This window comes from Scyliorhinus torazame, chromosome 18, assembly GCF_047496885.1.
Source record: "Scyliorhinus torazame isolate Kashiwa2021f chromosome 18, sScyTor2.1, whole genome shotgun sequence".
In the NCBI taxonomy this organism is placed as follows: Eukaryota; Metazoa; Chordata; class Chondrichthyes; order Carcharhiniformes; family Scyliorhinidae; genus Scyliorhinus; species Scyliorhinus torazame.
This window is the reverse complement of record NC_092724.1, coordinates 140,454,579-140,526,667: the sequence shown is the minus strand read 5'-3', so window position 1 is coordinate 140,526,667 and position 72,089 is coordinate 140,454,579. Positions and strand designations below refer to the sequence as shown.

General features: G+C 44.3%; 1 protein-coding gene across 1 annotated transcript; it reads right to left on the bottom strand.

The window, feature by feature from the left end:
* Positions 1 to 32,487: 32,487 nt before the first annotated feature.
* On the bottom strand, positions 32,488 to 68,907 carry cbx2 (chromobox homolog 2 (Drosophila Pc class)). The gene is made up of 5 exons (XM_072483482.1): positions 68,759 to 68,907; positions 68,591 to 68,634; positions 60,637 to 60,702; positions 59,487 to 59,556; positions 32,488 to 36,634 (listed from the first exon to the last, which is right to left on the bottom strand). The coding sequence occupies exons 1-5, from the start codon at positions 68,828 to 68,830 to the stop codon at positions 35,174 to 35,176; spliced, it is 1,713 nt and encodes a 570-aa protein (XP_072339583.1). The 5' UTR covers positions 68,831 to 68,907; the 3' UTR covers positions 32,488 to 35,173.
* Between the last annotated feature and the right edge of the window lie 3,182 nt (positions 68,908 to 72,089).

The following is a 72,089-nucleotide window of genomic DNA, read 5'->3' as shown; positions in this document are numbered from 1 at the left end:
AGACTGTTATGTGTAAAGGGAATATTACTTGGAGGGCTGAGAGGGTCGTGTGAGAATAGGCAAAAACAACAATAGCAATAAGTGTAAATGGCTAGTACAGTTGAAGAAGGAGGGAGGCAAGATATCAAGAGCCGTCCGTCAGAGAATAAATGGTGAATTGAGAAAGAATGAGCAGCAAAACTGCCAGAATGGTACAAGTTGAGTTCGGCTCATTGAACTGAAAAATGGTGGAACTGAATAAGCAAAACTGACATCCTCTATTGGGAGGCATGCACTGCAAAGAAAGTGATTCTATCTTTGAAAAAAGTACCCAGATATTAGCATTGGCATATTAGCGCAGGCATTATATTCAAACATTACTCAGTATCGTAAGGAGCAACAAGAAATATAACACATAGGAAGTAGGAAGTGTGGAGGGTCACATAAAAAGTGATCATAGCACAACTGAATTCCATATTAAGTTTGTAAGCAACATTTTCAAGTCTCAAAAAAGAACCTGATGGGCTACATCCTGGCTTTCTAAAAGAGGTGGCTACAGAGACAGTGGATGATCTGGCTATGATTTTCCCAAATTCCTTAGATTCCAGGTCACTCCAAGTGGATTGGAAGTCTGGCAAATGCTAGGTGGAATCTGGCCAGAATTTGACAAGTGTCTCGCTCAGACTGAAAACTGGTGTGTAGCTCTCTAGTTGCACAGACCAATATTTTCTCCGGATCTTCAGTCTCTTTAAAGAAAAAATGGGTGGACGGAATTTATGCTGTCACTCTGGTGGGGCGAGGTCTAATAGAGCCGGCACCTGGCACGACCCAGATCGGGGTGCCATATTTAAAAGGCGTCTCAATTAGCAATGAAACATAATGGCCCCCACTACGGAGGTATCAGGGGTTTCCTTCACCCCCCCCCAGACAACCATCGGGGCTTTTCCCCTCACCAGCCTGAAGAATCACTGGGGGCAACCCCCACGCAACATTGTGGAAACATTGCCGATGTTCCCCCCCCCCCGCCCCCCCTCAGTGCACGCTCCCCCCACCCCGGGCCTGTAAAATCCTCCCTCACAGCTCATTCTCCCCCCACCACACATTAATGGAAACCACTCCCGCCCCCATTGGTGCTCCCAGGCGGGCCCGCCCCGGCATTGTCCCGGCATAGGTTGGCGCAATCTGTGCCTGGGGAAACCAGGGCAGTGCCAGGGCACTGCTCAGGCATGTCCCTTTCCCCCCGGATGCTATACTTACCTCTGCACCACCGGAGGGATCCCCTCGACTGTTTCTGATTTTTCAAACTTGTTGTAATCAGGTATGAATATTTAGTGAATGGGCATCATCTGGCGGGGAGGCCAATTAAAAATACTAAATGTTTTAAATCAATTTAAGTGAGGTTCCTGCCCTTTGTGGACGTGTACCTCACGATGACACCGACAAGTGGCGGGGAAAATCGGGAAACGCAATATTTCCAGAGAGATTCACGATTCCTGAGTCTCTCTGGATTTTCTGCCCACCGCACAGATCTTTCTGATGCCGATCATGAGCTGAAAATCCCCGCTATTAAACCACTTTTCAAGAAAGGAGGGAGAGAGAAAATTGAGAACTGCAGAACAATTAGCCAGACATCAGTCATTGGGAAACTGCTAGAATCTATTAGTTAGCCTGAACACTGTCATGATATGCATTCATGCACATAATGAGATACAGACAGGCAGTGACGGACACCCAGTACAGCCAATCAACACACAGAACAGAACACAACCTATCACCAGGCAGAACACTAGAGGGGGGTTTCTCACTATAAAACACACGAGGCATCAGCACTCTGCCTCTTTCCACTGGTGACAACTGTAGTGACAGTCAGGGTAAATATATCAGTTAGCACCTTCTACACGTGGCTCAGAGCTAGTCTGGTCTAGTTAGTTATAGTTAGCACACTTAGATTAGTAGAGTCAACCCACAGCAAGCTGTGTGCACTGCTCCAGAAGTTCAATAAAACGTATTGAACTGACGTCTAAGTTTGGTGTCTACTTTACAGTAAAACTGCATCCAGTTGCAGTCCGTGTTACCCCAGGGTGAATAACACGACATGGTACCAGTAGTCTACTTTATCTAAGTGGTTTACCTCGAGTGATTCAGTGACGACCAGCAAGTGCCTTCCAGCGGCATGGAGAAGATCCAGGCCTCTCCACAGCTACGGATCTCCGGCAATCTCGGCGCCAACTGGCGGGTCTTCAAGCAGAGGTTCCTTCTCTATATTGAGGCCTCGGGCCTCGGGGATGCGTCCGATGCCAGAAAAATTGCGCTGCTCCTATCAACTACGGGGGACCAAGCCATCCAAATTTTCAACTCGCTCACTTTTGCCGACAGCGAGGACAAGGCTAAATTCAAGACCATTTCAGCTAAATTCGACAGTCACTGTGAAGTTGAAACGAACGAGAGCTTTCAGCACTATGTCTTCCAGCAACGCCTTCAGGGTAAGGATGAATCTTTCCAATCCTTTATAACTCATCTCCGTATATTAGCGCAGTCCTGCAACTATGGTGACACCGCTGATTCCATCATCAGGGATCAGATCGTGTTTGGCGTCCACTCCGACTGTTTGCAGGAGCAGCTCCTCAAAATTAAAAACATGACCCTGCCAGTCGCAATCGAGACGTGTAAAGTGCATGAACAGGCGAGAAATTGGTACTCCCATTTCAAATCGGCAGAAGAGGAACAACGTGCCTCCCACGAGGCAGAGTGTACAGGCCATCGCCCGGGTGTGGCGCCTCAGTCTCGATGAAGGCGGCCATTTCGCGCACTTTTCCCGGGGTCCCACGCATGCACACCACGAACGGGAGAATTAAGCGGCCAAAGACCAAATTGCGCAAGTGCGAACGTCGGCTGACCGCACTGCGCATGTGTGACGACGCACGGAGCGTAACGATGTCAACATCATGACGTGCCCAAACTGCGGCACCGCCCATTTTAGCCTTGTGCAGGTCTGCACAACAGGTCAAGTGCCAGCGATCCCATTTCCAACGCAAACGCGTTCGATGTGTACAGCAAGGTCTACTGGATTCTGATCCTGGTAGCACTACGGATCCAGAGGACGACTGCCTGGAGTCCCCATATCGTGTGGGCATCATCACTACATGTGAATATGCCTCCTCAAATTCAGCAAGACGCCTATCTATCCTCAACGTGGATTCTGTGGACGATGGCGTGCTGTCATACATGTTAACCAATGCAACATCCAATTCAAGCTGGACACTGGTGCTTCAGCCAATCTCATCTCTCAAGCTGATTTTGACCGCTCTAAAAAGCAACCCAAAATTCTTCCGCCAGCCTGCCAGCTCCTTGATTATAATGGCAATGCCATAACTGCATTAGGATCGTGTCATCTGTTTGTCTCCAACAAGGCCATCAATGCCACACTGCAATTCGAAATTGTCAAGCCTGACAAGGCATCCCTGCTTGGTGCCCATGCATGCAAGTTACTCAACCTCGTACAGCGAATCCATGCCATGTCCTCTTCCAATGTGGATCTTCAGGCTGACATTGATGATATCCTGGCGCAATACTCGGATGTGTTTTGTGGAATGGGTACGCTGCCATACTGCTACAAGATCTTACTCAGGCCTGATGTCACGCCTGTAATCCATGCACCACACCGGGTGCCGGCTCCTCTGAAGGAACGTTTAAAGGCGCAGCTGCAGGAGCTCCAAGACCAGGGCATAATCTCTAAAGTGACGGAACCGACTGACTGGGTCAGCTCGATGGTCTGTGTGAAGAAGCCCTCAGGAGAGTTGCGCATATGCAAAGATCCAAAGATCTTAACCGGAACATAATGCGGGAACACTACCCGATCCCGAAGCGGGAGGAGCTAACCAGTGAGATGGCACATGCCAAATTCTTCACAAAGCTAGATGCATCGCGTGGTTTCTGGCAGATACAACTGGACGTGTCCAGCAGGAAGCTCTGCACGTTCAATACACCTTTCGGAAGGTACTGTTATAACCGGATGCCATTCGGCATTGTTTCAGCCTCTGAAATCTTCCACAGGATCATGGAGCAGATGATGGAGGGCATTGAAGGTGTGCGTGTCTACGTAGATGATGTAATCATATAGTCCACGACCCCCGAGGAACACATATCTCGTTTCAAACAAGTCTTTCGATGTGTCCATGCAAACGGCCTCAAGTTGAACAAGGCCAAGTGCTCCTTTGGCATGTCATCCATCAAGTTCATGGGCGACCAGATATCCCAGCAGGGTGTGCAACCAGATTCCGACAAAGTCAAGGCCATTAACGCCATGAAGACCGCGGAAGACAAAAAGGCGGTACTACGCTTCCTCGGTATGGTAAACGTCTTGGGAAAGTTCATTCCCAACGTGGCATCACACACCAAGGCTCTCAGGCATCTGGTGAAGAGGTCCACTGCATTCCAGTGGTTACCCACACATCAAGCAGAGTGGCTCGAGCTAAAGGCAAAGCTCACCACTGCTCCGGTACTAGCGTTTTTTGACCTGGACAGGGAGACAAAAATCTCCACGGACGCAAGCCAGGACGGCATTGGTGCGGTGCTCCTCCAGAAGGATGATTCCTCATCCTGGGCTCCAGTGGCTTATGCGTCAAGGGCCATGACACCTACTGAACAGGGGTATGCCCAAATAGAAAAAGAGTGCCTGGGCCTCCTAACCGGCATTGTAAAGTTCCATGACTACGCCTATGGTCTACCAACCTCCACAGTGGAGACTGCCCACAGACCCTTGGTCCATATCATTCCTAAGGACTTGAATGACATGACGCCCAGGCTTCAGCGCATTCTCCTTCAACTCCACAGGTACGATTTTGAGTTAGTACATACACCAGGCAAGGAGCTAATAATTGCGGATGCCCTGTCATGCTCCATCACCTCGCCCTGTGAACAGGTTGACTTAATCCGCCAAATTGAGGCGCAGGTACAACTGTGTGCCAGCAACCTCCCGGCCTCAGATGAAAGAGTGATCAACATTCGAGAAGAGACTACCAAGGACCCTCTTCTGCAGCGTGTAATGCACCACCTCGCAAATGGTTGGCAAAAAGGGCAATGCCCTCAGTTCTTTAATGTCAAGGACGACCTGACAGTTGTCGAGGGGATCCTCCTCAAGCTAGATCGTATTGTTATTCCTCGCAGCCTGCAGAGCTTAGTGCTCAAACAAATCCACGAGGGACACCTCGGTGTCGAAAAGTGTAGGCGCAGGGCACGGCAGGCTGTCTATTGGCCTGGAATCAACCAGGACATATCCAACATGGTCCTCAATTGTGCGACCTGCCAGCACTTCCAGCCTGCTCAGGTGAAAGAAACACTCCAGCAACACGAGATTGTGACCTCTCCGTGGTCCAAGGTGGGAATCGACCTTTTTCATGCCAATGGGCGTGACTATGTGCTCATCATAGATTACTTCTCAAGTTACCCGGAGGGTGTGAAGCTGTCAGACCTCACATCAAGGACAGTCATCAAGGCCTGCAAGGAGACATTTGCCAGGCATGGTATTCCACTCACTGTCATGAGTGACAATGGTCCCTGCTTCCACAGCCAAGAGTGGTCCAATTTTGCCAAGTCGTACCAATTCAAACACATTACCTCAAGCCCACACTACCTGTAGTCCAACGGGAAGGTCGAGAAAGGGGTCCATATAATGAAGCAACTGCTCTGCAAGGCTGTGGACTCTGCTTCTGACTTCAACCTTGTGCTGTTGGCGTACAGGGCAACCGCTCTGTCCACCGGTATGTCTCCGGCACAACTCCTCATGAATAGAGACCTGCGGACGACTGTTCCGGCCATACACTTACCAGACCTGGATCACTTCCCAGTGCTGCAAAAGGTGCAGCAACTCAGGAACCGGTAAAAGCTGACATACAATGCTCATGTTACCGATTTGCCTGTGCTATCTCCGGAAGATGCTGTTCGCATCAAGCTACCTGATGGAGGCTGGTCAGCCCCAGCTGTTGTTGTTCGACAGGCTGCTCCCAGATGGTTTGTGGTTCGTATGGCTGATGGCTGCATTGTCAGGCGCAACAGAAGGGCACTATGCAAACGTGTCTGCCCACCACCAAATCTCACCTTTCCAGATGTTGTTATGCCTCCTCCGGATACCTCGCACCACGAGGCCACCAATCTGGCAGCAATCCCGCCTGTCAAGGTGCCGTCATCCCCACCTCCACCTCTCAGGAGGTCGACAAGGATCCGATGCCAGCCCCAAAGATTGGACCTATAGACATTTATCTTGTAAATATTGTTCTGTATCTCCATGCTAGACACCTTTCACGTACATATTCATTCACTCGCCATTTAATGTAAATAGTTAGACATGTACATACAGTCGCATATGCTCTATGCAACCGACAAATTTTTTTTAAACGGGAGGATGTCATGATATGCACTCATGCACATAGTGAGATACAGACAGGCAGTGACAGATACCCAGTACAGCCAATCAACACACAGGACAGAACACAACCAATCACCAGGCAGAACACTAGAGGGGGGTTTCCCACTATAAAACACACGAGGCATCAGCACTCTGCCTCTTTCCACTGGTGACAACTGTAGTGACAGTCAGGGTGTATATATCAGTTAGCACCTTCTACACGTGGCTCAGAGCTAGTCTGGTCTAGTTAGTTATAGTTGGCACACTTAGATTAGTAGAGTGTCAACCCACAGCAAGCTGTGTGCACTGCTCCAGAAGTTCAATAAAATGTATTGAACTAACGTCTAAGTTTGGTGTCTACTTTACAGTACAACTGCACCCAGTTGCAGTCCGTGTTACCCCAGGGTGAATAACACGACAAACACTACACCAAGAAAATCATAGCATAATCAAACAAAGTCAGCACGGTTTTACAAAAAGGAAATCATGTTTGACAAAGTTATTAGGTTATTTTGAAGATGTAAATAATCAAGTAGATAAAGAGGCACCAGTGGATGTAACATATTTGGATTTCCAAGGGGTAACACAAAAGGTTAATGTGCAAAATATGGCCTCATTGAGTTGGGGTTGATCATTTAGGATTGAGATGAAAATAAATTTCTTTACCCAGAGGGTTGAGAAACTTTAGAATTTTCTACCCTAGTGGGTTGTTGGGTTGTTAATGTTTCATCATTGAGCATATTTACGACTAAAATAGACAGATTATTGGTGTCTTGGGGAATCAAGGATTATGGATGGTGGAATATGGAAAGTGAAGTTCAGGCAGAAGATCAGCAATGATCATATTGAATGGTGGAGCATGCATGAGGGACCATATGGCAAAGTCCTGTTCCTATTTCTCATGTCACAAGAATTTATTATAATGCTAGCTGATCCCCCATGTCACTGCTCACGGTAATCCATTAGATTTTCTGTTTCTTTATTTCATTTCAATGAACAATATGAGCATTCTGATTACCAGCTATCAACATAACAAATGGCAGATTTCAAAATTTAAATAATTGATCTCTAATTGAAAAATAATAACATAACGGGGAATAACACCGCACATTTCTCTCTGACAACTGTTAACAATTATAATGTTCCACCCGTCAGCATAGAAGATCAGGTGAAATAGTTCAAAGCTCTTTGATTTGAACATGTAATTTTGTTTTTTCAAATAGGGAGGGCAGTCACTGAACTTTAGAACACCCAAGTTTGAAGAACATAGAGAAAGCTACTGCTGTGTAATCTGTACATAGAACATAGAAAATACAGCACAGAACAGGCCCTTCGGCCCATGATGTTGTGCCGAACCTTTGTCCTAGATTAATCATAGATTATCATTGAATTTACAGTGCAGAAGGAGGCCATTCGGCCCTTTGAGTCTGCACCGGCTCTTGGAAAGAGCACCATACCCAAACTCAACACCTCCACCCAACACCAAGGGCAATTTGGACATTAAGGGCAATTTATCATTGGCCAATTCACCTAACCCGCACATCTTTGGACTGTGGGAGGAAACCGGAGCACCCGGAGGAAACCCACGCAGACACGGGGAGGACGTGCAGACTCCGCACAGACAATGTAGTATTTTCTTCTCTAAAATACAAACATGCATCTAGACTCCCTGGTCAAAAATAACTAAATAGGTTTAACACAAGCAATGATTTTTGAAATATATCTTCTACATTTTCTTTCAACAATTTTTGAACAGAAAGTAGTAGAAGTGAAAGTAACATATTCCATCAGTACAAATAATGCATCCTGGGATGCTACATGTTTAGACTGTAAAATTCAAATTTAATTTACAGAGTTACAGTTCTGAAGAATATTATAAAATCCAGGTCCAGGATTTGGAAAAGGCTAAGGCCTTTAAGTAGAAACTTCAAGGCCTCAAAGCAAACACAGAACAAGAACAATTCAATTGGTGAATTGGGACGACATGGGGGCAAAGTGGTTAGCGTTGCTACCCCACAGCGTCAGGGGCCCAGGTCAATTCCAACCTCGGCTTGCTATCTGTGTGTGAGTTTTCATATTCTTCCCATGTCTGCGTGGGTTTCCTCTTGGTGATCCGGTTTCCTAACCCAGTCCAAGGATGTGCAGATTAGATGGATTGGCATGTTAAATTGTCCCTAGGTGGGATTATGGGGATAGAGTGGGGGATTGGATTGGGCCTTGATAGTGTGCTCCTTCAGAGGGTTGGTGCAGACTCGATGGGCTTAATGGCCTCCTTCTGCACTGTTGTGATCCTATGAATTTAATCATATTATTTGGAAATATGCATTTTAAAGTTTTATTTAAACCTGTATTTTGGACAGTGAAAATTTCAATAACTGAGAAAAACATAGAAGAGGTAATTTTCAGAAAGCTTTTTGAGTGATTTGTATTAATTTAGTGGTTGGATTTTGCAATCACATTGAGACGTTTACATAATCAAGTGCAGAATTGGCATTTGAGGGAGAAGGGTAGATGATAGATTCAGATGAGAAAAGATGGATGAGGCTCAAGTAGCGCATAAACACTGGCATGGACTGGTTCAGCTGAATAGCCTGTTTCTATGCTGTATATTAAATGTGACTCACTGATAATTAAGGGCGGACATAGAAATTTATAATGTGAAAGTGTTGACTCAAACATATGATGAAATCATCACAATCATCACATTAGGGCAGCACGGTAGCACAAGTGATTAGCACTGTGGCTTCACAGCGCCAGGGCCCCAGGTTCGATTCCCCGCTGGGTCACTGTCTGTGCGGAGTTTGCACGTTCTCCCCGTGTGTGCGTGGGTTTTCTCCGGGTGCTCCGGTTTCCTCCCACAGTCCAAAGACGTGCAGGTTAGGTGGATTGGCCATGCTAAATTACCCGTAGTGTCCATAAGGGTTGGGAGGGGTTATTGGGTTGCGGGGAAAAGGTGGAAGTGAGGGATTAATGTGGGTCGGTGCAGACTCGATGGGCCGAATGGCCTCCTTCTGCACTGTATGTTCTATGTAATCTATGTAAACAGGAATCATCACAATATTCTACTCTTCTATATGTATTATTAATATTATTAATAGCTTGGAGTTAGAGAGTTCTAGCTATTGTACTTTAAGATTAGCTTTTTTAACGGCTCATAGTAATTATGTTTTTGCTTTATCAGCTATTGCAATATTAAATCAGAATAATGCATACATGTAGGGGGCTGGTTTAGCACAGGGCTAAATCGCTGGCTTTTAAAGCAGACCGAGGCAGGCCAGCAGCGCTGGTTCAATTCCCGTACCAGCCTTCCCGAACAGGCGCCGGAATGTGGCGACTAGGGGCTTTTCACAGTAACTTCATTTGAAGCCTACTTGTGACAATAAATGATTTTCATTTCATTTACTTTTATTGTTGTTTTCCATTTAGTCAATTAAGGTACAGCAGAGTATTCAATGCCAAGGTGGAAAGTTGGACAGTAATCTGTAGCAGTATTAAAGATAATGAAAATACTAAAGAATTGCATGATTAAGGAATGCTTTCTACATTAAAAAAAGGCTCCCACTGTTTGGCACCTGCAAAAAGCTGCTAATGTAGTGATAATTTTTTAGAATAATTACAACTATCTACTGTGTTGACTACAATAGGAAGTTAGAATGCACTTTTGTGATAGTTGTATTGAAGCAGGATTTACATTGGATTTTAAAGCAGGAAAAAGCTAACAGGTATTTCCTTTTTTCCAATTTGGAGTAAATTTTTTATGGGAATTCACCAGAGTAGATATCTCTAGGAAGAGAATACTTCTGTCTAATACACCCTACTGTTCTAGTTACATTTTGCAGTAATGTAGACTCCACAATGGTTCCACATGTAAGACTTTTAAGGTACTCTGCTGTGTGATTAAATCAATTGTTTAATCAAAAATATAGTGTAATAACTGCTGTATTAGACTGAACTGTACAGGGCACTGCTGTAAAAAAAAAACTAGTTCTTCTACCTTTTTGTTTCTAAATTTGGAGTCTGCACAAGTGTTGTCCTGTCATTTACCATGATAAATGGATTGAGTTACTGAATACTGACACAGTGCCCTTATGCAAAAGCATTCACAGTGAAAACAGTGGCTGAATTAGATAAGGATTTGTTATGCGTAACTTCACAACATAAGAACAGAACATTCATAGTACTGTAATGCATAATACAAAACAAAAAATGTGATTTGTTTTTATTAAGAATGTTCCTACCTGACACATTTTGTTCCTTCTTTAAAGACATGTCAGACAAATGATAAATGAGGTGCTTCATTCCAATAGGAATTTCAGAGTGCAGCAGCAATCGTAACCAATGGTGTAACCATTTATTTAACTTCCAGTTCTACAGTCATTTTAATGCAGGGTGAAAATTGGAGATGTAGATTATCATTGTCTGTATTACATCAGGAGAAAAAGGTTTGAACGGCATTCAAAAGGCATCTTGACAAACACATGGATAGGATGGGTATAGAGGGATACGGCACAAGGAAGTGCTGAGGGTTTTGGCAAAGGTTGGCATCATAGCCTTTGCGGGCTTGGAGGGCCGAAGGGCCTGTTCCTGTGCTGTATTGTTCTTTGTTCTCTTTGTTCTTTTGCATCTGTATAAGCAATCTACAGATCAAAGATCTTTGAGATGGTTAATGTTAGATTAAGAATCACATTCATTCACAATTCACCTCATATTCCCATGATCATTTTGTTAAATAAAATCTATAAATGGGAGAGCTGATTAAGGAAATCATTGTTTGCAGCAAAACCAAATGCTTACATTTTCTTGTTTATGTTATGTGCTCACCTGTGTTTAGAAATTTTACATATAAACCATTTCCAAGGACATGACTCATACAGCAGATTTTTATAGTTTTTGGTTCAATTTTTAAAAACTGCTTATTCCCCTTCTGTTCATGTAAATTCCTTGCCTTAGCATACCTTTTCTATAGTCTAGGTGTACATCTGAATTGGGCTAAAGGTGCTGCACAGTAGCTTTCCTCCATGTAACAATGTTTAAGAGTTCAGTACGGAATACAATGTTTAAGAGTTCAGTACGGAATACACAATATTCATGAAGTGAGCGGTACAGCAGCGATATGAACTTATCTCCTTTTATGATATAAACATCTAGTTGTTTATGTTACAGAGCCAACCTCAGGGTTCTCTTCCTGTTAAATATCATGGTTAAGCGCCAACCTAAAATATTTTTATAACTATATGCATATTTCTAAATCATAAGTCTCTTTATCCTTGCTATCTACGTTGCTTATATATTAACAAAGGCAAATCGATAAAAATAATGTTACACTTTGGCATTTCCTGTTGTTGTATTCTGATAAGTGTGAAGTTTGCTCCTGTGCAAAATACACAGTATACATGAATTGGCCTTAACCATTTGAATTCCGCTTAAATGGCTTTCTCAAGATTCAATCAATATCAATCTTTTTCTGTGCTCCAATCCTCCCCCATCACTCAGTGAAAATCAAATACATATTCTATGTCTGCCCACACAGGGATGTACGTTTTTCTTTCTCACTTTTCTTCCTGTTTAAATTAAGCAAGACCATTATAAATTTTAGTTACATTAATGGAAATTAAATCTGTTTTTGCTGTGAGAATGTTTTATCCCCAAATGTGTTTCAAAATTGTGTGGCTCACAAGATCTCATCAGAAATTGTTTATTGGATGTGAAATACTTAACATTATTTCAAGTGCTTTCTTGGGTATTCAATCTTTACTTTTCAAGACAAACTGTACTTCAAAAATACATTTTAAAATCAGCCACAAATGTAACTTTCTAAGTACTGAATATATGGAGGGGTATCTGATGGCTGTTTCTCAAAACTCATCTTTTATATAAAGTTATTTGCATGGTTTCTGAATCTTAAAATAAATCTGTTACCTCACAGTGTTCAGACAATCTATGAGGTAACATAGTAATATTATAACCCTTTTTCTTGTGAAATGTTGAGCAAGATCTACTGCCTTGCTTAGAATTAAAATACAGATTGCTCACCACGCATATATTATTCTTCGGATTGAAATTCTCCTCCGTATATTGTGCAGCACAGATCATGAAAAATTTGAGTTTTTCCTTTGTGTTCTAGATGGCAAAACAAAAGGTGCTGCTGGAGAGAAATTTAACAAGGAAACATGGCTCTCAAATTTGAACCTACTGGCTTTTGGAGGCAAACAAAAAGGCTTGTTGCAAGTGAGCTTGGTTGTTACTGGTGCAGGTGCAGCAGTTCCTGTTTCCGTAGTCCATACGTGGAAGTCAAGACTAAATATGCTCCAATCATAACCTGGATAAATAAAAGCCTGGATATATCTTTTTAAAGTGTACAGGATGGCTGTAACATGGCTTGGGCCATCCACATCTAGTCCACTCTCATGGCCTTGAACACAGAATGTGGTAGAAATTGGGTCACCAACATAGCAGTGCCCAGCTCTGTCCTTGCCTCTGTTCATGTGCCGCTGAAAGCTTCATCCATGCCTTTGTTGCTTCTAGACTTCACTATTCCAATACACTCCGAGCAGATCTCCCATGTTCTACCCCCTGTAAACTTGAGGTCATCCAAAACTCTGCTGCCCATGTCCTAACTCACAACATCCCATTCACCAATCAACCCTCTGCTCCCTGGCCTACACTATTCCCCAGTTAAGCAAAGCCAAGATTTTAAAACTCCAGTCCTCATTTTCAAATCCTTCCATGGCCTTTCTGTAACCATCTCATGCCCTGTAACCCTCCAAAGTTTTGCGCTCCTTCAATTTTGACCTATTATGCAAGCTCAATTTTGATCTCTCTATCATTAGTGGTCATGCATTCAGCTGTCCAGTCTTAATCTCGGGAATTCGCTCCTTAAATCTCTCCACCTGTCTATCTCTCTTTCCTCGTTTAAACGTTCCTTTAAAACCCATCCCTTTGACCAAACATTTTGACCTCTGCCCTGCTATTCCCCTGTGTGGTTTGGTGTGTCACACTCATGTGTGGTAGTATAGCGCGGTAGAACAGTGGTTAGCACTGTTGCTTCACAGCAACAGGGTCTCAGGTTCGATTCCCGGCTTGGGTCACTGTCTGTGCGGAGTCTGCACGTTCTCCCCGTGTCTGTGTGGGTTTCCTCCATGTGCTCCGGTTTCCTCCCACAAGCCCCGAAAGAGGTGCTGTTAGGTAAATTGGACATTCTGAATTCTCCCTCAGTGTCCCAGTGTACGATTCCGGCCCCGGGTCACTCGCGTGGAGTTTGCACGGTCTCCCCATGTCTGCGTGGGTCTCACCCCCACAACCCAAAGACGTGCAGGGTAGGTGGATGATCACGCTAAATTGCCCCTTAATTGGGAAAAAAAGAATTGGGTACTCTAAATTTATTCTTTTAAAAAATACTATATAAACATAAGTCATTGTTGTTTTCAGGGCAATATATCGTGTGCTCCAAGAATATCTGAAAGACCGCCAACCTGGTTTGGTCAGTCTATTTTTCAGGTGCAGGTGCTAGGTCCATTAACTACGTAAGTGAGATGCCTAACATCTGCTTTAGATTGCACTCCTCGACTGGGTTGCAAGGAGTGGAGTAGGCTGCTTTGCTCAGGATTTGTCAGTGGCTGTTGAGATCCAAAGAGCAATCGCCAACCAGGTTAAATAAATGACTCTCAGGACAAAGAGGAGAGGTTGGAGCGGCAGAGGGTAATAGATAAGATGTTGGAGGTAGATAGGAGTTATGCAGAAGATGGGGACCCAGCGAAGCTGGAAAAGAGGAAGGAACTACAGGTGAGCTTTGACCGGCTATCTACCAGGAAGGCGGTGCGCCAACTGAGGCGAGCAAGGGGTGCAGTTTATGAACATGGAGATAAAGCGGGGCGTATGTTAGCAGGTCAGCTCCGGAGGGAAGCAGAGGCAAGGGAAATTGTTCAGGTGAGGGATAGGGCAAGGAAGTTGGTGATTAACAAGGTTTTTGAGGAATTTTATGAGAGGTTGTACAGGTCAGAGCCACCTGGGGGAGACTGTGAGATGCAGGAATTTCTAGATGGGTTGGAGTACCCGAGGTTAGGGGAGGGGAACAGGGCTACATTAGAAGGAGCGATAGTGGAGCAGGAGATAAAGGATGCGATTGGGAGGATGCAGTACGGGAAGGTGGCGGGGCCGGATGGGTTTCCGGTGGAATATTATTAAAAATTCAAGGATAAGCTGGCACCCCTGATGGTGGGGATGTTTGAAGAGACGATAGGGAAGGGGGTGTTGCCACAAACTTTGGGGCAGGCATCAATTTCCCTATTGCTAAAAAAAGATAAGGATCCGACGGAGTGTGGGTTGCATAGGCCCATATCACTTCTGAATATGTACGTAAAAGTATTGGCGAAGGTACTGGCGGGTAGGCTGGAGGAGTGCCTCCCGAAGGTGATAAGTGAAGATCAGACGGGGTTCGTGAGAGGGAGGCAGCTCTTTTCAAACGTTAGAAGGGTATTGAACGTTGTTATGGCACCGGCAGAGGGGAAGGAAACAGAGGTGGTTGTGGCATTGGACGCTGAGAAGGCGTTCGACTGGGTAGAATGGGGGTACTTGATGGCAGTTCCGGAGCGCTTTGGGATTGGACCAAGATTTGTGAACTGGGTAAAGCTACTATATAAGGAGCCGAGGGCGAGCGTCCGTACAAACAACATCAGCTCAAGATACTTTTCTCTCCACTGTGGTACTAGGCAGGGATGTCCTATGTCCCCCCTGCTGTTTGCACTCGCGATTGAGCCATTGGCCATCGCATTAAGAGGTTCGGGGGTGTGGAAAGGAATAGTGCGGGGGTGGGGATAGAGCATAGGGTGTCCTTATATGCCGATGATTTGCTGTTATACGTGTCGGAACCGAGTGTGGCGATAGGGGGAATATTGGAGCTGCTTCGAGTGTTTGGGTCTTTCTCAGGGTACAAACTAAATCTAGACAAGTGTGAGTATTTTGTGGTGTCTCGGCCGGGGGTGAGAGCAGGGGTGGGGGGGCTGCCATTCCATAAGGCAGGGACTCAGTTTAGGTACCTGGGTGTGCAGGTTGCCCGGGAGTGGGGGGGGGCTCCGCAGGTACAACATCACTAGTTTGGTGGGGAGAGTGAAAGCTGGTCTGGCAAGGTGGGATGGTCTCCCTCTGTCACTGGTGAGTCGGGGAAGGTGGCGGGGCCAGATAGGTTTCCGGTGGAATATTATTAAAAATTCAAGGATAAGCTGGCACCCTGCTGGTGGGGATGTTTGAAGAGGCGATAGGGAAGGGGGTGTTGCCACAAACTTTGGGGCAGGCGGTTAAAATGAACGTGCTGCCACGATTTCTGATTATTTTTCAATGCCTGCCGATTTTCCTGCCAAAGGCTTTTTTCAGAGAGATTGAGGGAAGCATTACTTCGTTCATATGGGGAGGGAAGGTGGCCAGAGTTTGAAAGGTGCTGCTAGAGGGGAAGGCAGGCAGGGGGTTTGGGTCTTCCGAACCTGATGTATTACTACTGGGCGGTGAAGGTGCGGAGCTGGGTCAGAAGGGTTGATTCCCAGTGGGTCAGAATGGAGGAGAGTTTGTGCAGGGGGTCGGGATTGAAAGCACTAGCAACAGCACTGCTCCCGATAGCCCCGGGGAAGTACTCAGGGAGTCTGGTAATAATAGCTTCATTGAGAATTTGGAGGCAGTTTCATCAACACTTCGGGTTGGGGCAGGGTAATGCTGATTCGGGGGAACCACAGATTTGAGCCAGGGAGGTGGGGTGGAAATTGTCGGAAATGGGAGGAGAAGGGGATTAAGACGCTAAAAGATTTGTTTCTTAGGGGTCGGTTTACAGGGCTGAAGGAGCTGGAGGCGAAGCATGGGCTGGAGCAGGGGGAAATGTTTAGATACATGCAAGTTCGAGATTTTGCCAGAAAAGAGATACAGAGCTTCCCGGTGGAGCCGGCCTGCATATTGCTGGAGGAGGTGCTGACGACAGGGGGACTGGAGAAGGGGGTAGTGTCGGTGGTTTACGGAGCTATTTTGGAAGAGGGGAAGGCACCACTGGAAGGGATCAAAGCAAAGTGGGAGGAAGAGTTGGGAGAGGAAATGGAGTTGGGGTTATGGTGTGAGCTGCTCCGGAGACTGAATGTCTCCACCTCGTGCGTGAGGTTGGGGCTGATACAGCTGAAGGTGGTATACAGAGCACACCTCACGAGGGTGAGGATGAGCCGATTCTTTGAAGGAGTAGAAGAAGTGTGTGAGCGTGCGGGGGGCGGGGGGGGGGGGGGGGGGTGCGCTAATCACGTTCATATGTTTTGGTCCTGTTCAAAGCTAGAAGATTACTGGAAGGAGGTTTTTAGGGTAATTTCTAAAGTGGTGCATATGAAATTGGGCCCGGGCCCCCGGGTGGCCATATTCGGGGTGTCGGACCAGACAGGGTTGGAAACGAGTGCAGAGGCAGATGTTGTAGCCTTCGCCTCATTGATCGCCCGAAGGCGGATCCTGATGGGATGGAGAGCAACCTCTCCACCCTGTGCCCTGGCATGGCGGGGGGACCTGTTGGAATTCTTGACTCTTGAGAAGGTTAAGTTTGAACTGAGGGGAAGGATGGAGGGGTTCTACAATTCATGGGCATTATTTATCGTGCACTTTCAAGAACTGGATAACATAGAACATTAGTTGGGTTGGGGGGGGGGGGGGGGGGGGGGGCGGGGGCGGCGGTGTGTGTTGATGGTGACTATGGGTGATTCCTGATTCCTTTTTGTCATTTGTTTATCTGAACATGCGGGCTAATATTTGGGGTTTGGTGGGAGGATGGGATTGTTGTTATTGATATGGGGATTGACATATTTGTCACTGATTATTGTTTGTTGTTGGTAGGTATAAATTTGGGAGAAAAATGTGAAAAAGGAGAATAAGAAATATTTAAAAAAAAAAATAAATGAGTCTCTGTAGGGCCACTCACTCTGTTAGTTATATGTGTGAAAATGAAGGTTAAAAGCACAGAACCAGACCCATCAGGTATCCACTGGGCATTTTCTCGATATGAATCTTCCAATTATACTCTCCTCATTAATGCTCCTCTGGCACCCTGGCCTGATTGGAAAGCTGCCCAGGGTGCTTCAAACCTAGGATGGGACAGTTGTTGAAACATTCCTTTGCAACAAGTGATTCAGAGTCCACCTTGAGCAAGGGAGATGTGTATGGAGGCAACAGATCAATGGATTACCACAATACTCCACCCTGCAAACCCCAACCCTGTTCAACATATATACAAATGGCCTGCCAATAATCATGTCATCGGCATAGTTGAAGTGACAGAACATGTGTCGTGCTACCCAAGGTCCATCCTTCTGCACTCTATACATATTCTTAATGAAGGCAATACAATGTTGACACACTACAGCTATACGTGGCATTGAATCCCTCTCAAACCATATCCAGTATATTCCACCTCCACTATGCCAAAAAAGACTTGCATACCTACATGGTTTAAAAAAAAAAATTTAGAGTACCCAATTCATTTTTTCCAATTAAGGGGCAATCTAGTGTGGCCAAGCCACCTAGCCTGCACAACTTTGGGTTGTGGGGGCGAAACCCATGCAAACACGGGGAGAATGTGCAAACTCCACACGGACAGTGACCCAGAGCCGGGATCGAACCTGGGACCTCGACGCCGTGAGGCTGCAGGACTAACCCACTGCGCCACCGTGCTGCCCCCATACCTACATGGTTGGCCAGAGACTAAAACAAGACTCCAACCAAACATACTTGGGAGTGACTCCAGATAGGACTCTGTCCTTTTGGGAACATCTGAAGAAAACAGCAGCAAAGGTCAAAAACAGAAACTGAATCTATGTGAGGCTCTGCTGCCTCAACGCTCTGGATCTCAGCACTTACCCTATCATATTCTGCAGCAGAATACTGTGCACCTGTCTGGCAAGGTCATCACACACAGATCTTGTTGACACGCAATTGAATGCAACAATGCTTATCATAACTGGAACTCTCCACTCCCTGACTTCCTGTCCTCGCAAACATCACTCTACCATACACCAATCGCTGACTAACAAAAATCCACAAGTTGGTTGAAACCATACTTGCCGCACCTCATTTTGCACGCCATGATGACTGATTCAACCCACCTATTTCAAACCTTCCATCATGGCACCCTATATGGAGAAGCTTCCAGAGCAAGATCTACCAGCAAACAGTCTTTTGGATCAAAGAATGGGAAATGTGGAAAGTAACCCTTGTGATAAACCCCATCTGTCGAATGACAGGCTTTGAACTGCCGTGGTGAGAGTGGTCTTTACTAAACAGGTTCAGTCCAGGCTACTGTGCTGTCAACCTCCACTGCTGGGGCCTCATTACAAACCCCTTTTGCACTTGTGGAAAGACACATTACCCAGGTGTGTCCCCTCTACAGACCAAATGGAAGACTAATCAATTTAAACACAGCAAATGAGGAAGCTTTGGGAATTTTAATTCAATAAATAAATAAAAGCGCTCTTCGATGTAAGAAAATATATAAATCCATTTTTGAAGAGTTTATGTGCAACAACAGTTTGTATAGAATATGTTGTCCCAACTTTCCATTTTTTTTCGTAGTTCTTAAGTTTCTGTCCTCATGTAATTGTAATGGGTTTTGTTGGCAGGTTGACAAAATGGCTAAAACACTCCATCACATGGCAGACATAAGCTTTAACACACTACTACTGTTGCCAATGGTAACAAGGGTGGTGCTTTCTTGAATACTCCCTGTTTTTCAATCAGCTTTTCCATTTCGTTTTCATTACTTTGCTTCAGTGTGAATCAAATGCAATTATCCCCAAACAAGAAGCTGAATGTTTGTAACTGAGGAGAGCCTGAGTAATTAGAAAAGGCAAAGATGGATGGGCAATGTAATAGTCAATCTTTTCAAAGGTGTTATTGCTTTGTGCTTCGCAGCAGTGAACAACAGAAGCTAATTTAGCAAGACTGCTAATTATTTTCTTTATTGACCAACATAATGAGCCTCTCTCTACAGACACATGCATTTCGGAGGATGGGTGTATCTGCTTTGTGATAAATGTTTGGCATTGAATTTCTTTATTTTTACATGAGTTTAACACTATTTTTATTTGTTATTTTTGGTCACGTGATGTAAACAAATTTTCTGCTTAGTCTTTTACTTGCTATTCTTTCACTTCACATTTAACTGCCTTCTTTAGACACTTATGCTGTATGGTCAGTATGCCACATTTCATTATGTTTTGTAATAAGCAAATAAAGGGCTGATAATTTGCAAAGGGGTCCATGTCCTAGAATAAAGCAAAATAGAGCCTTCCTTGTCACTAGAAATACAACAAATCCTGTATTGAATAGCAGCCTTAATGTAGTAAAATAACATAATGCTCAATTTAATATTGAGCCACGAAATGTTAAGACAGATACCAAAAGGCTTGGTCAAAAGAGATTTTAAGGTGCTGTTAATGGTTAATACTTAATTTCTAAATAAAATGAAAAGGTTCAAATAATCGCGTGCTCCATGATAACCTGTCCAGTACATTTTCGATATAAATGAAGCAGATGGAGCTTGATCCATGGAAGCCCAGTTTCAATTCTTGTGATACAATTCTTTTTTGTGATTTGGCAGTTCAAATGTGTAACAATATAATCAAGACTTTTTTGTTGTTGCAGGTTAATACATGACAGAAATGCTTTATGGTAAACTGATTTTAAAAAATAAGGCATGGACCTAGAATTTGGATCTTTTCAGAATTGAGCAATTGAGTTTGATTCCCACCCCGCCCCCAAATTGGATATTTCTCTGCTCTGAAAACAGGCACATTGAGGTTCAAATTCACCCCAAGATCTTTAAGAACTAAGAACAGATTCTTAAAATTAATTTTAAATGCTGTATTTAATGATGCAATGTTAAGAGTGCCACTGGATGTTTTCAGCAAATATATTAATATTGCTAAATGTTCACCAGATAGAATACTGTGTTCATTCCTTATAAACTGACACAAGGTTACCATCATTGCAAGCCAATATGCTTTGTTTTTACCGCTAATAGGACCTGTAGAACTCAGTAATGTATCTATTAATAGTGCAATTAGAGAATATTAAAAATGTATGAGTTGTTTTAAGATTGTAACATTCCTTGAGATTCAGATGCCATTGATGGAATTTATGCTGTGATCTGAACTCCTCAATGTATTCCTACATTATAAATGAAGCTTACATGTAAAGTGTCATTGCATCATAAGCTCACTGCAGGTTAATTTATGTAATTTTTGAATTATCACACCAGAAAGTGTGAGATTCTTTATAAACATTTTTATACAGTTAAAGTTTTATGTTGGCATCATTCATGTCCATAACGTTTCTGAAATTATTTGACTTACCTTCAGGACTTGAAGCGCATCAATTCAAATTTACATACACCACAATGCAAGAGCTTCCAAAAAATGCAGAAACTTTCACAAATGCATGTTTAATAGAAATAAGAAAGAAAGAATTTGGAGAACATCATTGACTGGCTTGAAAAGGATGAAAGAAAAGGATGGGAAAAATGGAGAGAAACATAATGCTGAAAGCACTGAATAAATTTGAGAAGACGCTTTAAGGAATTAATAGTGAGCAGTTCACTAGGAAGCCTCATATGTTGCTTTTAAAGCATCTCTTCGATGAGCACTCAAAACTAATTTTCATTGATAGCAAAGTGAAAATACCAGCTTAATTTCAGAATCAGGTTTAGATCTCACTCTACTTGTTCTGACACCAGGTGGAATGTAACACCAATCCACAACCAGTTTCTGTTGTGAATATCCATCTTCCTGAACATCTCTTGAGTTTTCCTCTTCCTGGTTGGTTGTGTGTATTTTTTTCCCTCCTCAATGATCAAGACTCCAGGGATCACTCAGGGAGAACTGAGGTGCCTAACTCAGGGCCACAGTGCTGCAGCTCCAGGGTAGTTAAGGGTGTGGCCATGCTAAAAATTGGAAACCACAAGCCAGGTGCCGGATTTTTTCTGAGATACACCCAAGGAGATTCATGAGTAAAAGCTTTATTTTCATATCTTAACATTTGTTTTTGTCCTGTAATCGTATCCACCGGCACAGCGCAGAAGTTAAGACATTCAATCAAATGGAAGTGAAGCAGGTGCACTCTGCTGGTGTCTGGCAGTGATGCAAATTCTCACAGATCACCTCCATAAACAGGCATCAGTTTGTATATTGGTGAGTAATGTGTATCCTGCATAGTGTTAGCAGACTGGCTGCTTCGTTTCTGCTCGATTGAGACAGCTATCTTTGCAGTTCTATGGGAAAGCTCTTGAATTAAGACTTAGTTCAAAACGAAAGAATGTCAGGGCAGCCCAGTGGCACAGTGGTTAGCACTGCTGCCTCATGACACTGAAGTCCCAGGTTCGATTCTGGGTCACTGACCCTGTGGCGTTTACACATTCTCCCCATGTTTGCGTGGGTTTCGCCCCACAACCCAAAGATGTGGAGGGTAGGTAGACTGGTCACGCTAAATTGCCCCTTAATTGGAACAAATGAATTGGGTACTCTAAATTTATTTAAAAAAAAGAATGTTGTTAAAAACAATGAGATGGAATAGGTAAGCGGAAGTGGGGTGAAGGAACACTGATCACACTTTTCCCCCTGGACCACTTCTACTTTAGCTGGCAGGCTAATAATATTCAGTTGTCTGACTATTTAATGTGTAAACTATTTGAGGAAATGTTATGCCTGTATCAGAATGATGAGAAAGCAAATCAGAAGAGACTCAGAAGATTGATATTTTGCTGTTAGATGAACGCGGGTTTACTCTAGTAAAAAACAATATGAATAAAATGAAGCCATGTTTTGATATTTGTGGGTGTATACTCAATGCTCTAACAATGTACTGCGAACAACGATCTGTAAGTTGGTTTTGCTCTCTACCGTGACAAATTCTATGCACCAATTTAAAGTGCAGACACTTTTATGGATTGCAACAAAGATTATAAAACTGTGTTTATTTCTGGCTTTCAGGTTGCACTGCCATATGTGATTACAAAACCCATCTTCCCATTGGGAAACTAGATGCGCATTTATAGCAACAATGCTGAATAAATGTCCATTTTCACTTGACTGTGATCATCCAAGCATTTAGTCCTTAAAGCCCCACCCATTTCTACAATGTTTGCACCAATAGACAAATGGTATCTGTAGATTTGTATCCCAAGTTCTTTGTTTATTTAATATTTCTGTTATGGGCTACAATCCACTTTGAACCCAACATTAAATTTATATTAAAAAAAAAGAAAACCCAATTATTTTTTTCCAATTAAGGGGCAATTTAGCATGGCCAATCCACCTATATTGCACACCTTTTGGGTTGTCGGGGTAAAACCCACAGACATGGGGAGAATGTGCATCTCCACACAGACAGATCCAGGGCCGGGATTCGAACCCGGATCCTCACCGCCGTAGGCAGCAGTGCTAACCACTGCACCACCATGCTGCCCCTCAACGTGAAAAAATTAAACACATTTGTAAATTGGCTGGGTGGCACGGTGGCACATTAGTTAGCACTGTTGCCTCACGGCTGAGGACCCGGGTCGATCCTGGCCCCGGGTCACTGTTTGTGTGGAGTTTGCACGTTCTCCCCGTGTCTGCGTGGGTCTCACCCCCACAACCCAAAAGATGTGCAGGTTAGGTGGATTGGCTATGCTAAATTGCCCCTTAATTGGGAAGAAAGAATTGGGTACTCAAAATTTATTTTTAAAAACCTTGAAAATCAGCTTACATGTTAAAACTAGGTAATGTAACATGAAATCATTAAAAATCAAATACCTTTACTATTTATAAGTACATTTGTAATATTGCTGAGTTAAAGAAAGTCACAAATTTGGTTTCAAGCCCAGTTTGTATTTTGAAAAATGGATTTCTGAAGTAATTAAAACATAGCAATCTGATCAGGTCAGCTAAGGGAACGCCAAACCATAAAATTAGGTTTAAGCAGTCAACATAATTCATCTAAATCCACAATTAAATTACAGAATTGAGATCATTCTAACATATTAGTTGTTTAGGACATATGGCACTGTAGCTTTCAAACAATGATGTTATTCTGGTTCTGTTCAAAGCACTCCATGTACCTCACCACAGTGACACCAGGGGATTAATAATTGAACATGAGGCAGGGAATTGGGATTAAAAAGACAGAGCTGACATGACTAACAGATTGATATGGCTGGTTCAATAGTTGAATGGCCTATTTATGTTCCTGTTGCAGCACCAAGGACTTGGGAAACAAACTGCAGCCTTCAATTAAAGCTTCTATATCCAGTTTTCATTGAGCTCCCTTAATCTCAATGAAATGTCAGTGATGATAGTACAGATCTGCTCTTGAAGACGTTGCCTAATAGCAAAGAACTTGTCAAGAATGTAGATTTACAGGATTTATTGATGTGTATTTTTCCCAGGGCACAATTATCGAACCTGCTGAAGTGGTTCACAGAGGAATCTGGTATTATTTTAGAATATAGAAGAGTTTCTCAAAGAGTAGATTATCTTTATGTTGTTTTGAGTCTGAAGCATTAGATGTTTTATTTCTTGTGATAATTTATAACCTAGAAATTATAGTGCACATTTTCAGTGTATGAACATTATTGTAAAGGAGGTGTTAACCCATCTGAAAGAGAGTAAAATAATCAGGCTAACACCATCATTAAACAAACAGGCAAAATAATTTTGTATAAATGTATTATGTGTTGGTACATTAATATCACATAACATAATTGCTAGGGTACTCAGTAATTGTCTAATGAACTGCTTATTATAAACTCAGATTTAGTTGAGCGTGGGTTGCAAAGTAAGACATGACTGATTCGCAGTAAGTCACATTTGGTGGCAAAGACAAATGCTACAATGTTCAAAGCTGCACGGGTAACCAGCAGGGATTTATTAGCCATTGAAATTTTATTTAAATGGGCTTTCTCAAAGGCAGCATTGCTTGCCCTTTTGAAATGGTCACAGAAGCTTGTGGTTAGTCTGATCCGTTCGAGTGGGCTCCTGACACACAGGAAGCATTTTTGTCTTGGTTATTTTTGGTCATTGTACTGTTTGATTTAGTTTTCTTATTTTGTCGCTGCTTCAGCCTGATTCTTTGCAATGCAAGATTTGTATTTTTATTTGCATTTCTTAGAACTGTCGTGTTTTCAGCTGCTATTATATTTGCAGCAACCAAAATGAGCAGGATCAGAATTCCTTTGAGGGGAATAATGAAGGGGAAAGAGCAATTATTGAGAGGATAAATGTGGCAGGTGTGTCTCATACATTATATGTGCACCTGTCCTAAAACCACCACCTGCGCTTACAGGCCATGAAAATATTTTCTGGGCATATCAAAGATGTGTCTTTGATACTTCACTTAAAAGAAACCAGCACAAAGCTATGCTATAGTTTGCATGTTGAAGAGAGACTAGCTTTGCAGCAAAGATGTGACTCTTTCCTTGGCAATAAAGAGTACTGCTGAAGTAAACAAAATCCCTTTTTTCCAACATAGTTTAGAAAATATTCCAATTTACTTGGATCCAAAATGGATTCTCTTACAATTCCCATAATTAACCCCATTCATTTCCCAAAACATACAAGAGATTGGAAAAGAAATGCAATCCTTTGCCAGACATTCCTTTTCTTCATTGCTCAGGTGTAACCATGGAGCAGGTTGATCAGGGTATATAAAGACCAATTTTATAGGCATATGACACTATTGGGACAGTTTCGCTCATCAGTAATGCATATCTGGGAGTCATAAGTGTACTGTGAGTCATGGTTAGCACTGTTGCCTCATGGCACCAAGGACCCTGATTCGATCCTGGCCCCAGGTCACTGTCTGTGTGGACTTTGCACATTCTCCCTGTGTCTGCGTGGGTCTCACCCCCACAACCCAAAGATGTGCACGGTAGGTGGATTGGCCACACCAAATTGCCCCTTAATTGGAAAATAAAGAATTGGGCACTTTAAATAGGAAAAAAGTATATTGTGACCTTCTTGCCTATTGCACACAGGCATAAAAGCAACACATTGTCCGATTGTTTGATGATATCATTGTGAGTAAGAGACTGATGGAGGTGCTGTTTGTTATTACAGATGATAGTTACATCACCAAAAGAGGCCTTGTGGTGCGTACCTCTCTATTTTAATTCCATTTTCCAGCACTTGTTTGCTATGGCTTTTCACATGCTCATTAAATGCTTCTTAAATGTTGTGAGGGTTCCCGCCTTTTCAGGCATCCTCTGAGTGACAAGGGCTTTCCTCAAATCCTCCTGCCCTTGTCTTAAATCTATGTCCCCTGGATATTGAACCCTCTACTAAAGGGAACCGCTCCTTCCTTTCTATCTTATCTATGCCTCTCATGATTTTGTACATCTTGATCAGGTCTCGGATTTAAGATAAACACTGGAGCGTTTCAGTTATGAAGTGAAGTTGGTTGGGCAGCGATTGTTTTCCTGAGAGTAGAGAAGGAAAACAACCTCAGCCTAACCAGCTTCTCTTCATAAAGGAGATCCTCCAGCCCAGGCAACATCTCGATGAATCTCCTCTGCACACTTTCTAGTGCCATCACATCCTTCTTACAGTATGGTGACCAGTACTGCAGCCATGGCTTAACGAGCATTGATACAATTCCATCATAACTCACTGCTCTTATATTCTATCCTTCAGCTAATAAAGGCAAGTATCCCATATACCTTTTTAACCACCTTATCTATCTGACCTGCTGCCTTCAAGGATCTATGGACATGCACCCCAAGGTCCCTCTGGTCCTTTATACTTAGCATCCTACCGTTCACTAGTCCCTTGCCTCATTAGTCCTCCCAATTCACTCAACCACCATCTTTCACAAGGAGGCTATTTCATGAAGTGATGTAGTGCAGGACTGCTCTTATGTTTCCTACAAGGTGATTTCATTTGCCTTCGTGCCTGTTGCCATTTATCCTGCCCTTATAAAACTGTAGAGCTGAGAGTTCTGAAGAGGCCTTTTGCTTGCTTGCCAGATGTTGGTGCAGTCCTGCCTAGTGATACTATTTCCTTTAGGAAGCGAAGAAATCTATCTTGTTCCCAGCTGTAGGTGTCAAACTCGGGTTGGTGATGGCATTTCACCTCGGTGTGATTGTAGGGTTGAAGTGTCTGTCCAGAGACTTTAGCACACAGTACAAGCTGCTACTTCATAACAGTAGTATGGGGTGGGGTGGGGTGCTGCATTATTGGAGCTGCCATCTTCTAGATGAGATGGTAAACCAAAATCCCCTTGCCCTCTGATGTGGATGTAAACATTGCCATGGTACCAATGAGTTTGGGAGTTCCCCAGTGTCACATTCAATACTTCGCATAAACAAAAACAGATTAAATAGTCACATGCCCCATTTTGCAAATTGGCTGCCACACATTTCAACAAAAATACTTCATTTTGTTTGTAAAATGTTTTGGGGCATCTTGATGCCTTGAAATGAAATATATATATGCACACGAGTTATTTTTTTTAATGTATTTGCTATATGTTTCTTTTTAAAAATCATTGGTTTATAGTTGTTTAAACATATGTAAATTAAAAAGCTAAAAATATTGGACAGTAACTATTTGGGTCTATAGAAGGCAGATATTCCACATTCCTTTCAGGATGTCAAATAGTCGAGAACTGTAACGCCAGTATGTGAACAAATAATAATAATCTTTATTGTCACAAGTAGGCTTACCTTAACACTGCAATGAAGTTACTGCGAAAAGCCCCTAGTCGCCACATTCCGGCGCCTGTTCGGGTACACAGATGGAGAATTCAGAATGTCCAAGTTACTTAACAGCACATCTTTCAGGGCATGTGGGAGGAAACCAGAGCCCCCCCCGGAGGAAACCCACACAGACATGGGGAGAACATGCAGACTCCACAGTGACCCAAGCCGGGAATCGAACCTGGGACCCTCGAGCAGTGAAGCAACAGTGATACCCACTGTGTTACCGTGCTGCCCCTACAAAACAAATGTAATGAGTGGGACCCATCAACACAGGGTAACTGTGAGCATTTTTGGACACATTCCCTATGTAAGCAGGAAATATTATGTATCAGATAGAATGAAGAATAGCAATTACCTGCTAAAGATTTAAACTAAAACCAACTTGGTTGGCAAGCACTGCATGTCACAATGCCAAACAGACCAGAAAGTCTCAAATTTAATTACCAGCCTATTCCTTTCACTAATCTTTGTGGGGTGGTTTTAGGGTTGCTACAAGTGGCTTCAGACCAACTAACAAATACAAAACGCACATGACTGTTATTCAGTGATACATGCTGGAAATAAGTTTCGGTGTGAATGCAAGGTTAACGGCCTTAGTTGCAAAGCTCCCTGTGATAAAATGACCCGTGACACCCATCAAGATTTGCAAGTGAAGAGCTAGTACTTGGATAAGATACCAAAGGAAACTAGCACCTATAGAACTGCACCTCAGCAAGGCTTCCACATGCACCCCTCTCCTTAACTTCTCATGATAGATTTCATGAGTGTTCGTATTGCATCAGGAAGATTATTCCCATCGTCAGATGGTCAGTAATTAGACCCTTGACGTAAGGCCCTGCTGAGTCTGACCTGGACCATGGTAAGTGCCATCCCCCCTCCTCATACTTAACCATTGTGTAAATAAGCCAGAAACCAATTTAGGATCACTTACTGCATTGTTTATGCTGGTGCTACCCCTGCGTAGAAAGTTGAAGTGTCCACATGCTTCAAGTGGGAGGCAAGCATAAGATCCATTTACAATTTTGAGATACAAATGGATGGTGTATGTGCTGTACTTGCATTGAGTATTTAACCAATGATCCTTAAAGTGATTGTCAAAGGAACAGTCATTAGGTCCCTACGTTATAGAACCCTACCTTCTTGTGTCCAGCACTGGACAATCGCTCCCTCCTAATTCAATAACAACTGCAGTCCCAAAATCCCAAATGTCTAGGCTTTCACCCTCTATTCACTAACATTTCTGCAGCTAACTATCTGCTAAACCACACCTTTATCTCCCCTAGACACCATTGCTTTCTCTCACCCAGGTCATTCCACCAGTAGGCTCGCATCTTTGCTCCTTTAATGGAAATGGATATGACTTGAAAATGTATTTGGCAGAATGGTTTAGCCATTTATCACTAAATCCATTGGGATCACTTAAAAGATTATCTTCTCCTGCTCGCTGTTGAAACTGTTCACTATTCCAGAATCATCCTGGAATGCAAAACTCACTCTCTGCTTTTCTCTATTTCATACCAGTTTTGCAATAACTTCGCCCAGCCTCCCTCACCCGCTTCGTGAGATCATCCACTCAGCTGCCTCGGTTTCCCCTTGAGCATTAGGCTAAACCGCTTCAGGTGTCCCTCTGCCCTATCCCTGAATTCTCATCATTCTCTTTTTTCTCTCCCATCATTCTGGTCCACTAGATCCACTTACCGCTCCCTCCACCCCATTCCCACTAAACTGCCGACCACCCAACTTCCTTCCTCATCCCCAAAATCATTCTTGTCGTTAACTAATTATCTCTCCTCTTTGGATGTCATCATCACCCCTCTTCTCTCAAAAACTATCCCATATCCACCCGCCTTTTCCTCTCCAAAGTCCTTGAATGTGCTTTTCCCTCCCAAAGCAACATACATCTGTCTCAGAATTCCACATTTGAATCCCTCTAATCAGGTTTTCATCCTCCCATACTGAAACAACTCTCAAAGTCACAAGAAATTGTATGTCTGTAGTAATGGTAGGTTATATCTTTTCCTGTCATTTCCTTTTTTAAAAATAAATGTTTTATTAAAGTTTTTCCAATGAGCGTTTTTACATAACAAAAATAGAAATACAGATAGTAATAAAAAATAACAATAAGCATAGCCCAATGCTTACAATGAAACTACTTACACAATTTTTTTTTTAAAAAACAGAACAAGGTGGGTTTTGTCTCCACGCCCAACTCATATTGTATCAACAGTACCCCCCCCCCCCCCCCCCCCCCCCCCAGGGTGCTGCTGCTGCTGCTGACACTTACTGCTCCCCTAGAAAGTCAAGGAAAGGTTGCCACCGCCGGGAGAACCCCATCAAGGACCCTCTCAAGGCGAACTTTATTCGCTCCAGGCTGAGGAACCCCGCCATGTCGCTAACCCAGGTCTCCACACTCGGGGGTTTCGAGTCCCTCCACATTAACAGAATCCGTCAGAACCCTTGCAAACCCCTGCCAGAATCCTTTAAGCGCCGGGCATGCCCAAAACATATGGGCATGATTCGCAAAACTCCCCGCACACCTCGGGCACCTGTCCTCCACCCCAAAAAACCTACTCATTCTTCCGCCGTTATATGCGCCCGATGCACCACCTTAGACTGGATTAATCAGAGCCTGGCACATGATGAGGAGTTCACCCTGCCCAGGACAAAGGCCCACAGGCCCTCATCCAGCTCCTCGCCCAGCTCCTCCTCCCACTTATCCTTCAACTCCCCCACTGAGACTTCCTCTACCTCCTGCAGTTCCTGATACATGTCCGACACCTTCCTCTCCTCTACCCAGACACCACCCTATCCTGGATCCTACGTGGAGGCAGCCGCAGGAATGTCCCCACCTGTTTTCTAAGGAAGTCCCAAACCTGAAGGTACCTGAACGCATTCCCCGGGGGCAGGCCGAACCTCTCCTCCAGCGCCTGCATGCTGGGGAAAACCCCATCTATTAACAGGTCCTCCATCCTCCTAATACCTGCCCTATACCAGACTTGGTATCCCCCATCCAACCTACCCGGAGCAAATCTGTGGTTATTCCGTATCGGGGTCCACACCGAGGCCCCCTTCTCTCCCCCGTGTCTCCTCCACTGCCGCCAGATCCTCAGTGCCGCCGTCACCACCAGACTAGTGGTGTATCACACCGGCGAGAACGGCATCGGAGCCGTAACAAGTGCCCCTAGACTGGTGCCTCTACATGACGCCGCCACCAAATGCCCCCACGCCGGCCCCTCCTCCATTTCGCCACCCAGTAATAACTGCAGAAGTTTGGCAGAGCCAGCCCCCCCCCCCCCCCCCCCCCCCCCCGGCGCCAAGAATACCCGTTTGACACGCGGGGTTTTATTCGCCCACACAAATCCCGTAAAAATCCTATTTAGCCGCTTAAAGGAGGACTTGGGGATGAAAATGGGGAGGCACTGAAATATGAAGAGGAACCTGGGGAAAACCGTCATTTTCACAGCCTGCACCCGTCCCGCCAAGGAAAGCGGGAGCAGATCCCACCTTTTAAACTCTCCCTCCATCTGCTCCACTAGCCGGGTTAAGTTGAGCCTGTGCAGGGCATCCCAGTTCCTGGCCACTTGTATCCCCAAGTACCGAAAGCTCTTCTCCACTATCCTGAGCGGGAGCTCCCTCAGTCTCTCCTCCTGGCCCCTACCGTGGACCACGAACAGCTCACTCTTCCCCACGTTCAGCTTATACCCCGAGAACCTCCCGAAGTCCGCCAGGATCCGCATGACCTCCCCATCCCCTCTAACGGGTCCGAAATATACAACAGCAGGTCATCCGCATAGAGGGAGACCCTGTGCACCTCCCCTCCGCGCACCAGCCCCCTCCAATCCCCCGAAGTCCCGAGCGCAATGGCCAACGGCTCAATTGCCAATGCAAACAGCAACGGGGACAGGGGACACCCGTCTCATCCCCCGGTGCAGCCTGAAATATTCCGACCGTAGCCGGTTTGTGGACACTCGCTACAGCGGCCTGATACAGCAGCTTGACCCACCCTATAAATCCCTCCCCAAAACCAAACCTGCCTAGCGCCTCCCACAGATACTCCCACTCCACCCTGTCAAAGGCCTTCTCCACGTCCATCGCAGCCACCACCTCCACCTCCCCTCCGAAGGCATCATGATAATATTCAGGAGCCTCCTCACATTCGCGTTCAGCTGCCTGCCCTTAACAAAACCCGTCTGGTCCTCTCCATTCAATCCCAGGACGTTCCTGTCATTTTCAATCTGTCTGCAACCTTTTATATAGTTGACCACACAATTGTCATCCAAGACATCACCATCGTCATCCAGCCGGATTCAATTCTTATCTATCTAGTAACCATTGAATCAATTGTAATGGTTTCTCTTTCCAGTCTGCATCATTAACTTGAGTTCCCAAAGGATCTAGCTTTGGCCTCGCCCTATTTCTCCTCTACATGCCACCCCTCAGCAACATCATCCAAAAACACATTGGCTTCCACATACATGTTGACAACACCCAGTTTTGCATCAGTACCACTTCTCTCAACCCTTCCATTGTCTTTAAGTTGTCAAACTGACATCCTTTACTGGCGGAGTAAAAATCTCCAACGAAACAGTGGGAAAATTGAAGCCACTGTTTTTGGCCCCTACCAAAAAGTACATTTCCTAACCAGGGGCTGGTTTAGCACAGGGCTAAATCGCTGGCTTTGAAAGCAGACCAAGGCAGGCCAGCAGCACGGTTCAATTCCCGTACCAGCCTCCCCGAACAGGCGCTGGAATGTGGCGACTAGGGGCGTTTCACAGTAACTTCATTTGAAGCCGACTTATGACAATAAATGATTTTCATTTCATTTTTCACTGATCCTATCCCTTTCCCTGGCTGAAAAGGAGTGGTCGCAGCTTTGGTGTCATATTTTATCCTGAAATAAGCTTCCGACCGTACACCCGTGTCATCGTCAACATTTCAACTCGGTAACACCAAGAAAAACCATATTCGTTTAGAGGCTTTGATGAAATAAAATGTACCATGGTACCTCACAGCAGCAGTATAATAAAAGGGCAACGTAAGGAGATATTAGGTCAGATTACCAAAAGCTTGATCAAAAAGGAAGGATTTAAGGGACATCTTTTTGGAGGAAGGTGAGCTGGAAAGGGGTTCAGGGCAGAAATTCCAGAGATTATAGCCTTGGCAGCTAATGGCATGGTGAAGCTAAACACACACATGGACAGAGCTGCTGGATGCAGGGATTCCAGTGAAAACTACACCCCGAGAATAAAGCAGCGTAAGCAGTCCTGTCTTTTTTGGCTTGGGGGGGGGGGGGGGGGGGGGGGGGGGTTGACGAGAAAAAAAAAAAAAAGAGGTATCACAAGTGTTATAGTTTTCCAAAATAATGACTTCATTGTAGTTTGAAATTTTTATTTAACAACTTTCTGCTCCTTTGAGAAAAGAAAACTCGAGTACAAAAACAAATTCACAGTAGCACTTCGATACACATTTTAATTTTATAAAAATTAAGTTAATGCTGAACCTAATGCTGAGAGTTAGCCTAAAGGTTAAATCTACAGCTATTCAATACCTTAATAATAAAAAGTTAGTTTCTCTCCCCCCCGCCCCCCCATATTTTTATCCTTCCCTCCCTCCACCCCTCCAAGAGATTAATTCCTTTCTCAAATATGGTTTCACAACCACCAATCACTATCCAGCACATCATCCATATGGGCAGTTATCTATTTATTAGACAATGAGCTATTTAATTTTAAAATGACATTTCACGACTTTTATGCCACCAGCCAGCCTGTTAATTAGGTTACGAACTTGGCTGGTGCAGCTACAAATAATGATCAAAAAGGATAATCACATGTTTGTTTTCCAATCCTCTTGAGATGAAGATTGAAGGGGAGGAACTTGTCCTTCAGCTGCTCAGAGACTTGGGTCAGACCCCATCAGAAATACTACATTCAGTTCAGGGCTCATAATATTGGAGGGACTGGAGGTGGTGAAAATAATAGTGTAGAATCACCCGATTGATAGTGGGTCTTTAAATAGTTAAATTATGAAGCCGTGTTAGGCAACCTAATTGAGGTATTTAAAATGATAATGGGATTCAATGGAGTAAACTCTAATAGAGTAAATTTCCTCTGCTGGAGGAATCCAGAACAAGGGGCACAATTAAAATTAAGAGTGAGACCATTCAGGAGTGGTGAGGAATTCTCTCCTCCAAAAATGATGGATCAATTGAATTTTAATATGGAGATTGACATATTAGGCAAGGGGATCAAGTGGGAGAGATGAGGGACACAGATTAACCATAACCCAACTTGCGTGTGAAGAACAGGCAAATACTACCCCTGCTCAGGTGTACTCTGCACCACCAGAGTCATGGGTTAAAGCTTTGTTGGCCAAAATTCCAGCTATTCGTTTGATTCCACAATGAATCCAATACGTAATTAGGTAATTAGCCATAGTCCACAACGGACCACAGACATCTCTCTCCCCATTAGAGAGAGAGAGAGAGAATTGTTTATGTATAGCTTAAGAAGCACCACTCTGCAAGGATGGGTCAAGGTGAAGAGGCAGGCCACAGGTTGTATGGGGATTGAACTTGCGCTATTGCTGTGATTCTGCATCATCTGAATTAATTGCACCCCCCCCCCGCTCCCTACAGCTTCTGGTGTTTTAAAAAACATTTAAATGGCTCATTTGAAAGAAAGCACCTGTGACAGTGCGACATGGGGAATGTCAACCTGGCCTGTGTGTTCAAGTCTCTGGACATGAACCCACAGCCTTCTGTCTCAGGAGGTGAGAGTTCTAATCTGCTGAGCTATGGCTGGCATTGCTGAATCTAACAATGTGGGAGACCACCGGGTTTGAAAAGAATAACAAAAGGGGACATAAATAGATAGTAGTGATTGGTTAGGTTCTAAAAACCTGATGATTTCAAATAGGACTGAGAGAAATTTGAAAAGATACTTGAATCCACAGGGGATTAAATATCTTCCCAAAAAATTAAAGTTTAGGATTTTGTTCTATCCTATAACCTAGTTCCGGAACTCTGTTGCTCAACAAAACAAGCTCAAAATTACATCTTGTAATTTAACACACTGCTGGTGGCCTCAAGGTCATTCTGTTTCTATAACAGAATAGCAGCCTGGATTAAAATTGTGCCCATTAACCAGTGTAATGGGCTCAGTTAACCAAAATAAATGCACGCTCTGTACAGCTTTCCTCATCAAATTGTTGAACAACACATTCTGGTCACCATGGAGGTATTTCAAGGAGCTTCCATTGTACAAGGATCAAAGATCTAGATGATCAAATAGCATTAGTTTGTTCACTTTCTATACTGTGCCCCTATGGAATATTAATTTTAATCAACGCAATTGAAACAAATAATTATGGGTGTGGTGTGAATTTCTACTGGCTGGATATAGTGTAATCTCTCAGCGACCCAGAATTTCCACAACTTGGGTCAATACTGGGTCCTTTTTCTGCTGAAAAGGGCATGTGCACTTGATTCTGGGCAGTAACTTTCTTCCATTTCCTGACTAATATAAATCATAAATTGTTTCAGCAACAAGTTATACTATTCCTCCCTGGTCACCTTTCCTTCTATACTTTAAAGTTTCATGCACTGACTAAACACCTAGAATATATCACAAACATAACCCTTCCATCATGGCTGGTCTCTCCAGGCTCTTACTGCTCCTGGCATCAATACAAATTATTTATTTGTTCATGTTTTTCATTCTTTAACTTTCATTTTATAAAAACGGACAGTCAAATGGGATTATTATTCTGCAGGTACTCAATCAGAATCAGTTCATGTAATACACACTACAAAATAAAGGTTTCATGAGTTGGGACTGGCGAATGGCAGCACAAATCTGGCAAAAGCAGCCAATTCAAAAGGGGTTACTTTCTACTTAAAGCACGCTTTTGTTCAAAGTGGAAGAAACGGTAATTTGTGCATCATTGTAAACGGTGCTTATAGCTGCAAAGTACGGGTCAAAAAGGCCAAGATCAAAACGGATTGCTATGGAAAATTAACAGTCGGTGACTAAGAGTTTGTGTTTCAACTACTAACTCTAACAATGTCGGATGTTGAAAAAGCCCACGCTAGTCGGACTCTCCTTCACTGTCACCGTCACCAAGTTGGCAGTTACATCAGTGACAAACACATGCTCAATCAAACTGCGGGTGGGTTTCCAGTCTTGGTTTGTCTGAACCGAAATGGATGGGTTCGGAACCATGCTCGAAAATGAAGAGTCATGATCAGAGTCTGAACTCAGCGTCTCCTCGCCCGTGCTCAGCTCTGTTGGCACATTGTTGCTCTGTTTGGATATCTCGGAGGTAACATCCTTTTTGTCACCGTCTCGGATTTGATTGTCAGAATGAGGGACTGAAGAATTTGTCGTCTCCTTATCCATTTTTATCTGATTCTCTTTCTCACCACCATCTTTTCCACTACTCTCACACGATGCCTGGCTATTGGCAGCCTGTGAATTTAATACTTTATTGGAAACAACAGCATGAGAGTTCAATTCAGTCGAATTCAGTCCTGAAGTCCCGACACTCCTGGAAATCACAAATGGCAAATTGTTGTTAATGTTCTTTGAAGTCAAACCTGATGGACTAGTTACGTTTTTTGAACTCAGCCCCATCTTGTTGGCACTCTGCAGATTTAAGGCATGCGAATTTAACCCTGAATTAACAGCGTTCTGAGTATTTGGTGCTGGTAAATTACGGCCGAGTAGGCTTTGGCTCGGACTGTTCGCACTCTGGGAATTTGAAATGGCTGAACTACAAACACTGGAATTGTTTTTTATTGCTCCAGGAATATTCAACGCCTTTGAGTCGCAGTCCGATTTACACAACTCTCCAGAGTTTCTAGCGTTTCCAGGATTCTTAGTTAATCCGACCTTATTTTTCTCATTCACTCCTTGCGGATTTAGCACTGTTGTATTCCCAGGCTGCATTTCAGAGGCAGATTTATTCAGTGCCATTGGACTGGCAGGATGCAAGCTGGAAGAGTGCTGGCCAGATCCTGTACGATTTGCTGTTTGCAAGGCAGACCTGGAATTATTGGATTTTGACGAATTGAAAATACCCGAATTTAGCATCCCAGTAGATATGCTCAAAGGTTCCAAAGTGCTCTTTTCTGAGCCCACTTTCTCTTTCAAAGATCCCTCTGGTTTTTCCAGCTTCTCTTTTGTTGATTCATCTGTTCCAGAGTCACCACTTGTATCATTTCCAGATGTTTTTAAAGCTTTTCCTGGTTTGACTTTTATATTCTTTCGAAGTTCACTGCAGATAACTTTGCTGCTGCGTTTCTTTTTGCCAGTGTCTTTCAGATCAGTTTTGGCTTGGCTGATCTCAGTCTGTATCCGTTTTTGAGGGATATGGTCAGATTCCTCCCGCCGTTCATTGTTCCGGGATGTAGTCTGGGTTTGATCATCACTCTCCTCGTCCTCCTCCTCTTCGTCATCATCATCGTCGTCCTCTTCAGAAGAACTGCTCGACTTTGATGAAAGAGGAGTTTCTTGTTCCTAAGCAAAAAAAAAAACACAAATTAAGTGTCCCTGGAAAATTCTACAAACAAAAATAAAAATAAAGTGTAAATGACAAGATGCTGAAAATATGAAACAAAAGCAGCAAATACTACAAACACTCAGTATATTTGGAATCTACAGGCTAATTGAGCTCATGAAAACCCAGAACATTCTGGATTCACATCTAAAGGGCGGCATGGTAGCACATTGGTTTGCACTGTTGCTTCACAGGACCAGGGTCCCAGGTTCGATTCCCACTTGGGTCGCTGTCTGTGCAGATTCTGCATGTTCTCCCAGTGTCTGTATGGGTTTCCTCCGGGTGCTCCGGTTTCCTCCCACAAGTCCCAAAAGGCATGCTTGTTAGGTGAATTGGACATTCTGAATTCTCCCTCAGTGGACCCGAACAGGCGCCGGAATGTGGAGAGTAGGGGCTTTTCACAGTAACTTCATTGCAGTGTTAATGGAAGCCAATTTGTGATGACAATAATAAAGATTATTACGAAGCATCTGCTGGTTTGCTCTCTGCTAATGTGAACATTTCCAGCATTCCTGTTTTGGCACCTTTTAACAGATGCTCTTGCTGCAAGAGCGAGTGTAAACAATCTATAGATCTTCGTCTTATTGCCAAATCAATTTATGGCAAAGACAACTCAGGACCTACCTTACTGGCCGCCAGGAAATAGCACTGGTTCAGAGCAGAGAGATACAGGTCTGTGAACAGGACCGTTCCTCTTGCTGCCAGAGACTGGGTAATCAGTCCGTCCACTCTGATGGCCAGCTAACCAACAGCTAAAATCCCTTTTAATGCCTAACCATTTACAATGTATTGTGTAATATGGATGTAAAAACTACCTATAGCATCAGCTCATTTTGGCTGGGTTGTCGGGGCACAGGAAGAACAAGTGTCAAGTCACCCATGGGCACGGTCTAGGAATACCTTCATTAATAATTAGTGACAGACAGGAACATGCAGAAGTGAACAAGCAGGTTTCCTGCCTGGTTACTCAGCTGGAAGATGAGACATGATGCAGGTAGCAGTGCAGAGCAAACATTTAAATGTAAAGAGAACCTCATTTTCAAACTCTCTTGCCAAAAGCATCTAACTAGCACTTTTGCCTTTCAAATTCAACAACTAAATATTCTCAATTGAGAATGGAGGACTCCTGCCTACAAATGATAGCAAGCAAAAGTACCAAACACGGGTAAAGACTTGTCTGCCTCTTTTCCAATCATTCTTTGGAGATCGAAGGACTGAGCTTTAACATGTAATTTTATTCACAAATGATTCAATTTTCTTGTAAAACCAAGCAGCTAATGTGATCAGTCATCTAGATTATGCTCTAGATGTCACTGATTCCCTCAAGGTACCAGCTGTGTTAAATTAGGCTCTGTAATAATAATACAATAGGGTTTCTGACAGAATGACCAGGTATAAATTCTTGCTGTCACATTTCTGAAACTGACATTTCCTTCACAGTTCTAGCTTTTTAAAAAAAACAGAATGTTTGGAGGTGGTTAACATTACCTGGTGTTAACTTAGCAGAATCTGGATGCAGCAGTTTTGTTACTCTTTCACTGGAGAAATAGCAAGGGGTACTGCAATTGTGATCCATTTGCCAAAGCTGTAATAAATAACATCCATTGCTGCCTCCTTTTCTGTATTTCTTCTCTCAACCTTTTGATTTTCCTGCTCCAGATGGATTAACCTAGTTTAGTCATTTCCAATACTCATTTTAAAGAGGTTAACTGACTATGCTGTGCGTTTTCTGTATCATGCTGAGTATACTTTTCTAGATTGGCAAATCTATTTCACAAATAGATATTTGTATAAAAGGACCACCCAATACCATATTTAATATGTGCTATGATGTAGATAGCATCAGCTATCTTGGGTCATGTGGCACATTATCAGAATAGGCAGAAACCCAATCCTAGGTTTCCCAAGCTAGTGCTCCCGAGAAAGTTGGCCCTCGATTTTTGCCTGCATGTTGGGTGCATAGAGTCATGAGAATTCTCGGCTCTGGAAACCGGACTTCTAAAAACGTCTTGAGTGAACATCAGCTTTTTGGTCTGAGGGGGCAGGCTATATTAGCAGTCAGTGCAGGCAACCCCTGGAAGTAATGAGGGGCCAGAGGAAGGCCTGGCACGGGTTGGGGGACTCGGGCGCAGACAGAAAGTTGGCCCTCATGGCCTATTGGAGAGGTTGGTCAGCCATGATGAAGTCCCTGTGCCTTGGAGGAGACGTCAGGTGAGTGGGAGCTCTGTAAATGTTGTCCAAATGGTAAGTGACCCTGAATCAGAGGGGATACACAAGTCACAGCTATGAAGATGGCTATGCCTTGCCACCACTACATGGTCCAGATATTCTGCAGTCATACAGTTAGCTGGGAAGACTCCGTGGATGAATAATGAACAGTGCGATGGTCATTACCCCATCCATCTTGTCACCCACCTATCACAATGCACTGCGGCCATCTAAAATGTCCGCCTGCAAAGAATGATGGGAATTGTGGTCAGGCTTGGGACACAGACAAGCTGCAGCTTGTATATTTGCAAACGGCAGGTGAGAGGATGCAGGAATTCACACGTGCAAATGGACCATTCAAGGCGATTAAAGTAACAATGGGACCATCAGGTCCATCATATTATCTTTCAGACTGAACAGCACCAAGCTCCTGCTCGGAGCCCTCCCAGGATTGGCCAATGAATGCCCACCCCAAAAGTGATGTGGCAGCCCCTGATTGGATGTGACCCAGAAATAGGAATTGATTGACAGTGACCCAGAAACCACCCACAAAAGGGGCAGGAAAAACTCAAGCTGGTTAAAAGGCACTGTGCAACCCACACTCTGTTTCTGTTGGACCGGCTCCTGACCACCAATCTCAGCTCAGCTCCTAACATCAGTCAAGTTCAAGGACCCGCGACATCTACCGAAGGATGACCATTCAGCACAGACGACCCAGCCGAGTTCCAGCCGCCATACTTGAGGAAACAGATAAGGCCATATCCACCCTGCACCGAGCTGGTCATTTGGAAGTTAAATCAAGGTCATTTAAACTGATAGCTATAGTCTATGTGTGCATGAACACGTGATTACTTAAGTATATAACTTACCTTGTGTCCAATAAATAAACTGTGATTGAACCGAATACTTGTGTGGTCATTTGTCCAATCTACAGGGTACGCTCACACACTGTGGTTATAATAAAGATAGAGAGCAACAGCACCCACACAGTTTGAGTGGGTCCCCATCGTGTGACCCACACCAGCCGACCTTTGCGACTCACGCTGCCCAATCTTCGCGACCCACCATTTTCACTTACCTTTAATGTGACAGGTGAGCCTGCTTGGTCCTCACAACCTCACTTGCTTTATTATTCAATGTTACATTTCTGATAATGACGTCAGTTAATGATGTAAGATCTCACGGCGTCCGTTGAAAAAAATAAAGAGGTTTTGTCTCGAACTCGCCATTTTAGTCTGAAAATGACTTTGAAGGTTTGAGGGTTTTAAGCTTTCATTTGCCAGTGCTTCCTTGCGTATAACTACATGAACTTTGAATCCAGATTTGCAGTGGCACAATCAATAATCCACACCTCAAGTAATCATCTTTATGCTGCTTTCTTCCCGTTTCCAGCTTCTTCTTCTTGGGTTGTTCACCAGAAGCCCTCAGGAGCTCGCACCAGCTCTGCTGGCAGCTGAAAAATGGAGGAATCGCTTCCGCGTGCCCAGAGCACGTGACATCATTGTTCAGGACATGGGATGTGCTCTCTGCTGCCACTTCAGGCAGGAAGACTCCAGCGATTTTTAAAAAATCTGCTCCTGGGTTAGCGTGCTGGCGTCAAGAGGAGCCGTTCTGCTCCGCTGGGCTCTGGGACTGCGCATTGCTGAGGGGGCGCACATGCACGGAACAGCCTGCATTCTGAAAGCAGGTCACAGCCGGCCTTTTTAAATGCTGGTTGCGCATTTGAGCAATTCTTCCTGCGATCGGGAATGCCGCAACACATGGCCCGCGACTCACCCGCGACTCGCAACCCTGGGTTTGAAAATAACTGAATTAGAAGGCCATGGAGATGGGGAAGGTGCAATGGTATTAATATTTTTGAATATTACAACGCATTCAAATTAATCAGATTCACACCCAGCATGTTGCTGGCAAAGGGGGAGGGAGATAGATCACACCAGCACAGATTGAGTCATGGCCCTCTTGGGAGAGGCAGCGTCCATACTGGAATTTGCATCCACGACGAACGGGCCAAGAAAATTATGGTGCACATCAGAGAACATTTTGAATATATTTGCATCAAGTAATCTATGTGTGTGTGTGTGTGTTTGTATGCTGAAGAACTCCAATAGAACGGTTGACTGTATTTGAGGGGCTTTGTCTTTCTCTGGTTTATGATATAAGAATCCAGTGCTCAAAAAGCACTTCCCTTCCTTCACTGACTCTCCCTTAAAGACAGTGATCAGAGTCCACGAACAGATGCTGGGCATCAGGTGCAACTGAAAAACTTGCTTGCTGGTTGCAAGTTACTCATTCACACGGCAGTGTCACATATTAGCCTAGGTGTAGACATCGCACCTCAATGTTATGTACATTCCAGGGAATATTGCTCGCCTGCTGTGCCCACTACTTTGGCAGCATCTGACGTTCCAGGTGGCAGAGGATGCCCTAAGTCATGGAAGCAGAGGTTCACGGAAGACTGGAGCGTCGCATTTGGCACGCACCTCAGAAACTGGACCACTGGTTGGAACGGATGGTGTGCAAGTTGCTGCACAGTTGTGGGCTCATTCTGCACAATAAGCTGCAAGGATCCTCCTGTCAATCCCAGTTTGTCCCTTGTTTTTTTCCTTTTAATTTCTGTTAATTCTGCTATTTCAATTTTTGTGCACGGACAATTAATGTGCCTATGCTTTTAAGATGGACTTCACCTTTAATTAATTGTTGTGGCTGGTAAACGGAGGACTGACCTATGACCCCGGGCAAGGCAGGTTGCAAAGAGCTGTTTATATTTCGGATCAGCAGATTAAAGAGAGATCAGCGCTGACACGTCGTGATGGACTTGGCTTTTGGCCAATGGACTGTTTCGAATTGCCTGGCCTTGTCAATGCCCCTGCTGATTGGTCGGGGCTTTCTCTAGAATGTTTCTTCCTCTATGGGATTGAGTTTTCTCTTCACATTCATTTTGACCAGAAGCTGGAGGGTCACAGCCCTGATCTCTCTCTCATCTAATGGATTATTTCTGATGATCCAAAGTAAAGGCCTTTCTCGCTCCACAGCCAGGCTGAACTGCAAGGAAATACAGTCCATCCACAAGCTAAAGGCAGGTATAGTTGATTAAAAACACTTTCAAAAATACATGTGGGGAACTCTGTTCTGAACTCAGAAGGCTGCTGGTCATTCTGGTGGAGTTGGAAACGAGTGAGAATTAAACAGGCCTGAGGTGGATCATTTGAGTAAAGGCGCAGGTTAATAAAAGGTAAAATGAGTCCCCTCCCCAGAGAGAATCCTACAGCCTGGGAGTTCTGACTGGATGTTACTGCCAGAATCTCTACCAGCAGTCCACCGGTGGCTTTGATCCCCCAAAATCCTGGGAGGACAGCTTGCTGCGACACCCTCAACATCAGAAGCAAGGACACTCGTCTTTCATTTCATTTTAATTTCTATTTCCCCATCCCCTCCCCCTCTGTATTTGGGTAGAGGGTGGGACGGTTAAAAGAAAGGGGGGGGGGTGGGGGAGCAGTAGTAGACTAGCTGACTTATTCTGTTATAATTATTGCGTATTTCAACTTTGGTGCGGTTATAAATAAACAGTTGTGTTTAACTTGAGCAGTCAAGGGGCCAAAGATTCTGCAAATTTTATATAAATTATTGGTTAATTAACTTGTGTTGGGACTCCGGGACTGTAATTAACTGCGCATTTGCTCTGGCTGTCATTACAATGCCTTATCTGCATGTTTGCTGGCACATTACACCGTTTACAGCATGTAAAGTGTCTTAGCATTATGGACATGGTTTGACACCTAATTATTTACAGGTGCTGGTGGCCCCCTCCCAGATTGGAATAGTGGAGGACTTTAGGAACTTCTCAATATGAAGGAGTTGTGGCAGCTGCTAGGGCACCCTATGCACACATGAATGTAGTGGTCACAAACCATCTGTACATTGAGTGGAAGGACCTTCAGTTGACAGGAGTGTGCAAATTTTGTTTTTATGGCAATATGGGTGCAATCACTGAAAACGTACAAAAAAGCCTGCTAATTGGGCAAAGGCTATGGCTCTTTGCTTCTTTTAAGATGCCAAATCTACAGAGAAATGAATGTGATGCCCCACATGAGGAAATAGGGATTAGTTAGTCTTAATCCAACTGTGCTGCTGCTGACTGAAATATAGCAGAGAGTTCACCCTCATAAAAATTGAGATGGTTTACTTTACAACCACTGGTAGGCCATGTGGGTCAATACAGTGAGGCTCAAGTTGTTCCTGGACCATGCAACATGCACCTGTCACCACCTCACGGCTTGACCTATTGTCCTTGACATTGGTTCTCCATCACATTGAGGCATGATGTTATAGGTCTGGTACACCCTTCCCACAGAGTACCCCCTGGTTGCAATGCCCGCCTCCTTCTTCCTGGCATTGCCTCTTCCTCCAGACCTTCTGCCCACTGGCTGCTCATGTTGACTGGCTTCTGTGGCATCCATGTATGAGGTGCCATGTTCATACTTCAACATGCAATGCACACTTGTTTTTTGAAACTATTTCATTAAATTTTTAACATTTTATGCATAAAAACATCAAACAGTAACACATGCAGCAACAACCTCAACAAACATATTAAAACAAAATCCTGCCAACAATTATAACTCTTCCCCCCACCCCCCGAATATACTATCCTCAACAGCCAACAGTAACCCGATCCTTGAAATGCAATATAATTAGTCGCTATCTACGATGGGACCGCCCGTCAATCGGTCCCTTCACTGTGAACTTTACTGTCTCGAGGTACAAGAACTCTTGCCACGCGGCAGCATTGGGAGGTGTCACCTGCCTCCAACTCAGCAGAATCCATTGCTAAGCCAACAACGAGGTAAAGGCCACAGCATCCGCCATCACCCCAGTCCTCAATTTTGGTTGGTCGGACACCCTAAATATCACCACTAATGGGCAGGGCTCCAATTCCACATTTAAAATTGCCGATATATGGTGTTGAAAAAAACACACCCAGAAACCCACCAATTTAGGGCAGGACCAGAACATGTGCGGGAAAAACCTGGCTCACCGAAGCCTTGCGCAACCTGATCTGGTCCTGCACTCGCAGGTGTCGCCCCTGCAGGAACACCACATTAGCCCCCCAAACCTTTCAAATAAGAAAAAAATCTTTGCCCTCTTCACCAGCCCCCCAAAGCCCCACACATTCCAGGTGATCAACTAGGTCTGGGGTTTCTCACCCCTCAAGTCAGCCATCGACACCATGACTTAATGTTCGTTCCCAAATTCCCGGATCCCAGACCCCCCTAAGATGGCCACCAGCCCCACCCCGAAGGTGGAACAAAGAAAATACTCTGGACACTGTTAGCACTCTCTCTTCTCTCCCCGCACCCAATCAGGCTCACAGACTGCCAGGTGCCACATTTCCCCCCCCCCCCCCCCCCCCCACAACACACAAACACTGGCCAGGGTGGCTCATTAGGCCTTGGCTTCTGGCTGATTGCCCAATGAGCTCTGTCCAACTCCGGAGGGGAGAACACTTCATCCCCTTCCACCAACCGAGAAAACATCTCCGAAAAGTACTGGGTCGGCTTTGAAACCTCCAGACCCTCCTGCAATCCCATCAACCCGAGGTAGAACTGCTTTGACCGGTTCTCCAGATAGTCACTTTCAGCCACCATCAGCAACTCCGCCTTCAACGAGGCAAACCAATCCTTGTGCTGCGACAGGGCCTCCTCCACCCCCTTCCATATCTCACCCTACACTTTAACCACTTTTGAGGTCTTCACCGACTGCTCCTAAATTGGGCCCAAAGCTTTCTCGACAATGGCTTTAAAGGATTCTTTTTTCTTCTTGCCATGCCGCTCGAACTGCCAATTCATTTGCTTGCTAAACTTCTCAAGCAATGTGTCTAAAATAATGAGCGCGTTAGCCATCTTCCCTCCTTCACTTTCCTTCGAGGCGAGCTTCTTTGTCGACGTTTTCGACATGACTCCATTGAGGAACAGTTCATAGCAGGTGTTTGGTCATCAAAACCCACTGAAAAGTCGAGTAAAAGGGATCACAGACAAAGGCCCAGCCGGGAACCACTTTATGTGCATCTTGCTCCTACATGACATCGCTGGAAGTCGCAATGCACACTTCTGAAGCAATGTTCTTCCTGGGTGCAAGGTCATCAGAAATAACTGTCCTTGGAGTCCAGCCGACCTACCCTCCAAGTTTCCAATGAGTTGTTACTCGTTTTAGGGCAGTTCAAACAACTTTAAAGCAAATTTCGCTGGGATACCTGTAGGGTACCCCAGCTATCCAAAGAATAGCTCCTGCCAGGCCCATTCTGTGCACATCACATTTCAGACACTTGTGAAACCAAAATCCCACTTAAGTGGATACAACTGCTGACTTACATGGGCAGCTAGCTTGATGAAACACCCATACAAATCCCGATCCAGGCCCCATTCCCACCCCCATAAAAAAATGGTAGATGCCACGTTTGAAGGTGGGATGGGACTACCTAATTCCTGGCGGGCCTGGCATTTTCACTGCAACGGAAAGACTCCCCATCGTATGAAAATTCAGGCCTCTCTCTTTTCAGTGGTTAAAATGCTTGAGCGGCAATGATTTTCCGTGTAAAAACATGGCATTCCTTTAAATTCAGGTAATCTGATGGCAGCACGGTGGCGCAGTGGTTAGCACTGCTGCCTCACTTCACCGAGGATCCGGGCTCGATCCCGGCTCTGGGTCACTGTCCGTGTGGAGTTTGCACATTCTTCCCGTGTTTGCGTGGGTTTTACCCCCACAACCCGAAGATGCGCAGGGTAGGTGAATTGGCCACGCTAAATTGCTCCTTAATTGGAGAAAAAATGAATTGGGTACTCTAAATTGTTATTTAAAAAAAGAAATAGGAACCAAAAATTCAGGTAATCGTATGCACATCCAGAACTACATTTTCCTGAACCATACAGGAGATTATAAGAAACATTTGCAATACTCCCATGGAAACTCTCTCTATTTTGCAGACATCCCTGCAGCAGTTTCTTCATTCGGAGTATTCTAGAGCTGTTATAAAAAAAAACTACACACCATCAGGTTTGTAAAAAAAAAACCCAAATCATTTTGATCTGCAAATCTTAGCATTTCTAACTAATGAACATTTAACAACCTCTGAAAACACCACAAGGTTCAGTACATTTCGTATTGAAATACTGTAAAGCACTTTACTGAATTAACTTGCAAAGTGCAGCGGCTGTTATGTAGAGAAAATCAGCAACCATTTTAAGCCAGCATGCTCCCAAATATCAGCATTCGCGCAAAACAATAATCAGTCCAACGCCATATTAACCAGTTTATTGAAAAGAATGTTTTCGGTTGAGGGGCAGATCCTGACCAGGTCACTGGACCCATTCTACTAGTTTTGTTTCTGTGAAACAGGATCTTCGAACACCAGAACAGGGCCTTTACTGTGGGAGGATCCTAGCGCAGCATTTCCTTTGTATTGAAATGGGACTGCCAGTCTACATTAATTGACAGCACTTTCCTAAGCAGACTATTTCCACAAAGCTGACATTGGAAACAGATCGTATTTCATTTAGTAAACAAAGCGATAACTCTTCAATTTGAAAACTGCAGGTTTCAGTCAGGTTTATTTTAAATGAAGGAGGCAAGAGGTTTAGGATTGCAGTGCACAACTTCTAACTTTGCAGTAAATCCAAAATTCCTACTACTTAATAAAAATTCCTACTACTTAATTGGTATTACACCACCCCTTTAGTGATAGCTTGCACTTAAATGGCACCGTTGCAGAATAAATCAACGCAAGGTGGAGTATTATTTGACACAAAAACTATTAGTGCAGATAACCAAAAGTTTGGTCAAATAAGTAAATGCTAAAGAGTGCCTTAAAGGAGAGAAAAGAGACAGCAAAGTTGAAGAATGGAATTCCAGAGCTTGGCATGTCCATTGATGGTCTAGCGATTAAAAGCAGGATTGTTCAAGAGGTCAGAATTGTGCAGATAACGCCGAGGGCTGTCGGCTGAAGAATACGGAGATGTGGAGGGGCAAGGGCATGAAGGGATTTGAAAAAAAGGGCTGAGAACTTGGAGGCACTGCTGAACTGGGAGACAAATGTAGGTCAGAGAGCACAGGGGAAATGGGGTGAACTGGGTGGCGGGAATTAGGGCACAGCAGCAGATCTTTGGGACAATGTCAAGTTTACAGAGAGTAGAAAGTGGGAAGCCAGTCAGGAGTTCTTCGGAATAATCAATTCTAGAGGCTGCAATGGCTGGGGTGAGGATTTCAGTGGCAGTTGAACAGAGACAGCTGCGGAGTTGAGTGATGTTACAGAGGTGGAACCAAGTGGTCCTCGTGATGGCCTGTATAGGCGGTCGGAATCGGCTTTTGGGATCAAATGTAATGCCAAGGCTGTAAACAGTTTGGGCCTGTACCTGTCAGTTGACAGGGAGATGGATGGAGTAGGTGGCTTAGAAATGGACTTTGTAGCAGGGACCATAGACAAGTGCTTCAATCGTCCCAATATTTTGTTGGAGAGATTTCTGCTGATCCAGTACTAAACATTGGACAAGCAAATGACAAGCTGGAGACACTGCAGGGGTCAAGCGAGGTGGTGGTGAAATAGACTGGGTGCTGTCAGCATAAGATGTGAATGCAGATACCGTTTGCGGATGATGTTGCTGAGGGGTAGCATTTTGTTATAATTCAGGGTCAAGGTTAGATCTCAAGATGCGGGAAGAGAAGTCATTAGAAATAATGCTCTGGCTATGAAGGCAAGTATGGGGTAGAGTACATGGAAAACAATAATTATCATCAGCTAACATGGGAGCCAGGAAGGGAAATGGGGTGCATCGCAGTTTATTGGGAACATGGTGGACTCGCAGGAAGAGAATCTCATGAACAAGATGACAAGAGATGGTGAGAAACTGGAGAAAGAGGTGAATTCAAAGCTAAGACGAGGGAACCTTTGAGAAGTTTGGACCAATGGGTGAGGGGGAGGTGGGGAAGCAACTGATTTCAATCTCAGTGAAAAAGAAGTCGAGGAGTTCGCACACTTTTGGAGGGCAAGGTGGAGAAGACAAGGAGAGTTTATGAAGCTGGTTTACAGTAGAGAAAATAATCTTAAGTGTTATTTTTGCATTCCAGGGTGATTCTGGAATAGTTAGCAGTTTTGGAAGATTGGAGCAGCATGAGATGGTGCTTTATGGAGACCAGCAAGACCTCACGGTGAATGGCTAAGCTACTTGTCCATCATATCTGTACCCTTTGGAATTTAAGGGTGTGGAAATTAGGTTCATATTGGGGTAATGTCTAGGATGAGGAAGAATAATAATTGTAATGGGGACTAGAACAGCAAAGTTGGAGGTGAGGGTACAGAGGAGCAGATCAGTAGCTACAGAAAGGGCATGGTGAATGGGGAGCCAAGGCACTTGAGATTTAGAAAGTACATTTCATAGAATCATAGAATTTACAGTGTAGGAGGCCATTTGGCCCATCGAATCTGCACCGGCTCTTGGAAAGCGCACCCTACCCCAAGTCCATGCCTCCATCCCATCCTCATAACCCAGTAACCCCTCTTAACCCTTTGGACACTAAGCGGCAATTTAGCATGGCCAACCCACCTAACCCTCACATCTTGGACTGAGGGGAAACCAGAGCACCCGGAGGAAACGCAAACACAGGGAGAACGTGCAAACTCCACACATACAGTCACCCGAGGCCGGAATTAAACCCGAGTCCCTGGAGTTGTGAGGCAGCAGTGCTAACCACTGTGCCACCATGCCACCCCATTTGTTACACGAATTGGAAGAAAGTTTTTCTAGTGGTGGATACAGAGGGAGCAAAGTTGGGAGGCGTTTTGGGAATTTGGGCGAAGAGCAATAGAAGGGAGTGATCAGACTTGGCCTCATCTATGATTGGCATGACAGGAGTAAAGAAGCCATGTGTGATAGCTGGATAGTGTGACAGGTTGGGGAGTTTATATGAGAGGAGAGATTTGGGGAGAATAGGGGGTAGTGAACTCACAGGAAGAAATGCATGATAAAATAAGATGGGGATTGAAATCACAGGAGATGATAAGTCACGGTGCAGAGAAAAAAAGTAGTGAAGGTATCCCAATTTATTTCCCCTGGTACTTGGGTGGGCAGTCGAGAATGAGAATATTAAATGAAAAGAGAGGAGTGAAACTAAATGAGATGCTTAAAAAGGAGATTGCCATCAGAGTAGAGAGTTAAGAGCTGCACTTGACATTTTGGGCAGGGTGAGTGGTGGAAGGTATAACCAGGAATGGAAGCTTTATTTTGGAGGAAGATGACATTACCCCTTGGGGCAGATTTCCTTCAAGACCATGATGTCAATGCAATCACCCATAACCACCATATACTTACGAGGTGACAAGGGCCTTGTTCAGCTGAATCAGCATCTTAGCACATGAAGCGGCATTTGGGGTGGGAAAGAGGGAGATGTGCACAGGGGTGTTGATAGATCATCCATTAGAACATTCCACAGAGTGAATACTGGGAGGTGTGAGGTTGGAGGGGAAGAGATTGGCGAGATTACTCCCCAGCACATGCACTGGGGAGGTCGGCAGGCAAGTAGGTTTCTGCTCATAAGGGCGGACCAAAGAATGTCTTGACGTGCCCTTTGGAGGATGTCGAGAGGCAAAGAGGAAAGCTGTACACTTATCTAAGAGGCAGGCAAGTCTTGGATGGCAACTGGAGAATAGCAAGTCAATGAATGCTAATGTTTGGGGGCAAGCTTTTGGGAGGTCAGAGTAATCAAGAGGAGAAATGAAAGGAGGTATGGCAATAGAAACCGTTAGAAATCCATCAGGTCGACTTCCGGGTGCGGCGATGACCAGCTAAGTCGCACGTTCCGGCAGCTCCCGGTGGAACGGACTTTTGGGCTCTTGATAGGAGCCCCAACGGCAATTTTAACGGCTAAAAACACCGTGCGGTAAACCAGAAGGGAATTCCCCCTGGACACGGATGGAAAAAGGAGAGGAAAGTGGCCGGATTGCAGCGGATTCTTTGGAACAGTGGCAAGGAAGGCAAGCAAAAACCAAGATGGCGTCGGAAGGTGGCAGTTTCACATGGGGCCCTGAACAACAAGAGTTCTTGAAATGCTGCGTGGAAGAGATAAAAAAGGAAATGAAGAAAGAGCTGTTGGCCCCGATACTACAGGCGATTGAAGGGCTAAAGGAGGAACAAAAGACCCAGGAGCGGGAGCTTCGGGTCGTGAAGGCGAAGGCAGCCGAGAATGAGGACGATATACAGGGCCTGGTGGTGAAGACGGAGATACAGGAGGCACATCAGAAACGATGTGTGGAGAGGTTGGAGGCACTGGAAAACAACGCAAGGAGGAACAACCTGAGGATTCTTGGTCTTCCTGAAGGTGTGGAGGGTGCGGACGTCGGGGCATATGTGAGCACGATGCTGCACTCGTTAATGGGAGCGGAGGCCCCGGCGGGTCCGTTGGAGGTGGAGGGAGCATACCGAGTTATGGCGCGAGGACCGAGAGCAGGAGAAACTCCCAGAGCCATAGTGGTGAGATTCCTCCGTTTTAAGGATAGAGAAATGGTCCTTAGATGGGCGAAGAAAACTCGGAGCAGTAAATGGGAGAACGCGGTGATCCGCGTTTATCAAGACTGGAGTGCGGAGGTGGCGAGAAGGAGGGCGAGCTTTAATCGGGCCAAGGCGGTGCTTCATAAAAGGAAGATAAAATTTGGAATGCTGCAACCGGCAAGACTGTGGGTCACATATCAAGGGAGGCACCACTACTTTGAGACGGCGGATGAAGCGTGGACTTTTATTGTAGAAGAAAAACTGGAATGAGTGGACTATTAAAAAGAACGTTTGGACAAAGTGGTGGGGCGAATGTGGGGGGCGAAGAGGGGTTTTATGTTCTAATCCTGCGGTGTGGTAACTTTTCTCTCTCCCACAGGGGGTGATGGGGGGAGGTGGGGAGGGAGAGGAGATGGGGCGTTGGCCATGGGGGGCGGGGCCAAGGGAGAAGCGCGGGCTTGGCTCCCGCGCTATGATAATTATGGCGGGAATAGAGAAGCAGGAAGGAGGGGGCGTCGCACGGTGCGAGCCGTGGTCACGGGGGGAAGCCGAGGTCAGCCAGAGTTTGCTGACTTCTGGGAGCAACATGGGGGGAGTAATTACGCTAGCGGGGGGTCTAGCGGGGGGGGGGGGGTGGGAGGGGGGAATTACTGGGTTGCTGCTGCTGGGGAAAGGGGGGAGCGGGTACGGGAGAGGATGGGCGGGGGGGCACCGCCTGGGGGAGATACAGCTGCGTGGGAACTGGGTGAGAAGCTGGAAAACGATGATGGCTAATCGGCAAGGGGGGGGGGGGGGGGTGGGAAGCCCCCCAACTCGGCTGATCACGTGGAACGTGAGAGGGCTCAACGGGCCGATAAAAAGGGCACGGGTACTCGCACACCTTAAGAAACTTAAAGCAGATGTGGTTATGTTACAGGAAACGCACCTGAAATTGATAGACCAGGTTAGGCTGCGCAAAGGATGGGTGGGGCAGGTGTTCCATTCGGGGCTAGATGCGAAAAACAGGGGGGTGGCTATATTAGTGGGGAAGCGGGTAATGTTCGAGGCAAAGACTATAGTGGCGGATAACGGGGGCAGATACGTGATGGTGAGTGGCAAACTACAGGGAGAGACGGTGGTTTTGGTAAACGTGTATGCCCCGAACTGGGATGATGCCAATTTTATGAGGCGGATGCTAGGACGCATTCCGGACCTAGAGACGGGAAAGCTGATAATGGGGGGAGACTTTAACACGGTGTTGGAACCAGGGCTGGATAGGTCGAAGTCCAGGACTGGAAGGAGGCCGGCAGCAGCCAAGGTGCTTAAAGATTTTATGGAGCAGATGGGAGGTGTGGACCCGTGGAGATTCAGTAGACCTAGGAGTAAGGAGTTCTCGTTTTTCTCCTATGTCCATAAAGTCTATTCGCGCATAGACTTTTTCGTGCTGGGTAGGGCATTGATCCCGAAGGTGAGGGGAACGGAGTATACGGCTATAGCCATTTCGGATCACGCCCCACACTGGGTGGACTTGGAGATAGGGGAGGAAACAGGAGGGCGCCCACCCTGGAGAATGGACATGGGACTAATGGCGGATGAGGGTGTGTGTCTAAGGGTGAGGGGATGTATTGAAAAGTACTTGGAACTCAATGACAATGGGGAGGTCCAGGTGGGAGTGGTCTGGGAGGCGTTGAAGGCGGTGGTTAGGGGGGAGCTGATATCAATAAGGGCACATAAAGGGAAGCAGGAGAGTAAGGAATGGGAGCGGTTGCTGCAAGAACTTTTGAGGGTGGACAGACAATATGCGGAAGCACCGGAGGAGGGATTGTACAGGGAAAGGCAAAGGCTGCATGTGGAATTTGACTTGCTGACTACAGGCACTGCAGAGGCACAATGGAGGAAGGCACAGGGTGTACAGTATGAATATGGGGAGAAGGCGAGCAGGTTGCTGGCACACCAATTGAGGAAAAGGGGAGCAGCGAGGGAAATAGGGGGAGTGAGGGACGAGGAAGGAGAGATGGAGCGGGGAGCGGAGAGAGTGAATGAAGTGTTCAAGACATTTTATAAAAAATTATATAAAGCTCAACCCCCGGATGGGAGGGAGAGAATGATGGACTTTTTGGATCGGCTGGAAATTCCCAAGGTGAAAGAGCAGGAAAGGGTGGGACTGGGAGCACAGATCGAGGTAGAAGAAGTGGTGAAAGGAATTAGGAGCATGCAGACGGGAAAGGCCCCGGGACCGGACGGATTCCCAGTCGAATTTTATAGAAAATATTTGGACTTGCTCGCCCCGGTACTGACGAGGACCTTTAATGAGGCAAAGGAAAGGGGACAACTGCCCCCGACTATGTCTGAAGCAACGATATCGCTTCTCTTAAAGAAGGAAAAGGACCCGCTACAATGCGGGTCCTACAGACCAATTTCCCTCCTAAATGTGGATGCCAAGGTCCTGGCCAAGGTAATGGCAATGAGAATAGAGGAATGTGTCCCGGGGGTGGTTCACGAGGACCAAACTGGGTTTGTGAAGGGGAGACAGCTGAACACGAATATACGGAGGCTGTTAGGGGTAATGATGATGGCCCCACCAGAGGGTGAAACAGAGATAGTAGTGGCGATGGATGCCGAGAAAGCATTTGATAGAGTGGAATGGGATTATTTGTGGGAGGTATTGAGATTTGGTTTTGGAGAGTGGTATGTTAGATGGGTGCAGCTATTGTATTGGGCCCCAGTGGCGAGTGTGGTCACGAATGGACGGGGATCGGCATATTTTCGGCTCCATAGAGGGACAAGGCAGGGATGCCCTCTGTCCCCATTACTGTTTGCACTGGCGATTGAGCCCCTGGCGATAGCGCTGAGGGGTTCCAAGAAGTGGAGGGGAGTACTTGGGGGAGGAGAAGAACACCGGGTATCTTTGTATGCGGACGATTTGCTACTATATGTGGCGGATCCGGCGGAGGGGATGCCAGAAATAATGCGGATACTTGGGGAGTTTGGGGATTTTTCAGGGTATAAATTGAACATGGGGAAGAGTGAGCTGTTTGTGGTGCACCCTGGGGAGCAGAGTAGAGAAATAGAGGACCTACCGTTGAGGAAGGTAACAAGAGACTTTCGTTACCTGGGGATCCAGATAGCTAAGAATTGGGGCACATTGCACAGGTTAAATTTAACGCGGTTGGTGGAACAGATGGAGGAAGATTTCAAGAGATGGGATATGGTAGCCCTGTCAATGGCAGGGAGGGTGCAGGCGGTTAAGATGGTGGTCCTCCCGAGATTCCTCTTTGTGTTTCAGTGCCTCCCGGTGGTGATCACGAAGGCTTTTTTTAAAAGGATTGAAAAGAGCATCATGGGTTTTGTTTGGGCCGGGAAGACCCCGAGAGTGAGGAAGGGATTCTTACAGCGTAGCAGGGATAGGGGGGGCTGGCACTACCGAGCCTAAGTGAGTACTATTGGGCCGCTAATATTTCAATGGTGAGTAAGTGGATGGGAGAGGAGGAGGGAGCGGCGTGGAAGAGATTAGAGAGGGCGTCCTGTAGGGGGACTAGCCTGCAGGCTATGGTGACAGCCCCATTGCCGTTCTCACCGAGGAACTACACCACAAGCCCGGTGGTGGTAGCTACACTGAAGATTTGGGGACAGTGGAGACGGCATAGGGGAAAGACTGGAGCTTTGGGGGGGTCCCCGATAAGAAACAACCATAGGTTTGCCCCGGGGGGAATGGATGGGGGATATGGAATGTGGCAAAGAGCAGGAATAACGCAACTGAAAGATCTATTTGTGGATGGGAAGTTCGCGAGTCTGGGAGCGCTGACCGAGAAATATGGGTTGCCCCAAGGGAATGCATTCAGGTATATGCAACTGAGGGCTTTTGCGAGGCAACAGGTGAGGGAATTTCCGCAGCTCCCGACACAAGAGGTGCAGGACAGAGTGATCTCAAAGACATGGGTGGGGGATGGTAAGGTGTCAGAAATGAGGGACGAAGGGGAGACTATGGTAGATGAACTAAAATGGAAATGGGAAGAAGAGCTGGGGGAGGAGATCGAGGAGGGGCTGTGGGCAGATGCCCTAAGCAGGGTAAACTCGTCGTCCTCGTGTGCCAGGCTAAGCCTGATTCAGTTTAAGGTATTACACAGGGCGCATATGACTGGAGCGCGGCTCAGTAAATTTTTTGGGGTGGAGGATAGGTGTGCGAGGTGCTCGAGAAGCCCAGCGAATCATACCCATATGTTTTGGTCATGCTCGGCACTACGGGGGTTTTGGATGGGGGTGACAAAGGTGCTTTCAAAAGTAGTGGGGGTCCGGGTCGAACCAAGCTGGGGGTTGGCTATATTTGGGGTTGCACAAGAGCCGGGAGTGCAGGAGGCGAGAGAGGCCGATGTTTTGGCCTTTGCGTCCCTAGTAGCCCGGCGCAGGATATTGCTAATGTGGAAGGAAGCCAAGCCCCCGGGGGTGGAGACCTGGATAAATGACATGGCGGGGTTTATAAAGCTAGAGCGGATTAAGTTCATCCTAAGGGGGTCGGCTCAAGGGTTCACCAGGCGGTGGCAACCGTTCGTCGAATACCTTGCGGATAGATAGATGGAAGGGGAAAAAGAAGGCAGCAGCAGCAGCCCAAGATTTGGGGGTGGGGGGGGGGGAGGGGGGGGGGCGGGGGGGGGTGTAACTTGTGACAAGGCAGTTGCCAATTAGGGCTAGTTTTCATTTTTGTTATTTAATATTTATTCATTTTTTGTTTTTTGTTTATATAAAATAGGTCACTGTTATCTGTGCTGTTATAATATTGTGTAAAGGATGCACAATGTACTGTGTTGGTTGACCAAAAATGTTCAATAAAATATTTATTAAAAAAAAAAGAAACCCATCAGGTCATTGGGTCTAGATTTTTCTCTTGAAGCAAACATGGAAGTAATGGGTTGAGGATTAGAGAGCGAGGGGATGTGAAAAATATCTCATCATACTATTAAGCCCTGTGATAGCCTTGATATCAGCAGGAGGGAGATGCGCCCTCTTATTGCATTTGCCTCGAGATACTTTGGTCGTCAAAGGCAGCACTTACTCTGAAACAATGGGTGGAAATTTCCAGTCCCGTCAGCAGGATTTTCCAGTCCTGCCAAAGCCAATGGATTTTTGAATGTCATGCCACATTTTACGGCCCTGTCCCCACCGCAGTGGGGCTGTAAAATTCCACCCAACATGTGAACTCACCCATGGGATGTGGACATATGTTGGCAACTCCAGCATTTATTGTTCCTTCTTGATTGCCCTTGAAACTGGTAGCGAGTTACCTTCTTGAACCATTGTGTTGAAGGTACTTGCAGCACAGTACTGTTCAGGGGTTTTGACCCAGTGACAAATGGGAATGACAAAATGTGTTCAACTCTTAATCCATATTTCTTTTAATGTTGTTGAATTGGTCAAAGTTCAACGTAACTTTATACAGGCAGACAGTGAGTTTTACTTTTGTCAAGTGCTGCTTGTGGGCTAATTAAAAATGTGAACACAGCCAGTAAACAAACACTAATTTAGATTTTAAAATTAGATTTCCTCTCACACATCATTCTCATTTGGTGGTACAGGGGTTTGGATTCTATTAAAGGCATAACAGGTTTTAAAGTTTATAAGGAAAATGGAAAGCCTGCTGAGGAGTCGGGAACATTCTGGAAAGTATTTTGACATCTTCAAATGTTATTCGTGGTGTTGCATTGCAGCATAGATGTGTCTCCGATGTGGTTTCTTGTTTGATTGCACATTTAATAGCCCTTAAAAAGGATTCAAAATTTATTTTCCTTTTCTTTGGGTTCTGTGTCAATGATAGGAAGTTTGAATTCAAGGATTTGTTCGATTGTGAGGGGTTTAATGTCTGCCCATTTATTTCCCTCCAGAAGGTGGAGCTGAGCTGCTATCTTGAAGCGCTGGAGTCCTATGTGGTGTAGGTACACCCACAATAAGGTTAGGGAGGAGTTCCAGGATTTCCAACCAGCAACAGTGAAGTGAAGACTACAGGAATGTGAGGTGGCATGGGGTGCCTATGGTCTATCCGGTGAGCTATAGGCATCCTTTAAACTATGTTGGGAGCTGTGCTGGAGAACTGAGACCAGTCTCCTATCTGGTCCACCTCCACATCCATACTCATGACTTCATCACAGCTTGCAAAGCGCAGTGCAAACCCAGTCTGCATCCCCTGTAAAGTTACACATGGGTTAGAGGTGTGTTTTGGGAATTGAAAAAGTGTGCAGATCGGGATCTCCCCCCACTGCACCCAGGGTCCAGCTGAAAGTTTGGCTCCAACTCTTGAATTCTGGTGGTAGACTTTCATCATTAGGCATCAAGCATCGTCTACACAGGGAATAGAGAGGAAAACTGGGCAGAGGACTATTATCTTCCCAATTTCTCTACATTATCAATTGTATAAAATGGAAGAAAAATTTAATAGGCTCTGTTCTGGACCTCAAATCCTCCCTGTCCAATTGTACCCCAAGAGTTTGACCCAGGTAATGTTTTATGTACAAAGACAAAAGGGCCAGCTGTTACTGGAACTGGCATGTGACACTGTTCATTAGACTAGCCCTTAAATTTCCATGACATTCTGAAGGGCACGTTGTTGTTACAAAGTCCACTGAAATGGTGTGTCAGCCTCCAAGACATCTGGGACCAGTGTGAACAGGGCTAGCAACAGTACTTCTCCAATACCAATCTGATTTGAAGAATTATTAACAGATAGCAGAAGAGTCAAAAATAGGAAGTCTAAGTTAGAAGAGTGAACTCAATGTCAAATCAGAGAGCGGGGAGGGGGAAAAAAAGTGGATTAAGAAAGCAGAAAGAAATCTATATACAAAATATCTAATTAAAAGTTGAAGGAATGAGACTCCACACTAATTTTCAATGCCTCTGCAAATGTGACAGTAACTATGAGTGGAATTTTACGATCCCGCCCACCGCCAGGTTTGTCTGGTCCTGCCCAAGTCTATGGTTGTTAGGCTAGACCGCTAAATCTCCTGTGCCAGGCTGGGCCCATGACTTAGCATATAGTCAAAATTGGTATCCTAGAATGAAGTGAATAAGTCCTAACTTTATGTGGGACGTCGTCTAGTCCGTATCTTAACCCAAGTACAGGAACCTCATGCTGACCAATACGTGAACAGGTTCCCACGCATCTTATGGCAGAGTGGCGCATCTTGAACCGCAACTTCTGGGTTTCCGCACTTTACCATGCATCTGTGCTCACCAGAAGTTGTTGTTTGATTTGTGCATAGGTAACAGTGAGCACCATTAACCTCACCTTGATTTCTTTTGGCAGTAAATTGTGGCCCATTGTGTATTTACAAACATCACCATTCTGTGAGTGCATAACTATAATTTTATACAGAAATATATGAAATCTATACATATGAAATCTCTTATATGAAATCTATCCTTGAGTTGGTATATACTGCATACAGTGACATTGTTTCCTTTGGCAAGATTTCTCCACTCACAAAGTGTTGAAAGTTAAAACAAAGTTGATCATGGAACATAGGGCAGCATTTCTGTTAGCTTTTTTTAAAAGAGAGCTATCCGATTAGTCCCACTCTCCTGTTCTTATCCCATAGCCCTGCAGATGCTTCCTTTACAAGCACATGTCAAATTCCTGATTGAATCTTCGCCCACCACCCTATCTGGCAATACATTTCAGGTCAAAATATCTAAACTCCTCTCTGGTTCTTTTTGCAGTTATCCTAAATTTGTGATCTTCGGTACCAACCCTCTTCCTTATTTACTCTACCAAAAGCACTCAATTTTGAACAACTCTGCCGTAACCTTCTCTGCTCTAAAGGAGAAGGAGGTTATTGGCTCTACACTTTCTATATAACTTAAGTTCCTTATCCCGAATATCATCTTGGAAAAAAGTTTTTCTACAACTTCTCCAAGGTCTTGACATCTTTTCCAAATTGCAGTGCCCAGAATATGATTCAGCACAGGCATTTATTTTTCTAAATTTAGAGTATCCAATTTTGTTTTTTCCAATTAAGGGACAATTTAGCGTGGTCAATCCACCTACTATGCACATCTTTTGGGTTGTGGGGGTGAGACCCACGCAGACACGGGGAGAATGTGCAAACTCCACACAGACAGTGACCCAGGGCCGGGATCGAACCTGGGACCTCGACGTCATGAGGCATCAGTGCCAACCACTGTGCCACCCCAGCACAGACATTTGAAGCCCAGCCAGTAATTCATAAAAGGTTTAGCGAAGCTTCCTTGCTTTGGCACTCTATGCCTCAATTTATAAAGCTAAGGGTCCCATCTACTGGTTTCACTAAAGGTTTTTGAAACTTATCCTGCTACCTTCAAACATTTATGGATGTGAAACACCAGTTATCTCAGTTCCTGGACCATGCTTAAAATTGAGTTATGTTGTTTCTGTATTATCCGTCCCAGAAAATGCATCACTTCACACTTTGCTGCGATGTGTCTGGTCATTTCACTACGGAAATAAATCAACGTGAGCATTCCAAACACATCATGGAGGTTTGCTATGGTTGATCAAACAATCACAATGGAATTTGTTCTTTAAACATACATTACATTACACAAAATATCTGGACATCAAAAAGGAGTTTCAAAAACTTATTCATTAGAAAGGGGCAGAAATTGAGTTATACTGTCTGCTACGCAAGAGAACTTGCTTTTTAGATGAATGAGTCATTGTTATTTTCCACATGAAATGATTCCACTGAAACCCAGAGAGATGTGGCTGACTGCTAACTGAACTAACATGCAACCAACAGCAGGAGGTTCTAGTCATCCAAATTAAAACTCTGGGGAACTTGTCATTAAATATTTATAATACTCTTTACAAATCAGGACAGGATCAAAAATTGGTACTTGTTGCCGTTACACGTTATCAGCACGATTAACTGATTTAACTTGTACAGTTAACTTACTTTATTAAAGTAGATTATTTGAATTTACAACACTGCTCCTCTGTGGCACTCCAGAAATAGTTTTCTTGTAATTTGACTTGAGCCAATTTAAGCACCAGAGCTATTGAAAAAAAAAGTACGCCATTGACCATTGGCCTGACATGAAACAGCAGAAGAAAAATCAATCATACCACATGTTTTCGTGGCCTGCCCCTGGGCCTCTTGCCTCTTTTGCGATTCTGCAGTTCTCGCTCTTGTTGGCTGCAACAAACAACAAAAGAAAAGTTTCCATTGTTACTCCCAATGGAACCAAACATTCACGTGGCTATTAATAAATTCAAGCATGTTGCTCAAACACACAATTAAAAAGGTGCAATGAATTCCCACTCCCAGCTGCACCGTCAGGGACACCAAGTGGAGGGAAATGGAGTTAAATCAAAAATTGGAAGGGGGAGCTGAGCTTTTGTATTTCAAACTGTTTGAGTCAACATCAGGATTGGCAAAGGTACGGGTGGCCGGCTCACCCTTTTGCCTGGGTTACGGAACAAGAAACAAGGGGTAAAAGGAGAGAGAACAAGAGGACTTTTTTTATTGCCTACAAAAAAAAAGGGTGGCATGGTGGTTAGCACTGCTGCCTCACAGTGGCTGGGACCCTGGTTCAATTCCGGCCTTGGGTGACGTTTGTATTGAGTTTGCACTTTCTACCACTGTCTGCGTGGGTTGCCTCCGGGTCCTCTGGTTTCATCCCACAGACCAAAGATGCGCGGGTCAGGTGAATTGGCCGTGCTAAATTGTCCCTTATTGTTCAAAATATTAGGTGGGGTTACTGCGATAAAGTCGAGATGTGGGCCTAGGTAGGGTACTCGTTCCAAGGGTGCAGACTCGATAAGCCAAATGGCCTCCTTCTGCACGGTACAGATTCTACGATTTTAAGAAAAAACAACATGCGGTATTCAACTATTCTTTTTAAAATAAATTTAAAGTACCCAATTATATTTTTTCTCCCAATTAAGGGAGGGACAATTTAGTGTGGCCAATTCACCTACCCTGCACATCTTTGAGTTATGGGTTAGCCCTGCTGCCTTACGACGCCGAGGTCCCAGGTTCGATCCCGGCTCCGGGTCACTGTCCATGTGGAGTTTGCACATTCTCCGTGTTTGCGTGGGTTTCACTCCCACAACCCAAATATGTGCAGGCTAGGTGAATTGGCCACGTTAAATTGCCCCTTAATTGGAAAAAATGAATTGGGTATTAATTCTAAATTTTTAAAAAAAATCTTTGGGTTGTGGGGGTGAGACCCACGCAGACACGGGGAGAATGTGCATATTCAAATATTCTTACCTTCTTTGAAAAGCTAGCAGGAGTCGTGGATCAAGAATATTTTCTTCCGGCTCCCAGCTATTATGTCTATCAAAAAACAAACACAATATCTTATTAACAAGGTAAAGCAAAATGTAGATGTTGTACTTTATTCTGTGGAGATGCAGAACTAAACCTGTAAACTCGATTACAGCCTACAGTGAAAATTGCCAAAATTATGACTGGAGTCAACATGATAGCGCGATCATTTAAATCTTTCCAAGATGGAAATGCAAAATTACTCTCCGTGTGAATGGAAAACTTGCTGTACACACTTTTGAACTAAATTAAACTTGTCCAAACCCAGACCGTGGCTAAATCCACACCACACTATTCTCCTTTTAAATATTCCTTGCTTTATTTTAATGTTAAAAAACAAAAATGTTAAATCTGTTTCATTATTGAACTGACACTATTTGGAGTCTATTTCTGAAACGGAAGAATTACATTGAGCAAAGTGCCACAGCCTTTGCATGGCCCATTGATACAACAGTGTCCAACAAATTTTCCTATAAACTCAGTTTTGTTAATTAAAACTTAACCAGTACATCAAGGCCAACTAAGACTTGTATGCACGAGAAAGTTATTATTGAAAATAATCTGAAACATAACTTTCACACAAGGCATTCATCATCACACAAGGCATTCATCACGGGTGCTAATGAATTTTTAATTTGGCATTCTAAATTGCCTTCTAATAATAGTACACAAACGTTTAGTGGGTCCTCTATCAAAAATATCAATTGAAGAATTAGTCCATTTAAAGGTTTAACATAATTGTTAAAAGAGCAAACAGAAGAATATTGTAGGAAAAAGTGTTTAAGCTTTTGTACACAAATGAGAAGCAGCAATTTTATGGATAAAAATATGCAATGCAGCAGAATAATTCCTGCATTTATGTTGCTCATTACTCGTGTCAACCCAGGTAAGTTACTATGATCAACACAAAGTGAAAATCTTAATGCAGCAATGGACGAATCTGAATGAATACTAGTGCAATCACAGTTTATAAGAAAACAGTCTTAGGTTGTGGGTAATGGCAGCACTTATTATCCTTCCCTGAATGCTTTGGAAAAAGTGCTGGTGGACCACCTTCTTGAACAGCTGCAGTCCCTGTGGTGAAGGCACTCCCTCGGCATTGTTGGGATTTGACCCAGTGACAATGAAGAAACAGCTGCACATTTCCAAGTCAAAATAGTATGTGCCTTGGAGGTGGTAGCATTCCGATACACTACTGCCTTGGTTCTTCTGGTTGGTAGAGGTTACCTCATGGAGTGCCTTTACCGTATAAAAGCATCCTGTGGCAGTTCACAGAAGGGCAAAAAAATTACAGCTGAACCAAGAAGAGATTATGAAGGGAAGGGAGACCAAGATTGTTCAAAGAGCTTGGTTTTAACTGGAGTCTTTCTGGAGAGAAAGGGAGAGGCTGAAAGCTTTAGTGAGAGAATGCCAGGGCGTGGGGCACGAGGGCCATTAGCACAACTACCAATGAAGGGATAAAAAAAAAAAAAAGAGGGGGGATTCAACTCAAAGCTAAAGTCAGAAGCATGGAGACTCCTGAGGGGGCTATGGCACCGAGGTTTTAGATAAAGTGGGACAGAGCCATGGGAAGGTTTAAAGGCAGGAATGATAATCTTAAAATATGGAATTGTAGAACTGGGATCCCATGTACATCAATAAGGATGGGCAATGGGGGAAATACAATATGTGCTGCACCAGGGCTTTAGGTGATACAGAGGAGGTTGGCTAGGGAGGCATGGAATAGTCAAGTCTGGAGGAGACGAAGGAAGGAATGGTTTCGACATCACAAGGGGGTGTCAGCATAAACGATATGACAAAGTGCAAATAGGCAATCTTTGTAATGTAGAGATTCAGAAGCTTAGCTAGGATCAAATATGATATGAAGGTTGTGGACATCAGCAGTCAGGCTTGCAGAATTAATGAAAGTTTGATATTGGGATTTTCTGGACATTTGATTCATTCCAGATTCTGGTCAAAGAAAACTGAATATAAATATACACATAATGCAGATTTTAAATAAGTTAAGACACTTCACATTGAACGGCACTCATTTCTCAGACTGAGAACTTATATGCGATTTCAAACATTAGTAAGTAAAGTCCCAGACGGCCATAGACTGCTTTCTCCTTTGAGGGGGAGAGCTGACTGGTGGTTGAGAAGGCGGGGCCTTCATGAATAGCCTTGGCTGCTGCAGGAATTGAACCTGCGCTGCTGGCCTCACTCTGCATCACGAACCAGCTGTCCAGCCAACTGGGCTAAACAGACTCCCAAACACGACAACAGTGACTACAGCTCGAAAAGTATTTTGAGTGCTTCGTGACATTCTGAGGTTGTAAAACATGCGATATATATGCAAGACTTTCTTTCCTTCTGTTGTAAAAAGAATGCAGTATTGGAACAAACCTGGAAAATGCAGAAAGCTATGAATATGAAAAATTAAAGATTAACCAACAATGACTGGCACAGATGCACTGGAAAATAAAGATGCCTCAATATGATTTACCATTTATATTGCAATGTTAAATTTGTGAATTATACGTACAGGTTTACTGAGAAAGCACTCTTATTTACAATCACTTTAAAATGTCTTAATGGAATGCAACATCGTTCTGCTGCCTGCTCTTTAAACTAACTACAGGCACTAGGACCTTGGGGTTATTCTTCGCATCCATTACAATTGCCCAACTGAAACCTCTGTTTTTTTTCCTGCAGAGCTATACCAGCAACTATTTAGAGATGCGGTAAGCCAGGCAGGCCTGATGAGGTGACTGCTTTAGTGTGTGTGGGGGAAATAACTGGTTTTCTTTCCTGCTTTGCTGGAATGGAATGAAAGGTGAAGAAGGAGGCTTCAGGAGCATGCAACAAAGTAACCTTCAGCACTGCACCAGTCTGGGTAAGAAAAAAAACCCCAGCAGATTAAAGCTGGAACGAAGGTTGAGTGCAAGAGAGTTAGGAAGCAGGAACAAGCAAGCCAGTTAAACAGAACAGAAAATAAGGAAGCTAGAACAAAAGCAAAAAGAGGAAGAACTAGGGCAAAGTGACAAGAAAAGCAAATGGAATGAGGAATGAAAATGTTAAAAAAAATATAAAGAAAAATTATAACTTAAAAATGTAGATGCACTCGTGTATTTCTCTACCATCATGTTTTAGAAAATATATATAATTGCACTGTGCACAGTTTACTTTCCCAGGGGTCAGGACTCATTATTCTCAGATAGGTACAAGAGAACGAACAGGCTGAGGTGACCTGCCTATCAATTGTACGCTGATGGCACAAGCGACATCCAAACTTGCTGAGAGGAGAAACACAAGCAGGCAAACCTCTTGTGGCACATGAAAGTTTTTTATCATTGTAAAGTTGTTTGTAGCCAGCTTTCGTTTCCCAAAGCACTTCACAGCCAATCAATTACTTCTGCAGTGTTGTCAGTATTGACAAACACACCTCATTTTGCACACACACGAGGTCTTATAAATAGCACCAGTCGATTTGTTTTGAAGGCACTGGCTAAGGGATGAAGCGCTGGGAGACTTCCACTGTTCTTTTTCAAATAATTCTGTGGGATCTTTCTGCATCCACCTTTTCAAGCCTCTGGTTATTGTCTGATCCCAAAAACAAACAAAATCCTCAAAATTCAGCAGTGCACTACAAGCTTGTTGTTCGGATTCTTGTTCACCTAAAAATGGAATTTATATGGGCTGCAGCACCGATTCATAATGATGTTCAGTTGATTCCATAGGGGCCATTATTCTGGACTTCCCTCTATTACATTTTCTTGTATCTGGGAATCTATGCAGACTTTCTGTGGTATCTACTCAAGAGGACAAGTTTCTGAAACTTTTTTCAAACCATGGATGCAGTACTCCCAGGAGCTGGCTTGCTTTGGCGTTTACAGAATAGCACTTGGCCTCGAAGGTAGCTGAACTGGTGAACAGTGAAATGGGTAATAAAAGCAAAAATCTGGAAATGTGCATCACGTCTGGCAGCTTCTGTGGAGAAAGAAACAGAGGGCTGGGATTTTCTGGTCCTGCCAAAAGTCAACAGAACTTTGGCTGGTCCACCAAATTTTCCATTCTGCCTGCGATGATTCCCATCAGAGGCAGAACCAGAAATTCCTGCCCAGAGTTAGCATTTCAGATCATGACCTTTCATCATGGGGTTCCGATGAATGATCATGACCGGAAACATTAAGGGTTTCTCTCAACATGGATGCTGCCAGACCAGCTGAGTGTCTCCAGCATTTTCTGATTTTAGTTCAGATTTCAAACATGTGATATTTTTCTTTTAGAGCAAAGAAAATTGTATGTGTGTGATCAACTGCAAGAAGGTCCTCTCCTTGTAATAATAGTAATCTTTATTGTCACAAGTAGGCTTACATTATCACTGCAATGAAGTTATTGTAAAAAGCCCCTAGTCGCTACATTCCAGTGCATGCTTGGGTACACAGAGGGAGAATTCAGAATGTTCAAATTACCTAACAGCACGTCTTTCAGGGAGGAAACCGGAGCACCCGGAGGAAACCCATGCCAACACAGGTAGAACGTGCAGACTCCGCACAGTGACCCAAGCCACGAATTGAACCTGGGGCCCTGGCGCCGTGAAGCAACAGTGCTAACCACTGTGCTACCATGTCACCCAGGGTAGATGATAACCAAGAAAAGGAAAACTTCTGAAGTGTAAAGGAAAAGGGTAGGGCAATCAGACTCTCGGATCTCCAAAGGTGCATTTGGCCTATTGATTTCCTTCTCTGCTGCAACTTCATATGAATAACCTCACCCATGTAAATACAACCCCATTCAATGTACTTTCGTAATAAGGGCAAAGAACACAACAGTCAACATCCAAGTGCACTTCTTCTGGCTAGTAGCAGAAAGTGAAGAACTTGGATTACTTCACAGCCTCCCACAATAAGTATGTGGATTAGTACAACCATGTGTTCTCTCTCTCTCTTTCCATGTAGCATCCTCATGGTCCAAGTGTTGCTAATCAGTTTATGCCATGAAGTCACAATGGAGCAAGGCAAACTTGTGGGGCCCTGGAATGATCTCAGCCTTAGCGGGAACCCACACTATTGCCATTATTCTTCACCACATTCTGGTCAACTACTGCCTAGTGGTATTGCTCAACCAGACCAATTGGTGCACGGTTTCTGTTCAAAGAATTAAGAATACCTAACAATTCCTGAATTATTTTTTCTCAAAGATCTTCGCACTTCCCTAGAAGATTGAAATTCATTTTTTGTCATTACCTGAAGTGTCTGATAGACCCTTTCGCATGACAGGTCTAATGGGGACTTACAATATAAATAGCTCGTGACTCATCAGGCCCCAATTTGGCAGTGAGCCCTGACAATCAAGTGTCAATCAGTCTTCAATTCCCTATATTTTCAAAACAGCCAAACCAAGCACATTGGCAACCGCATTGCACAGCTCAAATGAAGGAAGCGCTGAACTATGGTTTAACTGACATATGCAAGTGTCATAGATCACCTAAGTCACAGGAGCAGTAAAAGTACAATACTTTTCACAAAGCATAAAAACACTTGTGAATGGTATGTTTTATAAAAATAAAAAAATTTAGAGTACCAATTCATTCTTTCCAATTAAGGGGCAATTTAGTGTGGTCAATCCATCTAGCCTGCACATCTTTGGGTTGTGGGGGCGAAACCCAAGCAAACACGGGGAGAATGTGCAAACTCCACACGGACAGTGATCCAGAGCCGGGATCGAACCTGGGACCTCGGCGCCGTGAGGCTATTCACTGCGCCACCGTGCAGCCCCTTGTGAATATTATGTTAAATATCAGTTTGTTAATGCATCCCATCCGTGCTATTAAGGACATTATAACAGAGAAGTGTAAGGAACTAATTTATGCTCTTCACCCCCTGCAACAAAGACATATATTTGGAAAGCCACAGTAGAGGGTGAATTTTTTATTTGAATTGTAGTGCATAGTTAATGCAATTTTATTTTATTTTTTAAAATTGCAGCTGTGCACCACTGTTATAATTTGTTTGTTCAGGATCCTTGCACAATAACGTAATCCTAAAATATTCTGAATTTGGTTGGGGAAGAGAGGAAAGAATAGATCATGTTGCATTTTTGTTCAATGCTGAACAAATTAAAGGTCCGTTAGGTTCTTGACAACCAGTTCCTACCTCAAGATTACTAAAAATTAATAGAATGGATTGCAAATGTGACATTTAATTATGTTTCAAGGCTTTTAAATAGTTGTACTGTAAAATCGCACAGCTTCAAAGAAAGACACAACCTCAAATACCTTCGAAAAACTTTCCACAATGTAGGGTTTTAAGTGACTTTTCACTCAAAAAAAAGATTTGTTAAGCAGAGGCAACTGAGCCTAGCAGGAATAAAGTGCCTTCTATGGTTTAGATAGTGAACTGATCATTTGAGCAGGAAAGGAATGTAAAAGGCCACAAAGGATTATGCACAGCTAGGAAAAGAACAGAGAAATATACTGCAAGGAATTGGAGATGAGGGGATAATGTTTCCTGCAGATTGGTAAGTGGCTTGTAGAAAGTAGCCCCAGGTTCTTTGGTAAGTGGAATGTTTCAGCCATGATTCTATATCTGTTGCATCTTAAAGCTGAAAGTCTTGTCCTTGCGGCAAAAATACAACAGTTTGCACTAGTTCAGAAACTAAGCTATTATTATTCTGTTTGGGTTAGATGGTTAAAGAGCATTCTCATGCACTCAGTCGCAGAAAGACCTGGGCTCTTGTGCCTTCAATACCACTTCTCAACTCCATTTTTCTCTCCTCTGACTTGATTTTACTTTCGAGCCCCCCAACCGCGCCGTCAAGCAAAAGGATGGCAAACTAAGTATGTTACAGTTTGCAAAAGCTCAAGCCAAAATATATTGTTTTCTTTCTCTTACAGCACATAAAAACTAAACTCAGTAGCTCACATAAAATAGAATAAGGATTATATCATGTCTTGGTTTAAATACAGAAAAAACAATGCACTTTTAGGGGGAGGGGTGCACAGATGGAATAAGTACTGTGGAACTGGGACAGCTTGTTATTGTGAAACCATCTGATATCAAAACAAAAGCAGATTAGCATGCTATCTACTGGATCTTCTTTTAAAAAGTAGTTATGACACCAAAAAAAGAGGTGTGCACAATTACAATGCATTTTAGAAAACTACAATCTTAAAACAAATATAGTAACTGAATGAAGGTAAATGTTAAGCTATTAAGATGCAACAAAACACATCATGTTTAGTATTATATGCTAAACAAACAAAAAAATCTACTTCATTTGGACAATAACGAATATTCAGAAACCATAAAACCCACAATCCCCAAATGTTCAAATCTAAAACAATTACGGTCTTCATTTGGCAAATGTCACACAGCCACAAACATCTTTGGAAAGATGTAAATATATTGCTCTGAAGTGTTTAAAGAAAACATGCATAGAGAGATGAAAAAATAAGGGAAACATTATAAAGTATTTAAAGCATTTGTACAAATAAAAAGATATTACCAATCAACAAAAAGTCAGAATGCAAGCAGAAAAACAAATTGAAAAAGTTACAAAACGAAGTTTTAAATACCCGAGCAAGATATGGCAAAAGAACAATTTATTAGAGGGAATTAGCTCACTTAAAGGATTCCAGAGATATTAAACAAAAGATAACACAAATCAACAATTAAAGATCAAAAGGTGGAAAGAGAGCAAAATAGGTGTAATTATAGAGTTGTAAATAAAACAAAGTATGGGGAAAGAGAACACACAGCACGTTTATTTTTAAATGGAAGTGACGAGAAGAAATAAGATGCAGGGGGAAAAGGGGGGGGGGAACAAAGGAGGAAGCTCTGAGGCCAGCTCGTTGCTGGAGTTGGGAGCACGCTGCTGCTGCTGTTGCTGTATTGTTAAACCTGATGCCACTCACTTGGAGGACCATCCTCTCCACTTCACCAAGTACTCCAGCTTCCCCTGCGCAAAAAAAAAACAATAAATCAGTCTTCACCCCCGAATGAAAACCCGCTGCCTCCTCGCCAGTCGAGGTTGGCAAAAAGTGCAATTTTCAAACCCCCTCCCCCGGGGTCCCCGCACCAACCTTTCTCAGTCTTTTCCTCAGAATGCATTCCGCGGCGAAAACTTGCTCTCCCACAGCGCTCAGCTCCTCCATCCCCGCGCCGCTTCGCTTCGCTCCACTTTGTGTCCTCCTCCTCTCTCCCCCCCCCCCCCCCCCGGGCGGGCCGTCACTCCGGCCGCGAGCGGTGACGTCACCCACAGCACCCACTGACCAATCGGCTTTCGCCTAGTCTGACCGTTGCTAGGCACGGGTCAGCGGTTGCCAAGCGAATCGAGAACGTTCGGTATCGAGTCATCGGATTAACCCTCTCGGCGCCGCCAGCTCTGCCATCAATCAAGGGCCAGCAGACAAAGGATTTTAAAAAAAGAGGAACCCCCCCCGCACTCAACACTAACAGCACAACTTCCAAAGGCACACCGTTAGCGTGACTTTAAAGCCCTTCTGCATCCTAAATCCAGCCAAGTGCCTCAGTGCGGGTGCTTTTCCAAAGACTCATTCAACTTATTTCACTTTAGCCCGAGGGACACAAAAAACATCCCTTAACATTGACAGCCCCGTCAAATCTCTCTCACTTGCAAAGAAGACCTTTTGCTTCAGTTAAAATCAAATCTAGTCATTAGTTTATTATGTTCTTTGAATAAGTATGCAACTTGTCTCCATCGTTTTAAAATTTGGTATCTTGCTCATAAAGTTCGAGTCCATGAGGGTTTTTCCCCCCCTCAAAACATGCAGTAAGCAGTTTTTGAAAAGATTTTACCAACTGCGGCAAGAGGTTTCTCAGTCACCGGGGTTAACTAATATTGTTGTTGCACATGCTTTATTTGCTAATGTAGAAGTTTGCCCAACATAATCGTCAAAACGCTGTATTGTTAGCAAGCACAGTTAGAACAAAGAAATTCTGGCATTGAGCTGCCGCTTTGTAGCAGGTGGCCGATTCCTTTCTTTGGCTATGTTCATTGGTAAAGTTGGTCTTAAGTTTATTTTTTCGCACAGCCCCCAAAAGTTTAAAGTCTTCAAAAATGTCGCTCAATTTCCCAACCAAGGGAGTCTCACTGAGGTCTGCTACCAAGTTCGCACCGATTTGCGGTGACAGTCTACTGACATTCATTGCCGAGGACAGATGTTGTAACTGCCTTCAACATGAATGCCACAGGTGCTTTTTGAGAATGACTCTTCATTTGCTGCACAGTTATATGATGACAGAAGACAACATAAATTAAAGTTAATTTTATTCGGTTATGCAATGCTGGTTTTGTGTATTTGCAATGTATGTGATTTTGTGCAATACTGAGGGAATGCTGCATTGTTAGAGGTGCTATCATGTGCATGATACATCGACCAAGATTGCTTCCTTTCATCTCCCAAGATGGCCAGCATTCACCCCCCTCAAACCTTCTGCCACTGAAATTTATGTACATGCCTTTGTCCAAGCTTAATCACTCCAATGTCCCCCCTTACTGTTCTCTTATCCTTCATTAATTTCAATTATTTCAAATCTATGCTGCACTGGCCGGCATTCTCCGCTGGCGGGATTCTCCATTATGCCGGCGCCCGGGGTTTCCGACGGCGTGGGGTTGCCCCACAATGGGAAACCCCATTGACCGGCGGGCGTAACGGAGAATCTCGCCGGCCGGTCGGGGCAGAGATGTGGCGCGGCGGGGAAGTCACGCTCACCGATCAACTGTCTCCACCCTGGCCATTGCCTCTGACACACTTTCGTCATTGCATTAAATTCAAAAAATGTATCCTTCCCTTTAAATAGATTGCATTGCATCTCCTCCTTAATGCCCCATTCCTCAAACTCCAGGATTGTGTTACGGGGAGATGCAAAGATTAAAGAGTAGTTTTAAAGGGGACTTTAATTACCCAAATGTAGACTGGGACAGTGGCAGTGTAAAGGACAGAGAAGAGCAAAAGTTCCTAGATTGTATTCTGTAACATTTTCTACAGCAAGAACGGATACACTGCTGGACCTGGTTCACAGAAATGAGGTAGACCAAGTAGATCAAGTGTCAGTAGGGGAACATTTAGGAGACAGGGACAGTGAGGTTTAGGATGATGATAAAAAAAGAATAATAGGCAATACAGAGTAAAAATAATTAACTGGGGGAGCCGACTTCAAAGGGGCAAGAACGGAACTGAACCAGTTAGACTGGAACGGAAGGTTGAGCGGGGGAGGGGGGGGACTGAAGCTGAACAATGGGCCACCTGCCAACAGAAATGGTCCAGACACAGTCAAGGTATATTCCCTTAAAAGAGAAATGGAGGGTATACAAATCCAGAGCTTTCTGGATGAAAAAGGAGATGGAAATTAAGATAAGGAAGAAAAAGTCTACTTATGACAGGTGTAAAATAGAAAATACAGTTGAACCAAGGAGAACGCAGGAGGTTCAGAGGGGAGGTGAAAAAGCACATTAGAGAAACGAGGAAGGATTATGAGAAAAGACTGGCAATCAACACAAAGATGAATCCCAAAGTCTTCAATTGGCACATAAATAGTAAAAGAGTGGTAAAATGAAGATTAGAACCCATTAAGAACCTAAATGGAAATTTACACATGGAGGCAGTGGGCAGTGGCTCAGGTATTAAATGAATACTTTGCATCCATCTTTACCAAGGAGGTGGATGCTACCCATGACATGGTAACAGATGAGGAAATTCTCTCCCTAAAAATATTCAAAATTGATAAGAAAGAAGTGTTAAATGGACTGTCGGCACTGAAAGTTCACAAGGCACCGGGACTGGATGCGATGCATCCAAGGATATTGAAGGGAATGAGAATGGAAATTGCAGGGGTGCTGGCCATAATCTTCAAGTCTTCTCTAGACTCAGGGAAGGTGCCAGAGGACTGAAGAGTTGCAAACATTATGCCCTTGTTCAAAAAGGTTGTAAAGAAAGTCCCAGCAATTACAGACCAGTCAGTTTAATATCAGTGCTGGGTAAGTTTCTCGAAACAATTATTTAGGATAGAATTAGTAGTCACATGGAAAAATGTGGATTGATTAGGAAGAGCCAGCATGGATTTCTAAAGGGGAAATCGTGTTTAATTAACTTGAGGAGGGACAGAAAACATTGATATGGGTAATGCCGTTGATGTGGTATACAGGTGCTTTCAAAAGGCATTTCATCCAGTGCCACATGACAGACTTGTGAGAACAGTTATAGCTCATGAGCAAAAAGGACAGTAGCAATGAGGATACAAAATTGGCTGAATAATAGGATGCAGAGAGTAATGGTCAATGGATATTTTTCAGGCTGGACGAAGGTTTGTAGTGGTGCTCTCTGGGGTTAGGATTGGAGCCCCTGTTTTTCCTGAAATATTAATAATCTAGATCTTGGTGTGCAGGGGACA

Bases quoted from the DNA above. Each gene is read 5' to 3' on its own strand.
- cbx2 (XM_072483482.1), bottom strand. From the start codon at position 68,830: ATGGAGGAGCTGAGCGCTGTGGGAGAGCAAGTTTTCGCCGCGGAATGC. The intron at 60,703-68,590 runs GTGAGTGGCATC...GTTTTTTGATAG, and splicing joins TGGAGAGGATGGTCCTCCAA to ACATAATAGCTGGGAGCCGG. The intron at 36,635-59,486 runs GTATGATTGATT...TTTTTTGCTTAG, and splicing joins GCAGGCCACGAAAACATGTG to GAACAAGAAACTCCTCTTTC.